Source organism: Arachis hypogaea, chromosome 14, assembly GCF_003086295.3.
Source record: "Arachis hypogaea cultivar Tifrunner chromosome 14, arahy.Tifrunner.gnm2.J5K5, whole genome shotgun sequence".
NCBI lineage: Eukaryota > Viridiplantae > Streptophyta > Magnoliopsida > Fabales > Fabaceae > Arachis > Arachis hypogaea.
The window spans coordinates 22,244,687-22,316,775 of NC_092049.1; the positions used below are offsets into that span (position 1 = coordinate 22,244,687).

General features: G+C 35.0%; 5 protein-coding genes and 1 pseudogene across 8 annotated transcripts; 3 read left to right on the plus strand and 3 right to left on the minus strand.

The window, feature by feature from the left end:
* The first annotated feature begins 7,007 nt into the window (after window positions 1–7,007).
* On the plus strand, window positions 7,008–17,063 carry LOC112741823 (histone-lysine N-methyltransferase ATXR7). 4 transcript variants are annotated; one of them, XM_025790939.3, is made up of 17 exons: window positions 7,008–7,496; window positions 8,492–9,131; window positions 9,220–9,336; window positions 10,121–10,441; window positions 10,523–10,858; window positions 10,931–11,242; window positions 11,321–11,767; window positions 11,949–12,366; window positions 12,462–12,701; window positions 12,840–13,261; window positions 13,348–13,470; window positions 13,915–13,995; window positions 14,690–14,743; window positions 14,861–15,012; window positions 15,261–15,306; window positions 15,861–15,978; window positions 16,663–17,063. In XM_025790939.3, exons 2-15 carry the CDS (start codon window positions 8,589–8,591, stop codon window positions 15,280–15,282), a joined length of 3,588 nt encoding a protein of 1,195 aa, XP_025646724.1. In that variant the 5' UTR covers window positions 7,008–7,496; window positions 8,492–8,588; the 3' UTR covers window positions 15,283–15,306; window positions 15,861–15,978; window positions 16,663–17,063. The 4 variants fall into 4 exon arrangements, with proteins under 4 accessions (XP_025646724.1, XP_025646726.1, XP_072070030.1 ...); XM_025790941.3 differs by having other exon boundaries at window positions 11,949–12,360; XM_072213929.1 differs by having other exon boundaries at window positions 7,148–7,496; window positions 8,492–9,111; window positions 11,949–12,360.
* Window positions 15,938–23,060, plus strand: LOC140178533 (uncharacterized). The gene is made up of 6 exons (XM_072215709.1): window positions 15,938–15,978; window positions 16,476–16,553; window positions 16,663–16,703; window positions 17,765–17,791; window positions 21,970–22,358; window positions 22,435–23,060. Exons 1-6 carry the CDS (start codon window positions 15,938–15,940, stop codon window positions 22,906–22,908), a joined length of 1,050 nt encoding a protein of 349 aa, XP_072071810.1. The 3' UTR covers window positions 22,909–23,060.
* A 194-nt stretch (window positions 23,061–23,254) lies between these two features.
* Window positions 23,255–23,809, minus strand: LOC140178534 (uncharacterized). Its single transcript, XM_072215710.1, has one exon. It carries the CDS (start codon window positions 23,807–23,809, stop codon window positions 23,255–23,257), a length of 555 nt encoding a protein of 184 aa, XP_072071811.1.
* A 2,485-nt stretch (window positions 23,810–26,294) lies between these two features.
* LOC112742403 (uncharacterized) lies at window positions 26,295–28,082 on the minus strand. Its single transcript, XM_025791643.1, has one exon. The coding sequence runs from the start codon at window positions 28,080–28,082 to the stop codon at window positions 26,295–26,297; it is 1,788 nt and encodes a 595-aa protein (XP_025647428.1).
* Window positions 28,083–28,193: 111 nt separating this feature from the next.
* On the minus strand, window positions 28,194–37,581 carry LOC112742404 (uncharacterized). Its single transcript, XM_029292445.1, has 8 exons — window positions 37,445–37,581; window positions 32,992–33,914; window positions 31,823–32,883; window positions 31,666–31,685; window positions 30,801–31,551; window positions 30,236–30,671; window positions 28,440–28,503; window positions 28,194–28,338 (listed from the first exon to the last, which is right to left on the minus strand). The coding sequence occupies exons 1-8, from the start codon at window positions 37,579–37,581 to the stop codon at window positions 28,194–28,196; spliced, it is 3,537 nt and encodes a 1,178-aa protein (XP_029148278.1).
* A 4,489-nt stretch (window positions 37,582–42,070) lies between these two features.
* Window positions 42,071–44,464, plus strand: LOC112742406 (uncharacterized; annotated as a pseudogene).
* Window positions 44,465–72,089: the final 27,625 nt, after the last annotated feature.

The following is a 72,089-nucleotide window of genomic DNA, read 5'->3' on the forward strand; positions in this document are numbered from 1 at the left end:
TGTGTTTTTGTTGTTGATGAATGTTTGCTATCCCAGGATGCAGGAAAAAAGGACAGATATACCAGAAGGTGCGCTCCGCTCCACATAAGCTCACTATGATTCTTTGCAAACATATGATCCTTTATTTGATAAAATTTGCTAAATCCTAATGTAATTAATTACTCTAGTTTTACTGAATAATATTTATTTTGTCCTTAGAATGCCAGATGTGAACTTGGCAAGTAAAAATGATCCTAATGTTTATTTGTTAACATATTCTGCTTCTGATTCTGTATATATTATATTTTTTAGAAAAAAAAGTCCTTTAATGATTTATTCAAGAAAAAAAAGGTAGGAAAAAAAAAAGAAAAAACTGCGACTATGTAAGTTCTCATAAAATAGAGGTTGTATTTCTATTCAATGCTTGATGTGTATTCTGACATGATTTTGGTATATTTCAGGTTGGGAGATACAATGACCCAGCTCAAGAAAAAATGATTGTTCTTCGGAAAGAGACACATTCATAATCCGAACCACTCGACATGTGAGTTTTCCAACTTACTTTCAACCTTCTAATATTCTATTTTAAGAAACTTTATTGACTTTTTGTTTTTGTCTTGGTTAGACTTCCACTACAAATATGTGCACCTCCATCAGAGACAACAACATCAAGCACTCTGCAAAAAATCCCAACCCCTGCAAAGTCTCCCGCAAGGAATTTAAAGAAGAAACAATTAATACGTAAGGAATAATACTTTTGATGTATCTAGTTTGTCTTTGGATTTATTCGTGCATGGTTTAATGGGTTACATGTCTTTTACATAGGTGTATTTGGTTCTTGTTTTGGTGTATTTCTTCTGAATTGAGGTGCAATTGTTTTTTTTTTTTAATTTAATTCCTTTTCTGTAATCCTGTAGCACTCCACAACCCAATGAACCTGCTGAAAACACACCAACAGAGCCAGCAACTCCTTCTAAAATGTAAGTTTCACACAATACAACTCTTTTTCAATATCTTTTGTCTATTCTTATACTCTTTTATATGTCACCATGTAGTCATCCACCCCCTTAAGCCACTGTTGTATTAATGATGGTTGCCAAGGCAGCATCATTTGTAAAGCATGACTTTCCTACGCCATCCTTCAGCCTTAGCTTTTTATGAATCTAGTCAAGAAGATACACTAACTCAGGAGGGTCCACTAGCAGCTGAGAAGGGAAAAACTCAAGAGATCCCGATATTGATTGAAGAATTAGAAGAGCTGGTGGAGCAGGTTGTAAATACTGGGGTTGCGGTAGCGTTAAATTTTGCTGAGGATAAAAGTCCTCCACTCCAAAAGTTGCAGCCCACTGAGCGCTTTGTTGACAAGTTTGAAACTCCTACGAGGTGAGCGAAGTATCGGGCGACCTTAAAGAAAAATGCTTTCTTTGGGCCACAAATATCAAGACCTATGACGAGGAAAGCAGTAATGAGTGGGATGTAATATGCATCCTCAACCATCAACATCCGCTAAAAATAACAAAAAGGCACTTTACATCTTTAAAAGCCAATACATATATTGAAAACCAAGTAATCTTAGAATAACATTAATAATTTTATTATGAGTTGTTGTGCCATGTATGTAATAACTTTGGGTTTTTTTCCTAGATTGTCTCTGCAATGTGTCTTCTTCTGAACAAAAAAAGAACTAAAAGATTTGAAGAACAAATATACTGTCTCTCCCCTAATATTGTGGTAAGATGTAGTAAATTCAAATTTCGGTGTATTGTTATGATGTATTGTGTGTTATAACTGTTTCTTTTGTTGTTATACAAATTCTGTAGAATTTGGCTTTGGGGAATCATAAGGGCGTGTTCAAATAGCCAAAAACAAACAAGCCCTTTGATATTCAAGACTACAATATGTCTATCCCATATCTGGACATGAAAAAGTTAGCATTCCATCCATTTGTAAGTTTTCATTTATAAAGCTTCTTAATACAATTCTTTCATTAGGTGCCAATTAAACTAAAAAAATTGTTCTCTCTGGCCAAACTTCAGATATTTGCCCCAGTTTGCTATGCAGAATATTAGTGGATATGGATGGCAGATGTTAGAAACAAGAAATTTCATATCCTTGACCCATATCACAAAAAGTCTCCATCGAAAGAAAGAACGCAACTTAATAAATTTGTTGTAAGTTTCTTTTGTTTTCTTTATAAATTCCTTGGTTTCTGTCTGTTGTTAGCAATATAAAAATTCGGTGTAGTTCTGTTTGAAATAAGGTGTACTATTGGATCATTTTGGTGTAATTTGGTTTTAAATATAGTCTTTTTTATATTTTGTTTTTTTTTGGGTTTTAAGGCTACATGATTTCAAGGATGAGGGTATTTGTCGGAGGATAACCTCTGAGAAAAAAAGGATGATGAAATTGAACCACCATATGTTAACATTGTTGGCCAACGTACCAAGTATAAATCTTTCTCTCTGAGAAATTTTGTGTTTTCTCTTATTGTCCTATTTTACTTTGCTAATTTATTTTTGTTTTTAGCTACGATTGTGCCATTTATATGATAAAATGGCTCGAGGTAATTGAACCATAAAAACATCAAAAAGGGAAAATATGAATGGGACAATTAGACACAGGCAACTATGTTTAAAAATAGATAACTCTATATTACTTTACTAAATTAACGAAGTTTAATAAAAGAAATTTTTTTGCAGAAGTGGATCATTTCAGAGTTGAATATGCTTCGCTGATTCTATTTGATGAAATGAATCGACTCAGAGATAGAGCTATTCAAGAAAGTGAAGCCATCAGATTGTCCAAGCTATCTGCAGTATTATTGAGTCCTTATTGTCAATTGGATTAAGAAGATATCGACAGTGAATAGTTTGAATGTCGTAGTCTGTTAAACATTGTGTACTAAATTGTATAGTTTGAACACATACTTTCTATAAATTGTATAGTTTGTGAATATTGAATCCAAGTTTTTTATAAATTTTTTTTTTTTGCAAAAATAAACTTCTATGAAGCTGTCTGTGCTGTATTCAAATGCTGCTAATTACAGGTCCAAAAAATCCAGGGAAATAAGATTAAATAGACTAATACGCTGAATTCTTTTTATAACACCAAAAAATAACCAAAATACACCAGAAACGCGTGCATACATATTTTTCTGTAAAATTTAACTAGAAGTTATGGAAATTCAGGAATTTGAATTGTTACCCTCCTTAAGTATTGAATTGTATATGTATTGTATTTAAAGCAAACAAATCCCTTTAGCTAGTTCAAAACACTAATTTCCAAACAAACAGCAACATCTCAAAAATATATAAAAAAAAAAAACAAAGAAAATATCAATAGGAAGAGCATGCAGAGTACACCAAAAAATATTTATTGGTACACCGAAATAGTGTCACGCTACACCTGAAAAACCATCCTATGCTACTGAATCTCTGAATTGATAATTCATAACATGTCCATAATATTGGTTGGAATTTGATTGCACCACTAAACCACCATAAAAAAGGTTCAACTGCAAAAAATAAAATAATATATTAGCAAAATTATTAACAAAAACAAACACAATTACCCCCTGTTTAAAGAATATCACTTTTACCTCTCTTAGAGCTTTTGTTTTCTTTTTCTTTGAAGCATTTGCAATCTGTTTTTCCGTCTTTCAACCTAGTATTTTTGGGTCGTCCTATTGTTCTCACGCGTGGAGGGCTTTGAAGCTTGTTAATATCTTCCAAGGAAGCATCTTCGTGAGATAACAAAGATTTTCCCTTACTTTTGTCTTTGTGTTCTTTCATTTCAACCATAGCATTATCGTAAGTGCGGTGCAGATCGCAGTCAGCTCCTCAGATTCTGATGCAAATTCACAGATATTTTGTGAATGAAATACCAAATCGTTAAATCTCTTACTTCTTGGCTCTAACAGAGGCTCGTCGTGGCTGCTCTTGATATGTGTGTGCCTCTTCTTTACGTTCTTGCTCTATCGTTCCAATATATATCTCGGTGACACTTTGTTTACTCGCTCAAAGCTTAACGCGCTCAAAGAGTGACGGCATAATATCTCTCTTGACTCGAATAATAATTGACTTCAGCTGATACCCTGTCGTGTGTAACCACAAACTTGTTGAATGTTGAGTTAGAAACTTGTTCTATAACTTCATATACCATATAGCCTAGAGCGGAGTGCGTTGATCTTGTGATGTAATTCACCTTTCCTCTGAATTGTGCTTGGACTTTCTTGAACTTCTCGTAAGTATACACTTGTTGAAATTGAGCTTCTATTGAGGATTTTGTTGCACACGATATGACGGTATGTAAATCTGCAGCATCCGATTCTCTCTCTCTCTCTCTGCTCTCTTTTTCCTAGGCAATTATCGTACTGTTTGATGAATTGGATAAGTGAGCTGTTCTGCGTAATGAACTTGTTAAAAAAAATATGCATGCTCTCACTCCTTTGTGTGGTTCTCATCCCAGCACAGAAGTGATGATTGAGATAAACTGGAATCCATAAATGACGATCTTCAAAAAGCTCTGCAAAAAACACCTAAATCAAACTAACATACACCGAAAAACATGCATTTTACACCTCTGCTGCGCAGGCAAAAACACATACTGAAACTAACAGCATCACTTAAATCCTAATAAAAACAACATTACCTGAAAGCCACTTGTTATCCCCAAGGTCATACTTCATCAGAAAATCATTCCAATTCCTATCAAATAAATCTTTTGTAAGAGAGTTCCAAACAACATGACTCATCTCGTGTTCAATTTCTTCGTGTCGCTTGTAGCCATTTAATTTACTTAGAATCTTCTTCATGATGTGCCAAATACACTACCGGTGAATTGTTGTGGGTATACAAGCCTCAATAGCCCTTTGCATCGATGCGTATTGAACGGTAAGAATGCCTTTTGGAGCATTTTCTCCCATGCAACGAAACTAACATTCAAATAACAATTTAAATGATTGAATATCCTCATTTTTCATCAAAGTACATCCCAGAAGTGTTGACTGACCGTGGTGATTCACCCCGATAAAAGAACTAAAAACCAGATTATACCTGAATACGACGACACAGAAACAACATCGTTAATCCACCGAAATAGTATATCTTTACATCGAAAATGGTACCAAATACACATAAACCAGAATAGCATATTACCTATTTGTATTGTAAGTGGTATCGAATGATATAACATCTCCAAAATACTCACAGGCAGCCCTACTTCTTTCATCGGCCCAAAAAACAATCTTAATCGACTGATCAACCTCGAGTTCAAGCTCGAAAAAGAAATTATGATTCTTCTCTTTCATTCTTAATAAGTATTTCCCAAATTCTTTCGCTTCCTCTAGTTCCGAAACATTCCGCACTTCTCTCGTGATATAATTTCTCACATCTTTTTCAATAAAACTTAACTCACGATGACCCTCGGCTGTTGTGACAAATGATTGATATATTTTGCTTGGTCTGATTCCGACTTTCTCTTGTTATTCTCTATTGTACGTCGTACGGACATGCTTAGTTCCCTGTGCTGTTTAAGCATCTCTGCTTGATTTGCACAACAGGGATGTGAAGGATGCAATACAACCTTCGAAATAATCCAAACACCAATGTCTTTTAATATTTGTATATAACTCTTGCAGGACAATTTAATCTAGCTGAGAGATTTGTCTTCTCAATTGGAGATATTTTCGATTTTCATTTCCCCTCTCTGCTATATGTAATCAATTGGTTCTTAATTTCATTTCCCTTCTTATTTGTGCTCCAAACTCTTGTAGAAAAATCTGCAACTTTCGAATAATCTTTGTAAAATTTTGCAGCATCTTCAAGCGTGTTAAAAGTCATCCCAATCTTCGGAACAAGTTGCTCATCAACATCGCAGAGAAACTGCAAAATACACCGAAAATAGTCCACAATACACCATATTAAAAGCTAGCATATACCGAAGCTCATCAACAAATAGAAACTAAAACAATTCAACTATAGAATCATAAACTACAAACAAACTACATTATATAGATTCAAACCACACCTCACTACTTGATTCGATTCAAAACAATAATACAATTCACTCTTGTTCAATTGAAAAGTCTGAACCTATAAATACACTGAAAAGTCCCCACAAAACACCAAAATAGTTCTGATATACACCAAAACAAAAAATGCAAACAGATTCATCAGAACTCCTAAATACATTCAATTCAAACCATCAATAATGAAATTTTCACAAGCAATTTCACAACAATATTCACCTACAAAATCATAAACTACTAACGAAAATATTAACTAGAATTGAACCATACCTCAGCCGCTTTATTGGATTCAAAATAATAATCCACTTCACTCTGATTCAATTGACAGTCTGAACTTGAATCATTCATTATCCTCAAAATTGATTTGAGAGCTTGATTTCAAAAACGAACATAGAGAACGAAGAAAATCGAAAAAAACAAAGAAAGAGAACACAGAGAGAACGCAGAAAAACGAAGGAAGAAAACCGCAGAGAACACAGAGATGAACAAAGGAAGAAAAATGCAGAGATGGAAGATCGAAAACGCTGACAAAATTCGAAAAAGGAAACGAAATCCTTAAAAAAAGCAGTTATATATTTGCGCGTTGATTGAAAAATTAGTTAAATTAAGACGCGCATGAGATGAATTAGGTTAAAAAGACTTGTATAGATTTATTTCAAAAAATAACTTATATGTAAAGAATATTTGATAATATTATAGAGGGGATAGGAGCTGATATATTGACCACGATCAATCACCAAAAAACATATATTGACCTCGATCATGCCCTAACACTAACAGAAAACTCGCGACGAAAAAAAGAAAGAAAACCTCGTCCCGTCTGGGTTGGGTAAATTACCCGTGAATACGGGTGGAGTTTCCAATTTGCCATCCCAAAAATTAACTAGTCGTTTTTTATTTTTGTTTTTCTTAGACGATAGAAGTAGCGGTTTGTAATTGACAATTGTAAATCCTTAAATTTAGATGACAATAAAACCCATGCAACATAGCCGAAAATGTTGGTCACCGACCCAACCCATTTTTCAGCTCAGTTTGGGTTAAGGATGGCGAGAGGCGATTAGAAGAGGGTCATCTGTGGACTTGACTTTATGACCCGGTCCATTTATTTATTTATTATTTTTTTTTCTAATTTTCTAATCTAAAATTCCAAACCTACTCGCTCTTATGATTTTCACTTCGAACAAAAAACACACACACGGAAGCCACCGCCACAACCCCCCGAAGCCCGAGCTGCACGTCGCCGTCGAGCCCATCCCCGCCAAGACGCTATCAGCCGCCGGTTCCGTAGTTTCCGACGCACCCAACCTCGCAGCCCACGTCCTAGCCAGCCTCCCACTCCTTAATCTCCGGTCCGCCGTTCTTGGTTCACCGCCGGCGTCGTGGTTTCCCGTCGTTCCTTTCCGTCCGTGGTGCGCTGGATCCTTTCCAATGCTGAAATTCTTCAATTATTCTGATTGATTGCCTGGATCGTCCAATGCTTCCGCATATGGTATTCAGTTTGCATGTGTCCAATTTCTTCACATTTTAGCTTGTGGATATGCAGTGAACGCGCTTTATTAATGATCGGGAAAAATGTTTTAGGTTTAGTTTTTCAATTTTTCCTGCAATCGCACTGGATATGGGTGGTGCATTCAGTAACATTCGGTTGACTCAGATATATTTTGTTGTTGTTTGTTTCTTTTGTGGTGTTTGCTAATTTTTGTTTGTCAAGTTGAAATTTTCTTTTGGAAAGATTGAGTAGGAGGAAGAGGTTTGGGGCTAAGTGTTATAAGATATTCTAGCTTGTAAAGGAATTTACGCAGTTGTTAGCCTTGATTTTCTGACTGAGATTTTCTGCTTTATATCTTTTCTTTGAGTGTTTAGTTGGTTACAGTTTGCATACTCTGTTGTTCTAATTTTTCTATTGCTAAGTGCCATTGTTATATGAAAAATTATCTGGAATGAGGCATCTGGTTGTGGACTTTAAATGATATTGAAGTTGAACTCGTGATTCAGTGGTTATTCAGAGGCCATGAATTTGGGATGGATTGTGCTGAAAGCTTCTCTTTGACTGTTTTTCCATCATTTCTTCAGAGGAATGTACATGGAAAAAATATGGAGAGTTTCTTATGGTTTGTCAGAGTCACATATGTTTCTCATAGAAGGTCTTTACAAACCCTAGTAAGGAGAGCGGATCAGATGGGGGATAGTCTAATGGCTAGAGATTAGGGGAGACCTAGGGACCATAGGTTTAGATGCTGATGGTTTAGATATAAATATGGTGTATTACATGTTATAATGTCCTTCCTGGTGGGGAAGGTTCAATTTTCCTTCTTGTGTGTTTCTCTTATAGTATTCCTATTTGTCTTGTTTTTACTAAAACTGAAGTAGTGTGTAGTGGTGACTGTTGGATGGAACTAAGTGACATGTAAAAGACAGAATATTCAGATATGATAACAAAATTAACCCGTGCTTCAATCTTACTTTCAAAGTCCTCCTTTTCAGATTGAATTATCTTTCATGCTTGAATGCTTCTGTGTTCAAGAGTGCTGGTGATATTCCCTCTTACTACAATATTGATGATAAAGTGGATAGTTCTGGAATGGAGATGAGCTGCCAAGAAAATGTTGGTGGTAGTGATATTCCTGCATGTTCTACAGCAGGGAATATTTCACATCAAGACCAGCGTTTCAGTAGCTATGTGCAGCAGCCTGCTTTTGTGAGTGGATGGATGTATGTGAATGAACAAGGGCAAATGTGTGGTCCATATATTCAGGAGCAACTATATGAGGGTTTAACTACTGGTTTCTTGCCATTTGAGCTTCCTGTCTATCCTATGATTAATGGCACAATAATGAACCCTGTGCCACTGAATTACTTCAAGCAGTTTCCTGACCATGTCTCTACTGGGTTTGCATATCTGAATTTGGGTTTCTCTGGCTCAAGGGTTCATACAAATGGTCCCTTGTCATCTATGGATATGGCAATATATGGGCAGAATCAATCTTTTGACAATGCTGCTCCTTTGGCTGTTAACTCTGGCTCGCAGTCAGTTCCGCATTCACATGGCAATTACTGCAGTAATGAACCTAACCACCAATTTTCAAAGTCAGAGTTGTTCAACAGTATGATATCTTCTCAGATGGTAGTGCATATCTGTGGGGTTTTGTCAAATTTAAGTCTGTTTGAATTACTAGTTTGTCTTTTTGATGGGTGTTTTATTTCTTTTTCAGTTAGGTGAAGAACGTTGTTGGCTTTATGAGGATGAAAAGGGCATGAAACACGGTCCACATTCTATTTCAGAATTGATTTCCTGGCACCATCATGGATATCTTCAAGACTCGTCAATGGTAAGATTCTAATATTTATTTTCTGAAACAATTTTATGAGCCGTATTCTTTGTTTAGGAAACGATTAATTATGTTTTACTACCGGGGTTCATGATTATCCTTTAGGTGCATCAAGATATTTTTTTCCCTCTTTTTATTGTTATTGTTAGTTTGGAAGGTTGCAATTAGATTGTTGTTAATTCCTTGTAATCTATTCTTTTAACCTAAAATACAATTTTTATACCTGAAATGACCATTTTTGAATTGGATCCTTGATAATCATTTTGTTTTGATGATTGATCAGAAGTTGAAATTTGTCAGAAACTTGATGTAATTTGCTAGCTCGTATAAAAATATAATGTGATTGGTATGGTCAACCACTAGTTCTCATCCACATTAGCGTGTATTCCCAACTTAGCTCTTCCTGTCCAGTTTTTTTTTTTTCCTCTCATGTAAAACTGGATTTAATTGAAAGTTTCCTGGACTGCCGTGTAGCCTGTATATTTTTGTATGATTGAGTTTTGAAGTATGCCAAATTTCAAGGAAATTGTTATTTAACCTCCTCTTGACATTGAAGTGTGTAGTATCAGTATAGATTATTGTTCTTTTATATATATATCACACACACACAAAAGAAAGTATATGTTACAAACCTATGATGTGGTATTTATATTTAGGAAAAAATAAAATATTAAACAAAGTTGTTGGAATATTACTTTGTTGCTTTGGTTACCTGTGTTCTGTCCAGAGAAGGTAATGTTATTCTAGCAAAGCCTTTTCATGATTTTTTTATGTTAATTTACAGATATCTCATTTTGGCAATAAGTATGGTTCCTTTCTGCTAGTTGCTGCTGTAAATGCTCTGAAAGGGGATACATCTGGAACCATTTGTAGATCAGGTTCCAAAAACAATGAGCTTGGTGGTACGGTAAACTTAATCTGTGAAATATCTGAGGACATTTCTTCCCAATTGCACTTGGGTGTCATGAAAGCTGCCCGCAGAGTTGTGCTCGATGGGGTTATAAGTGATATTATTGCAGAATTTTTTACTGAAAAGAAACACAAGAGGCAGAAGCTTGATTCAACTAACCTGGCTTCTGAGACCTCTGTGGTTGACAGCAAAAGGGTGATGTTTTTTTTTCTATACATGTAGTGTTGTTCAAATTATATGCAGCATTATTAAGTTGTTGAATTTTTGCATTAACAGTCAAATGTTGCTGTGGAGATTAGTAAAGATACTGCTGTTCCGAGTGAGCATGCATCTTCCCATATTGCAGATGATCAGACTTGTCTTGAAATTTCTAGACCATCTTCAACAAGTATTAAATCGGTTGGAAGTGTTGAGAACTTTTGGTGGTCTTATGCTGTTGTACGTAAAGTACTTGTTGATTATTGCATGCAAGTCACGTGGAATGCTGTATTTTTTGACCCTCTAGCAGAGTACTTATGTTCCTGGAGGAAAAAGAAACTTTGGTCTCATCCTAATCTTCAAATATTTGTTAATGGTTATGGAGAATATGATGGAAAAACTAAATCTGAAGCCGTGAGTATCTTTTGCTTTTTTTTTTTTTTTTGCTTCAGTTGTCCCCATAATGATCATATAATTGTTCTGCAGTTGCTTGGGACAGGTTGTTCTAAATACCCTACCGATGGCTGTAATCAGTTTGGAGTGCTGACAACAGGAACAGATTCTCATTCTAAGTTACCTTCTTTATCTTCTAATGTACCCAAAGATGGAAATTTAATGGAAGGTCAAAGAGTTTCATGCACTTATAGTAACTCCAAAAATTTGACATGCATTATTGAAAGTGTGGAGAATGAGCTTCACTTCTCTTCAAAGGTGTCTTTAGCTGAATACTTTCGAAGTTTTGTTGAAAAGGAAGTGAACAAAATAATTCATTCCCCTCATGAAGACAAATTGAGTAAGGTAATGTGATTAGAAGTGTGCTTGTTATTTTTATCTTTCTTTGCTATATTATATTGAAGAATCCTTTAATTATTGTAGGTTGCTGTTAGTGTCTCTGGTTTCTCAGAACTACACACTGGTGAAACTCCTATGAAGGAAATTCTAAATGACAAGTTAGTAGCTACTGTTAAGGCTGAAGATTCAGTTTGTGAGCCTTCATTAGCAAATCATATGTCTAATGTATTCTCGAATGCATTTGAGGAGTTGTATGGAGGTGTAGAAGTAGTTGATGAAGGGGAAATTGGTGAACTTCCACCTGGATTTGAAGAGAACTTGCACACAATTTTCCCACCACCGAATTTGAAGATTCGACCTTCAAGGGTAGCTGAATGTAATCCTAAGATTACAGAATATGTTGCAACTGCACTGTGCCGACAAAAGTTGCATAATGAAGTCCTAGAAGAGTGGAAATCCGCTTTTTTTTATCCTACATTGAATCAAGCTTTTATGTCTAATAAGAAACGCAGTCATTCTGGTATTCATGAGGTTAGAGCTTCTCTCATTCTTATTAATGAGAGCTTAAATATGTTTATAGGGTTGTCTGCTTGTTATTACTTACAATAACTTAGATATGTTTTTGCTACCTGCCTTTGGTTTCTGGTTTAGTTTCATCTCATGTTGTGCCTGAGTTGATTTATTTATCTTTTTAATGTTTGTAATCCTTTAGAAAGGAAAAGCAAAGAAAGCAAGGAAGGAACCTTTAAATGATGCTACTTCTGGACTGGGAAAGATGAAAGAAGGAGCAAAAGGTTCTTCTGGAGTTCCTCTAGTTAATGGAAAGTATACATACCACCGCAAGAAACTGTCACACAAAGAGTTGTGTTCCTCTCAATCTGCTTCAGTGGATGATTCTAGGCCAGGAAAGCAGAATGTGTGTAAGTTAAGGAATTATGTTTTGGGAGATCTGAATGAAACTGCAAAAGTCAAAATAGCTGCTAAGCATGGAAAGGCTAGTGTGGTTAAAGGGAAGAAAGATAAATCTAATAAGAGCAGGTCATCTATCATTGTCAATGGTAGCACAGATGGTGATCGATTGTCCTTGAAGAATAAAACTAGTTCGAAAGCATTGAAACTTTCACGTACCGGTCAAACTATATAACTTTGCTTGTTAATTTGGTGATATGGTTTTTATAAGTATGAATTTGTTTAAGATTAACCCATGTGGCTTTTCTTTATTCAGATGGTGTTGTGGATGCCGTAAAATCTAATGAAAGGAGGCTTTCTGCGTCAACAAATAATAGTGTTGGAATGAAGAAGGTGGTTAAAAGCAATACTGAGGATGTCCTAAAATCAAATGAAAAGAAGCTTTCAGCATCAACAAATAATAGTGTTTCCATGAAGAAGGTGGCTAAAAGCAATTGCAGTGATGGCACCATTAAGGGGAAGACTGCTGGTCATTGCTCCAAACAGAGACCAAGTGGTGGGTATATGGAAAAAATATGTTTATCAGCTTTGTGCTCCTTAATGAAGATTATCTGCATCGGATCACTGTATATGTATGTTTACTGTTTCTGCAAGATTCAGATGTATTTTAATTGTTGCCTATTCCTGTTTGCAGCAAATAAAATGTCGAAACAAAAAAGGAAACATTCAACAGATGGTATGCCATCCTTACATCCTGCCAAGTCTTTGAAAATTTCAAACGATGGTGCAAAGCATGGAGCAAGCAAACATGCTACTGTTGCAAGGAGGAATTCTGCCAAATCCAAGCCATTGAATGTATCTCCTAGATCTGATGGATGTGCTAGGACTTCCATTGATGGGTGGGAATGGCATAGATGGTCTCAAAGTGCTACTCCTGCATATAGAGCACGTGTCAGGGGAATTGCCTGTATACAAAACAAGTGCATAGATTCAGATAATAATTTATTGCAGCTATCAAATAATAAGGGTCTTTCTGCAAGAACAAATAGGATGAAATTGCGCAACCTTCTTGCTGCTGCTGAGGGTGCAGATCTTCTGAAAGTGCCTCAATTGAAGGTGATGAAAATGAATGTGTTTTTATGGAATTCTTATCTGAAGCTTTGTGATACATGAAGTTTTACGGTCCATTTTGCACTGTTCAGGCAAGGAAAAAACGATTACGTTTTCAAAGGAGCAAGATACATGACTGGGGTCTTGTTGCAATGGAGCCAATAGAGGCAGAGGACTTCGTGATTGAATATGTTGGAGAACTAATTCGTCCTCGGGTATAATATATTTAAAGTTGCAATGATGATATGCGAAGGCTTACTTTTATCTCTGTGACTGTCGGTTTTTGCAAAGTGCATTTGAATTACATTTGACATGGATAAATATATTATAATGCTCTTTCTTTATACTGTTTCCACTTTCTTTATAAATAATGATTTCATTTCAAATAAATTCTTATATTCTGGGTGTAATATATATCCTTTTTTTTCTTATTAATGAGAGTGCTTATCCAAAAAATTATTCTGGCTACAAATGTTTCTCACTGTTTATCCAATGGTGATTTCCTTTAGAATATTAAATAATTGAAGAGTTACTGATGACCATAAACTTAAGTGCTATCCTTTCTCATTTCATATTTGTGCAAAAGCTATGCTGATTTAGTCAGTATCAATTTTGCTCAATCAATCAATTTGCTGATATAATTCGTATATTCTCCACAGATATCTGATATCCGTGAACGTCAGTATGAGAAGATGGGAATTGGAAGCAGTTACCTTTTTAGACTTGATGATGGTTATGTGGTTAGTACTTCATAGTCATACTGTGGCCCTTTTTTTAGTTAATTTTCATTCTTTTTTGGCTTCTCTAGGATAATTATGGTATAATTGGATCACATGAATTAGATATTATCTTTCTCTTGATTTGAATATTATTGTTATACCAATTATTTGCTATTCAAACATCATAAAATTCATGCTAGACTGTAGCCTGGGGTTTGACCTTAAGGATAAAAGTTTTCGGGCTTTAAAAGTTGACAAGGATTTAGGCTGACCTGATCATGTGCCAAATGTGATCAGACATCGGGAGAGAAGTTGAAGAGGATTGACTCTGCTACCAGGGTGTTGACTTCAATAATTTTAAAATGGAAAAAAGAGATATATTCTAATAGATGGGATAGTGGGGTTGTTAATTTAGGAGGTAGTTGTGGCTATTTTAATCTCAACATGGTAGAATCACAAAGGCATTGCCGCCACTTAACTTTGAGAATTGAAGTTCTAATGTTATGGCATACACCCTCAAACATATTTCATTTCCTAAGGTAATCAAAACACATGATGACTAGTCAATATAAGTAGTTAAGGAAGGCCATGTTATGTCATATATGTAGCTTTGCATCACTCCAAATTGGTTCTCTAAATGAGCATATCCTGAAAATTTTGAAACTAGTGATAGCCATTGAAATGATGGATTTGTTTTACCAATTTGAGCTTGTAGGTTGATGCTACAAAGAGAGGTGGGATTGCAAGATTTATTAACCATTCTTGTGAGGTACTTCGTGTAGTATTATGATACTATGCAAATATGAGTATACTACCCTCTTTTTTATCTCCCCTCCCCCCAAATATTGATTTCACATCCGTCCTTTTTTGAATGGAAATGTTGCAGCCCAATTGCTATACAAAGGTCATCTCTTTCGAGGGTCAAAAGAAGATTTTCATATATTCAAAACGGCATATTGCTGCTGGTGAAGAGATTACTTATAATTATAAGTTCCCGTTGGAGGATAAAAAGATTCCCTGCAACTGTGGTTCCAGAAAGTAAGTTTAGGAGACCCCATCCCGTTGAACATATATTGATACTTAATCCATATAGTTCATTCTTTCTTTTTGTTGTCATATAACTTTATAAATTCATCAATTTTATTTTAAACTGATGTCTGGATACAATCAGTATTGTTCCAGAACTTTTAGGGCAAAAGTGAAGTTGGGAAACTGCCATTTTTATTTTTTCTTTCTGCTATTGGAGATATGTGCACATCATAACAATTAATATACTTTTTATTCAGGTGTCGTGGATCACTTAATTAGTCAGGGATTGAGTCTTTAATTCTGGTATGCATTTACTGCTGATCGTCTCTTTTGTTGTTTTAATGCTTCACTCTAGCACTGGCTCACTTTTATGTGTCAGTTAAACTTTCATTGCATATTATGCATTCTTCTGTGCAAATGTTGACTGTTTTCTTCTTTTTGTTAATTAGTTAGATGATGGGGATAATGATAATGATATATTGAGGGGTTCTGAAGCTTTGTTGCATTAAATTTTTCTTTTCAACTCTTATTTTATTTGTGTGCGTTTTTGGTATAGGTGGATCCTTATCTTCCTGAGTCATTGTAATTCTTTCTCTTCATTGTAGCAATTATAACCTTCCCTTTTTATGGACAGTTAACCATTTCATTTCCAAAGTTTCTGTCCTCCTATCCATTTAAGCATTCAACTCTCTAAACTTGTATGTACTTCATTTGATTAAAGTTATGGAAAAGAGTCTTGTATATCATACCTTAATTGTGATCTTCTGGTCGGCACAGCTGATAAGAGAAAAACTATTTTGCTTTGATACAAATACCTTATTCTGCTTGTTATCTTATTAAAGTTGTCTTCTTTGTAGGATCATGCTCCCATTGGATATCATTATGAAGATTTGAAGACTCTGCTAGCTTTATATTTCCTCAGACATCAACTTGGATGAGTTGCATTGCAAGAGTACCTGTTTATGAGCATATCTTGTACGTTTTCAATTTTGAAAAGTAATTTTGTGTTCATGGAGGTTACTTTTATGGATGTCTTATTTTATGTTACTTGATATGTTTACCTATTAATAGAATTTATTATTATTATTATTATTATTATTATTATTATTATTATTATTATTATTATTATTATTATTATTATTATTATTATCTGCAATCTGTACCTTAATATTTACAATTGGGTTTGTGTTTTAGTCATCCCATTCTCAGGGTTTGTGCAGCTTTTTATTGATTTCCTATAGATATTGAATAATTGAATCCTTTTGGTAATGTCCGAGCTTGTCTGTGCTATAATAATACTTGATTGTTTAAACAAGTAGTGGATGGATTGGTGCTGATGGGTTTGGTAGTATACATGAGATCATAATGTTAGAGCTCCTTGCCAGTTGCCACAATGCCACTAATGATTGTTTATGAAAACTAATCTAGTTTCAACTACCAATTAGTGTAATAATTTACTTTTCATAATACAGGTTGTCTGATTTAGAATTTGCTGCATGGCTTTACCTATCAATTGTGATAGCTTTGTTCTCTTCTCATTTGCGAACTTTGTATATTGTTGATGACGATTATGATGATGATGATGACTGAAAATAAAATAAAGACATCTGTCAACTGCATCTGTTCTGGGTTATTGATTTGAGTATTATGATTTTTCAGGCTATGGATCACCATCATTGATGATAGGCCAATGGTGATTGGTATACAATTTGGGTCGCCTCCTTGTTCGGTGATGAAATAACTCGCGTGCACTCTTGTAGACTTTTTGTGGCAGTTGAGTTTCTCCTCTTAGAAGCTGTAAATAATTCTTTCCTTGTTTATATGATATAGTGAAAAGATTCCTAATTCTTTTAACGAGGAAAAAGCTTTGGAAATATGAGTAGTGCATGTTACTGAAAATGACAACTCCCTCGTTCACTCCTTAATTCTCTCTCTTTTCCCACCCTTTAATTTCTATAACAAAGATTCGTTGGAATTGTGTTGGTGGCTACGTCTCAATAACTGGCACAATTGATGTATCCTCTGACCAATAATAATGGTATTGCAATTACTTATACAAATGGATTGTACATTGTTAGGTTTTGATATCAACCCTTTTGAACTTATTGAATATATTCATTTTCTAGAATTTCTTGAGCTGCATGATCAATTTATAACATTTTTACTTGGTGAGAATGTGAGATTGCATACATATATTAAACAAAACTAGCAATGGGTTTTTGGATCTCCCATTTAAGAAGAGGGGGAGTTGAAAATGTCCTAAAAATAGGCAAATGGGAAAGATTTTATTGAAATAAATGAATCTTTAGTTCTATTTGAAAAACTGCCATTTCTGACGATAGATTCTCAGGTATATATACTAATTGTGTTTTGGGCCAAAAATTGTAGTATTAGTTTTTCATGTCACTGTAATATCCACTCTACAAATAAGAAACTATTACTAGTGTCTACTTGAAATTTAAATCTTAATTATACCCTACTTTTTGGTACATTTATTTCCCATGTTCAAAATTAAGAGGTGGCTTACATTTGAGGAAGAAATATGTATAGTAGTACTAATCCATGTACAATGGTTAAATTGGCGGTGGGAAAAGACGCCTCTTGTGGGAAGCTTGATGAGTGATGATGTATCCTTTCAAGTACAAGAATATGTTGATGTTATTGGAGCCTCTTCTGTGATATTTATTATACTTCCCTCCTTTTTTTCAATTCCTATGGTTGCAGTTGCAGGAGTAGCTCAAGTAGGAAAAAACCTTGTTAGTTTTGCCGAGTTGGATTGTGCCTACTGGTACGTTTCTCTTTTCCGTCCCTTGTTATGCATTTTTTGTTTATCAATTGATCCCTCAACCCACAGCTCCTCAGGAAATAAGGTGACCAATATCATCAACCTAAGGTAAAATGCAAAGTAAAATGTTTGAAAGGTTCCACTTTATATACACGTCAGATTTGAAACCATAAATGTAATTCCATTTGAGTTGCTCGTAGTAATTGATATGATACGAGAGTAATGGTTATAATTAGAGAGGCCAACAAAATTTGGTTCGTATAACTAGAAACGAATTTTAGGATTATAAGTAACTAAAAGGTTACACGATCGCACAAAGTAATGTGACTAATCTCTTCTTGACCATTCATGTAAGATTCAACGCTTCAGATTTCATCCTTTGATTCTCATTATAAACCCTAAACCAAAATAAAATTTATATTAATTTTTAAAATATTTATTAAATTTTTATAAAAAAGGGTACCCATTGCACAGATTTACAGCTAATTTATCTTTAAAATGGGGTATGTTCTTGAACTTCTACTCTTAAGTTCTCAAACGTGGCAACCGGCAAGATCTATTATTTGTGTATGATGTCTCGTGGTTTAAGCAATTAACTCCGCCTGTGTTCTTATATTAACCTTACACAGCCGGTTCCCAGCCCGGACAAAGGAGGAGGATTGCAAGTTTCAAGCTTTCCAAAATGTAAGTTTTTCAACCAATTTTGGCTGCGATTTCACTTCACAGCCCATGTAGTTGAAATATTTACACTTTCCTCTTCTAAGGAATGCTATTTCTACAACTGGGTGGGTTTGACCACCCAACGTAACAACTCAAATTTTATTATGATAGATTTGACTATTCCGGTAGTTCATTATTTTATTAAAAAAATATGTGAAATAATATACACTACATAAATGCATGCTGGTTGACTTGAGGGTTAATAATTTAGTTGTGTGTGTTCGTGTGGTATTTTTATTAATTCAAACCACTTTTATTAAAAACCTTTCTACTAGCCACTAAAATTTGAAACATGTTTGAGGCATAGGATTGTATGTTAGTATCTCCACTAGTGACATTAAATTCGAAGAATATAATTAAAGCATATTTGAAACATTATGGATAATTTTCTTTTTTAAAAATACATATTAAGAATGATTTTGAAACTTGTATTTTACATGAACAAAATTTCAAGAAAAACACCATATCATGCACCTCTATTTTACATTGATTTGAAATTGATAAATTTAGTTAATATTTAAATTTTAGTTGATCAAGTTTAGTTTAATTTAAATCAAATTGGATCCAGATATCATTATCTTGTTCATACAAAGTTTACTTTGGATCAGTTATCCTCTACCCATTGAGGTGTCCTACAAACCAACGGGGGAGTTGTCACTCTCTCTTAACAATAGATTTATAATAATACAAAAAATTCAGCCATCGTATAAGAAATAAGAATAGATATTTGATGCTTGTAAAAAAAGTAACTATGTCAATATAAAATTATTTGATTATTCTATCATGACAAATTTAATTATTTTGTTATGAAACGTTTAATTATTTTGTTTGAAAAAATGTGTAAAACAAATGTATAAATATAGATAAATACATCAGAACTGATTTAATGACTATTTTTATGTTCATAGAACATTTTTCTGATTTAGTGAAGTATAATATATATATATATATATGGGCGTCTATGATAGGATCCGCTATACTACATGCTTCTGATATCTGCTCCTCTATATCGTCGAAATGATCAGATACGATCTGTAAAATTCGGATTGGTATTAGATCGATCCATAAATTAGGCAGATCGAATTCGATTTTATTTAGCATGATCAATTCGTATTAAAAGGAATATGCATTATCTATCGACAGTGTTTCGAAGGAAAGAAAGCATCCGTTGTCAATTTGGCTTCGAAAGAAATGGAAAGATTCTTACCTGCTGAAGTCAAAATCAAATAATGGCTAATACGACAATAGATTTTTATTTTTACTTCACTTTCTTAGTTTGAAATAGAACTTGTATTCTTTCGCGTTTGTTTTTTTCACTTCACTTTATTTCACTTTCTTATTACGGCAAATGTTCAACATCAACTCTCAAAATTTTAGAAGACCTCGATCTAGGTTTTTAAAATATGTGCATCTATATATCTCAGTATCTTGAAATTGTGATCATATTGTGCAGTTAATCTTGAAGGTTAATGTTGGTAAATCTAGAGTAGTCCGTTCTTTGAATGTAACTAGGACATAGGAGATCTTTTCTGGCATTTCTGATTTTCGGTTCACTTGTGATCTTAGTAAGTATCTTGGGATGAATAGAGTGGGATATGGTCGGGTTAGCATAGCTTCTTTTCAGGGAGTTCATCACAAAATTCAAGCCCGCTTAGGCTAGTTGGAAGTACAGACTTCTGAACGAAGCAGGTAGACTTTGTCTCATTATTAAGTCAGTAGCTTCCCCTATTCCTATTTATGATATGCAAGTGTCTTTATTTCTTATTTCGACCGAAATTGATTCTGTTCCGTGCGTATAGAGCCGAGGTATAGCGACTCCTTCTGCCTGCTACTGTGCTCAGGTGGAAGAGGTATATGTCGGCTGAGTTGGAACACCGTGGCGGGAGCACCTGCAAAAAGCACTCCGATGCTCAAGTAAGAATGTGAGTTATGAGAATATGAGAGAAATAAATCAGAGTGAGTTCTGTGACCTGTCCTGTGGGTTGTGTTCTCTGAGCCTTTATAGGCGAGTGGTGTTGGTTTGTTCCGATGTATATGATCGGTGCCGTTATCAGTATCTTTTGGTTATGTAGAGTCGTGATCTATTCTGTTTAGTGGGTTCTGTTATTATAGGCAACAACTAGGAGATAATGTTGACTTAGTTAGGGGTTTATGTTGTAGTCTCTCTGTTTCCGATCTTTGAGCTCGGTTTCGATTTTGGCTTTATCCCCGAGTATAACGGGGTACACGTCATAGCCCCCAAGCTCGGCTGGTGTTATGCAAGGAACGGTAGCCGAGCTTTTGACAGTTCTGCGTTCGATTTTTCTTTTTGCGTGGTTAGTGTTGTTGGGCCTGCTTTTTGCTTGAAAGGATTGTGAAAGGGTTTTGGATGGTTGGTTTTCTTTTGGTGAGCCGTGTCGTCTTTATTGCGCTTTATTACCGTTTGGGTTTCCCACGTTTGTAGTGGGTGTGAATTTAAGTTACCCACTAAAATAGTGGGCTTGCAATAATCGTTTCTTTTGGAACTTACGCTTTGCTGCTTCATCTTCTCATCGTTTTATTTTTGCTATGTCTTCGAAAGGTTAGCATTTCTTCTCTTACTTTTTACTGTTACTGTTTTTGCCTATTCATGGCGGGAGAAAAGTTGAAAGAGAAGCTGAAAGCTGTTGAGGTTAGGGAAGATGATCTCTATCACTGGGTTCATGAGGATGTTAGAACTCGTTCCTCTTCTTTCACTAGTGTCGATTCCCTTTCTGAGTTAAAAGTTTTGGACTTCGTAAAAGGTGGTTCTGGTGTCACCATTGAACTTCTCCTGTGTTCCAGTGATGATAGGGTTTATGAGAGAAGGGGTGATTGGTTGTATTTCTACATGTATACCCCATGCATGGTAGAACTTGGTGTGAAATTTTCATTTTCTCCTTTCGAATGTGATGTCCTTACTCAACTGAATTGTGCACCATTGCAGCTACACCCCAACTCTTGGGCGTTTCTTCGCGCCTTTTAGTGTCTAATGGATTACCTTTCGTTTCCTTGTTTGTTGCCGTTGTTCTTCTCGCTTTTTCAAGCGAAGGGTGTTCGGAAGGGTTTGTGGGTTTGCCTTAGCAGTTTCCCTGGTCGTTCCCTGTTTCTTCTTTATAAATCTTCTTTTAAAAACTTCAAATCTCTTTTTGTTAAAGTTCGATCGGTTGAGTCCGAGTACCCATTTTATTTGGATGATGAACTTAGTGAAAAGTTTTCCCTTTATTGGTGCTCTGAGCCGAGTCAAATCCTTGAGGCTTTTGAGTGGAATGAAGAAGAGGAATTTGTGTTGGATTTTCTGGTTGAGAGTGTTGCTGCTGGGGAGTGTATGTCTATTTCTGATATTCTGCGTTTTTTTTATTCGGGTGATACTGAGGGCTTGAAAACTTATATAGGTAATGGCTTGGTTGTTTGTTGTTTGCATTGTTGTTTGTTGTTTTTCTGATATTGGTGGTTTTTTGTAGGTGGTCGGGTTCCTCTCTTGGATCCTTCGAAGTTGCAGTCCTTTTTGAACAAGAAAAAAGAGAAAGGTGTTGGCGGTTCATTTGATCGAAGGGATGGCGGTGAGCAGGCTTTTTCTTCTGCTGCTCGTCTGGCGTCGTCATTCAAGAGAAAAAGGGATGACACGTCTTTGGAGATCATCTCGGAAGGTGACCAGGAGGTGGTTGGAGGTGGCGGGCTTGCTTTTGATCGACAGAAAAAACTTCATGGCTTCGTTGCAGGATGTAGCTCTCAGTCTCTTTGGAGTGAGCAGTTTAATTTTGCCAAGCTTTATGATAGGGCATCTCAATATCCTGGAGACATGCTTATGACCCGCCGGATTGGTATGGAGGCACTCGGCAAATTCGTTCAGGTTGTTTTACTTTTGTCAGGACTCTTTTTTATTCTTCCTTTGTAATCTTGTTCTTATTTCGGAGAAGTCTTTACAGATTGTTGCTTCTCACTTGATGTGTGTTGGTCGCACCACCGAGCTTATTGGTGCCGAGCAGCAGGGAGCGGTGGATAAAATTGCTGATTTAGAGAAATCGTATAAGGCGAGGATTGCCGAATTGGAGAAGTTAGCAAAAGAGAAGGATGATGCTGCTATTAGTGCTGTTGCTAGGGCGAAGGAGTTTGAGGAAGAGGTAGCTCGCTTGAGGGACCAGATTCGGCTATTGCAGGCTGAGGTGAAGGAAAACGATGTGGCTAAAGGTCGGCTTACATCTCGTGTTCATGAGTTGGAAGAAAATGGGATGGAGATGTTCTCCTATGGCTTTGAACGTGTTGTGAGCCAAATTGCTCTGCTGGCTCCAGAGTTTGATAGGGATCGGCTTGATATGACGAAGATAGTGGTTGGCGGGAAATTAGTTGTAGATGGGGGCTGTAGAGGAGCATGGCAAGAATGCCCCTCTTTCTTAGTTTAAATTTGATGTTTGCTTGTTTTGTATTTTGTTTTGGAACTTATCATCATATACTTGCGGGTGTTGGATATTGTTATTTTGAACTTGTTCACTGGTGCCGACCATTGCTTGGTCGGTTTGTGTTGATATTTATCGTTTTTTGATACTTTGTTTGATATTTTGTTTTTTGCGACTAGGATAGGAGAAAGTTGTGTGAGACTAGATATGATTGATTATAAATTTGAATATTGATAATGAAGTGTATTGTGCGTCGGGCCTCGTTAAAACCCACCTTAGGCAAAAACCCCTTTCTTGGGAAAAAAGGCTCTAAGAGGGAAAAAGAGTACCTTCATTCGCGATTTGTACAAATTTAAGATCGGTACATCTTTAGAGAGGAGATATTCCAGCTTCCTGATATTGGATTGCCTTGTAGTGTTTGTAGTTGATAAGCCCCCAAGTCGAGTACCTTGACCACTCGGAATGGTCCTTCCCAATTAGTTGCAAGCTTTCCATGTGTTGGGGGTCGTCTGGCTTCTTCTGTTTGTCTGAGTACTAGGTCACCTTCTGTGAATGTCCTCAGAAAGACCCTTTTGTTTTGTTTTTTCTCAGCTAGTTGTTTCATAGCTCTTTGTTTGATTGCTGCTATCTCCCTGGTTTCTTCAGTTAGGTCAAGCTCGGCGTTCCTTGTGCTTGAGTTGTGTTGCTCATCATATAGCTCGGTTCTCAATGTTGGGATGCCGACCTCAATAGGAATCAGTGCTTCCAACCCATAGACTAGTTTGAAGGGCGTCTCGCCCGTGGTGGTTTGTATCGTTGTGTTGTAACTCCACAATATTTCTGGAATCAGTTCCGCCCATTCTCCTTTTGCATTATTAAGTTTTTTCTTTATTGCCTGCAATATAACTCGGTTAGCAGCTTCGTCCATTAGTTTGTGGGTGTTCGACCGAGCTAAAATGGTGCTGTATGTTAAAGTTTCTTAGAAGTGAGCCGAGCTTATTGTCTGTAAATTGCCTACCATTATCAGACACTATTTCCCTTGGTATTCCAAATCGGCATATAATGTTTTTCCATATGAATGTTTGTACTTTTTCGGCTGTTATTCTTGCTAATGGTTGTGCTTCTATCCATTTTGAAAAATAATCTATTGCTACTAAAAGAAATTTTACCTGGCCTGGCACTATTGGAAACGGGCCGAGGATGTCGAGCCCCCATCTATGGAATGGCCAGCTTACCTCCATGCTATGCAATACCTCGGCCAGCCTTGCAGATATGGCTGCGTGCTTCTGACAGTTGTCGCATGTTTTGACTTTCGTTATGAATCCCTTTTTATGGTTGGCCAATGATACCCGGTTCGGACGATCTTAGCTACGAGAGCTCGTCCTCCAATGTGGTTTCCACAAACACCTGCATGAATTTCGTCCATCACTTCCTTTGCTTCATCTTTGTTTAGACATCTTAGCAATGGTTTTCCTGCTATGCTTGTGTAAAGACTTGCCTTTCGTCTGAAGTGTTGTGGATTGTGTTTGCCTCTGGGTATGAAGCCTGTATTGATATATTCAATGAAAGGTGTCCTCCAATCATGGAGATGGTTAATGTTCGTCAGAGGAAATAATTCAGTGCTCGGTTTTTTTAATGAGAGTTGTGTTAAGGCCGATGTCTGTGTGTCTGCCCTAGTGGCGGTAAGTTTGGATAATACGTCTGCTCTAACATTTTTTTCTCTATTCACATGCAGTATAACGAACGAATTGAATTTTGAAATGAGATCCTTTGCTATGAGCCAGTATTGCTCTAGCAAAGGATCTTTTACCTGAAATTCTCCTCGGATCTGTTGGACCACCAAGAGGGAGTCACAATGTGCTGTCAAGCTTTGTACTTGGAAGCTCAGGGCGAGCTTGAGTCCTGCAATGAGGGCCTCATACTCGGCCTGGTTGTTGCTTGCTGGGAAATGGAACTGGAGGGCTTGTTCGGATATCACTTTGTCTCCCTCTTTGAGAATTATCCCTGCTCCACTTCCTTCTCGGCTTGATGCCCCATCAACGTGTAGCTCCCATGACTTGCTGTGCTCATCAGGGGTCAGTTCTGAGATGAAGTCAACAAGTATTTGTGATTTTAGGGCCGACCTTGGTTGGAACTGGATATCAAATTTTGAGAGCTCGATAGACCATTTGGTGAGACGTCCGGCCAGTTCTGGTTTTGTCAGTATTTGTCTTAATGGTTGGTTCGTCCTCACTACTATTGTGTGGCTTTGGAAGTATTGTCTTAGTCTTCTTGCTGTGATCACAAGTGCCAAGGCGAGTTGTTCTATCCTCGGATACATCTGTTTCGTTGGTTGCATGACTCTGCTGACGAAGTATACTGGCTGTTGTATTTTTCCTGTTTCGATGACAAGAGCCGAACTTATAGAATAGTTAGAAACAGACAAATATAAGTATAAAGGTTTACCGATTTCTGGTCTTTGCAGTACGGGTGGTGATGATAGGATGGCTTTGAGCTCGGTGAAAGCTTTCTTGCCCTCTTCTGTCCAGTGAAATTTCTTATTCTTTAATATTGTTTGGAAGAAATGGTATGATCGACTTGATACTGCGGGTAGGAACCGAGATAGTGCAGCTACCTTCTCTGCCAATTGTTGTACCTCTTTTATCGTTTTAGGACTTGCCATGTTAACTATTGCCTCACACTTTTCTGGGTTTGCTTCAATTCCTCGTGATGTAAGCATGAAGCCGAGGAACTTCCCCCCTTGTACTCCAAAGGCACATTTCTCTGGGTTGAGTCTCATATTATATGCTCGTATCTGTTCAAATATCTCCTTGAGGTCATCACAGTGTGATATTTTCTGAGTGGTTTTGGCGACCATATCATCTACATAGATTTCCATGTTTCGTCCTATTTGATGATGGAAGACTTTGTCCATCAGGCGTTGGTAAGTTGCACCTGCATTCTTGAGACCAAATGGCATTACTCTATAACAAAAATTTTCATGTTCAGTTATAAATGCTGTCTTACTTTGGTCTTCTGGATGCATGAGTATCTGGTTGTATCTAGAATATGCATCCATAAAACTCAAGCTTTTAAAGCCTGATGCATTGTCTATGAGCTTATCAATGCATGGTAAAGGGTAGGCATCTTTAGGGCATGCCTTGTTTAAATCTGTAAAGTCGACGCACATGCGCCATTTACCTGAGTTTTTCCTTACCATTATCACATTTGAGAGTCATGTGGTGAAGCGGATTTCTCTAATGAAGTTGGCTTGCAAAAGTTTGCTGGTTCCTTCCAGGGCTGCCTTTGATTTCTCTGCTCCTAAATTCCTTTTCTTTTGAGCTATAGGTCGGCTTGCTCTGTTAGTGGCGAGCTTGTGACAGATAACGTCTGGGCTTATACCTGGCATGTCCGCCGGGGTCCAAGCGAATAAATCAGCGTTGGCTTATAATATCTTGATAAGATCCGACCTTTCTTGTCCTTGTAGCGCCTGGTCGATGTATGTTACCTGTTCCGGTTTTTGATGTCAGTTGGATTTTTTGGAGCTCGTCTGCTGGTTGAGGTCTCTCTTGGGTGTCTCCTCGAGGGTCGAGCTCGGCTAGGGACAAAACTTCCTCCATGGTTTGTACTGCTTTGACTTCGTGTTGTTTCTGCCTTGTGTTCGACCTCTTTAGGCTAGAGTTATAGCACTGTCGAGCTTGTTGGCGGTCCGAGTGAATTGTTGCTATTTTGCCGTCTTGTGCCTGAAATTTAACACATAGATGAAAAGTTGATATCACTGCTCTGAACATGTTCAGAGCAGGTCTTCCGAGAATAATATTGTAGGGACTCGTGCAGTCAACTATTAGATATTGTATATCAAGGGTTCTTGACAATGGATCATCTCCCATTGTTGTTTTTAGCCATATATAACCTTTGATTGGTACCCTTTCTCCGGAGAATCCTACTAGTTCTCCGGATGATGGTTGCATGAGTTTTTCAGATAAATTCATTTTTAAAAAGGTAGAATAAAAGAGAACATCCGCACTGCTACCTGGGTCCAAAAGGACTTTTCTTACCAATAGATCGCCTGTTTGGATAGAGATTACCACTGGATCGTCTAAGTGTGGGGCCACCGAGCATATGTCTGCCTTGTTGAAAGTAATCTCTAGGTCGGGTGTATGTTGGCTGCTTGGTGGCGCTGTTCCTTCGATGGCCAGCATAGCTCGGTAGCTCCGCTTCCTTGCCGATGTTGTTTCGCCTCCTCCGGCAAATCCCCCGGATATGCAGTTTATAATCCCTTTGGGTTGGGTGTTGTTTGGCCATTTGTTGGCTTCCATGTTTCCCGAGGCCTGTTGGCATTCCTCCTTGTCCCTATTGCCTTCTTTATGTTTCCTTCCTTCGATGTACTTATCTAGTAGGCCTTGCCGAGCAAGTCTTTCCAATAGGTCCTTGGCTATTACGCACTCATCGGTTGTGTATCTGTATTTCTGGTGGAAGGCCGAGTGCTTGCTTTTGTCTACAAACCTCTGGTCCTGATAGCTCCCCGCTCTCGCTGGTGGTTTTATGATCTTGGCGCTGAGTATTTCTTTGATTATTTTTTCCCTCCTTGTGTTGAACCTGGTGTAGTTGTCGAATTTCAGAGTGAGTTTGAATGGTTTGCCGAGCTCTTTGTTATGAGCCGACCTTGGCATTCGGTCTTCCTCCCTCTTAGGTTTTCTTTCTGTCTTATTGGCCTCACGTAGTTCTTCAATCTCCATCTGTCCAGCTGCTCTCTCCCGGAACTCCTCTAATGTCTTTGGTTTAGTGATTGCAATTGTCTCTCTGAACTTTCCGGGTCGGAGGCCGGCCTTAAGTGCATGTAGGTGGACAGCGGGATCCAGATCGGGTATTTCCATTGTTGCCTCTGCGAATCTGGTCAGGTAGTCTTTCAGACTTTCCTGGGGACCTTGGCGGATGGTGCCGAGATAATCCGATCCGTGGACATATATTCGTGCTGTAACAAAGTAATCAATGAAAGACTTTGCTAGCTCTTCGAAAGAAGAAATTGACCCTGCAGGTAATTTCGAAAACCAAAGCAAAGTAGCTCCGTCAAGGTAAGTTGAGAAAGCTCTGCAAAGCACAGGTTCATTATTAGAGCCGTTAAAAAACATCATAGACTGGAATTTTTTAATATGAGCCCGAGGGTCACCAATCCCCTTATATGGCTCAAGTGAGGAAGGCAGTGTGAAATGCTTTGGCATTTGGTAATTCGTGATTTCTTTAGAGAATGGGTTGTCTAAGGTCAGCCTCTCCTTCGGGGGGTTGACGCTTAATAGGTCGGCGCCGCCTTGGGTTGAGCTCTTAGAATTGCCCTATTCCCGTTTGTTGGTGTTGTTCTGTGCTGACAACTCGGCGAGTCTTTTAACCTCTGCTTGTAGTTCGGCCATCTGGGCTTTAAGTTCGGCCTGTGTGAGTTGATGAACTCCATTGTCGGCCATGTCGGGAGGTTGCGAGACCCTGTAAAAGAAAACTCAAAGTGTAAAAAGGAAAAGAAAGGCCCCACGATGGGTGCCAAATGTTCTGTGCGTATAGAGCCGAGGTATAGCGACTCCTTCTGCCTGCTACTGTGCTCAGGTGGAAGAGGTATACGTCGGCTGAGTTGGAACACCGCGGCGGGAGCACCTGCAAAAAATACTCCGACGCTCAAGTAAGAATGTGAGTTATGAGAATATGAGAGAAATAAATCAGAGTGAGTTCTGTGACCTGTCCTGTGGGTTGTGTTCTCTGAGCCTTTATAGGCGAGTGGTGTTGGTTTGTTCCGATATATGATCGGTGCCGTTATCAGTATCTTTTGGTTATGTAGAGTCGTGATCTATGCTGTTTAGTGGGTTCTGTTATTATAGACAACGGCTAGGAGATAAGGTTGACTTAGTCAGGGGTTTATGTTGTAGTCTCTCTGTTTCCGATCTTTGAGCTCGGTTTTGATTTTGGCTTTATCCCCGAGTATAACGGGGTACACGTCAGATTCCATGATGACACAATTTCTCTGGAAAGGGAGCACTGAAGGGCGTAGCTTATGCTTGACTTATTGGAAACAAGTTATTCCTAGGAGGTTCAGAGATCTTGGGATAAGGGATAGTAGGTGTGTTAATATAGCCTTGATTGAAAAACTTGTTTGGCAACTTTTTCATTGTCCAAATAAACTTTCTATGTCAGCATTGTGCTTCGTACTAGGAAGGTCTTTCTATGTCAGCCTTGTGCTCTAGATGTAAACTTCACCCAGAGACTGTTAGATATTGTATTTAGGAGTGCCTTATGGTTCTTCGTATTTGAAAAGCTCGACCCAATTTTTGCTTCAAACGGACATTTTTTGGACTTCTTTCAGTGGTTGCAACAAGGTATTAAGAGGGATGAATCCTTTTTTGTTCTATGCCATGGTGGATGTCGAGGGATCGAAACAATGGTTTTTTATACGTGATGACTAGGGATGAAAATGAACTAGCAAGATACCCGCGCGATGCGCAGGCAACACATATGCAGATTAAAATGACGTAAATATAAAGAATTGTTGGTTATTTTATCTGATGTTAGAAAAAAAACGATGATCTTTATAATTGTAAAAGTATTTGTAAAATGTAAAATAAATTGTAAGCATTTTAATAAAGAAAAAAGAAGACCTGAAAAAGATTAGACTATTCTCGTGTTGTTTGTAGGTGCAGAAATTATATAAATAGTAACTCAAAGCATTTGAAATATAATTTCGTAAAATTGATTGAGTAAGGTTTGAATTGTATTAAATATGAATGTTGAAGAAGTACTGTAATAGAAGAAATAATGGTTTGAGCATAAGATAAATACTTGTGAGTTAATAAGTTATAGTTGCTAACAATTGCAATGAAAAACAGAAAATGGTAAAAATATGAAAAGGATGTAAGATTGTAGCGATAAAGTTATAGATAAATAGTTAGGGTTGGATAAGCGAAAATGAGTGTATAGAAGAATTATGTAATAATAAAAATATACGTAATGCTGAACGTATTGTCATATATTTCTGAAGACTTCAGGGTAAACAACATTATTTGTCTTGTTTGTGTTTTCATCATGAGCAATTACAATTTTCAGCCCTTTTTTGTTTGTGACTCTTGAGATGGCAACATAAAGTTGGCCATGAGCGAAGACAGGTTTTTTCAATAGCAATCCCACGTGATTCAAGGATTGTCCTTGACTTTTGTTGATTGTCATTGCGTAAGATACCATAAGAGGAAATTGTCTCCGTTGGAATCTAAAGGGTAGCCTGGCATCTGACGGTGTGAGTGTCATTCTAGGAATAAAGACTTTATTGACAGAGTCGTTGGAATTTAACAATTTTGCCTCAATAACTTTATCTCGTAGTCTTGTAATTATCAACTGGTACCATTGCAAAGGCCTGATGAGTGATCAATATTTCTAATAAACATCACAGGGCAACCAACTTTGAGCTTCAATTCGTGATTTGGAACCCCCGAGCACTTAATTGTTGCTAAAAACTCTGGTGTATGCATAGCTTGAATTTGATTGCTACCTCCCTCGGACAGACATTTGTTGGAACTAACATATGTCTTGCATTCATTGCTGTTCATTACAGTCATGTAATCATTTACCTCATCTACAGCATTACCCGTAGGAGCTAAGATAGCGCGACCTTTTAAGTTGCTTTCATTACACATGTCAGCAATGTAATCAGAATAGATTGCCTCCACAATTGCCTTAATAGGATCACTATAATTAGTGATAAGGAATTCAGGAGGTATGTTAATGCTATTGCAGCCATCACTTGATCTGTCAGATATTCCGTTGCCAACTTGAAGTATCTATTCAACAAATTCCTTTAAACTTTCTACTTGATCATCTGTAGTCATAGATTGCAATCACATGTTTACAGTGAGCTTTAATACTTCACAATGTTGCTAGAGGTATGAAGAGTTTAAAGACGCATTAACAATGTTTTGTCTTGTTCCTTTTGGGATGACAGGCAAAATTTGTCGAAAATCCCCACCAAAAACAATTGTTTTACCTCCAAACGGCAAGTGCTGGTTATGATCATCTTTGAATCTCATCAAATCCTTCAATGTCTTGTCCAATGCCTCAAAACAGAATTTGCTCATCATGGGAGCTTCGTCCCAAACAATTAGCTTAGCTATTACAATTAATTCTGCTAATGGACTTCCTTGCTTAATGTTGCAAGTAGAGAACTCATCTGGAGTTAATGGTATGGCAAACCTAGAATGTGCAGTTCGACCTCCAGATAACAGTAGAGAGGCAATGCCGCTAGATGCAACAGTTAGCACTATTTGTCCACGTGATCTTAGTGCTGAAGCTAAAGTTATCCAAAGGAAAGTTTTTCCTATACCTCCATGACCATACAAAAAGAACACACGTCCATGTTGACTATCTGTAGAGCTCATGATTTTATCATATACCCCCTTTTGCTCGGCAGTCAATTTTGAGAGGCAGTCATTGTGTTGCTTTTCTAACAGAACACGATCATAATTTAATTCGTCAAAGATCATTTTGTTTCGCGTCCTAAGATGGTCGGTATCTCTTGATGGAAATGGCATGGTTGGATAATCGCACAAAGTCTTTCCGTTACTGTTCAATATTTGTTCAATGTCAATCAAGGTTAGATCCTTTAATTCTTCGTCACTGAAAAGTAGATCTGAAATGTTTAGAAAGTAATATATATATAAGTGACTGTTGGAGACGGAAACATGTGTTATGTAAAACAAATATGATAAAAACATGTAGTTAACAATTTAAGGATGGAAAAATAAATTGAGATGTCATGGATTGCAATTCATTCGTTACCATGTAGGCCAAACATGACTCTGTAATCATGCAAAATTCCATCACTTAATAGGATGGCAGTTTTTTCCCAGACAACTTCCGGTCGCACCATTGAATTAGACCATAGTAGTGTCGCAAACAACCTCCGCAAATAATGACCTAAGCCCTAATGACTTACTTCTTCAATTGCATCAATATATTCTTTGTTGTCGTCTAGCAAATCATGTGTATAGCATGCATCTCGAAATGATGAGTAGATTACACCATTATAAGTCCTAATATTTGCATAGGTTGTTAGTCCTTTTACAATGTTTAACAACAACCTTAAATAATATAGCTCACCGGATGATGGTGGTACAAAGATGATCCTTCCAATGACCTGATGACTTTTCCTGGGTTCCCAAGCTCTCAGAGATGATTTCCAAACAAACTTGCTTGGAAACTCATTATAGGTTAGTTTTCTAGCTTCAGCATTTGTTTTGTTTGCTGCAAACCAGCCTAGAAACATGGACTCTTTAACAGTTGTCTTTGCAACAGCTTCAACCAATGATTCATTATTCGTAAATACAACCAATTTTTGATCCGGCAAACGAAAGCTTAGCCTCTCAACCGATGGATTTCTGTAGTGAATCTCATAGCAAAAGATCCTCCAAGCAGCTTCACAAGGAGATATATATCGACAATCGTAAAATATTTTCACTTCATCAACTTCTAAAGTTGCCTTACCATTGGTGGACTTCGTAGAAAAATAGGCTGTGACGCGATCACTTCCTTTATTTACATATTTGAACAAATACTTGATAGATCTTGACTGGTTGCACCATTCGACGTTAATGTGAGCACGGTATTTTAGCAACAACATTTTATTATGTGGCACGACATATCGGTTGTCTAGATGAATTCCTAAAACTTCCACCGTGCGTTCATTGTCTCGACGCTTATATACTGGGTAATCATCTTCATCAACTGTAGTCATTTTGTTGAACTTCTTAGGGAAATGACGGATGCAACGACCTTCCTCCATGCAAGGCGAAGTTGGTTTGCTAAGACCACATGGACTATGAAGCATAAAACTCTTTACAGCCTCGTAATATGCATTGTCAACATCAGCATCAGGAATTTCAGCACATATGATTTTGTCTATGTCTGCAAGGGTTGGGTATTTATCTTGTTCATGCAAGAATAATAATATATGTGCATGTGGGAGTCCCCTCTTTTGGAATTCTATTGTGTAGATAACTGGAAAAAACAGCATAATGCATATGGTATTAACATTCATTTAATTATGAAGAAATATGGAAAATGGTAGGGATAAATACGTAAAATATATATATGTAAGTTTCGTACCTGCTTTTGTAGTACCAAATAATTTGTTGTATCTAAGATCTTTAATCATCATGTCCACTTTAACCTTGAATAGTCTGCAAATCATGTCTGGCCTGTCCTCTGGTTTGACTTTATGCATTCTACAATACCGTTGTATTTTGTCCCATTGCAGATTGCATGTAAAAGTGATGAATAAATCTGGACCAACGCACCTACATATTGCCATGGCGTCTTGATAATTTTGAATCATGTATCTTGGCCCACCAGTAAATGTTGCTGGCAGTATAATTCTCTTACCCTTTGAGGCAGCATTGGTCTCGCCGTTGAAAACGGCATCCCGAAGCCCATTGTAGATCTCAGCTCTAAATTCGGTTTGGTGGGTGTAAATAAATTTCAATCTAGCACTTTCAACCATTGAGAATGCATCAACTATGAACTGTTGGAATAACCGGTGGGAATATAACAGGACACCGTTGTGCGAAGGTCGGTCTTGGATTCGAAATGCGAAAAAGTCGTGCATTGTGACATGCTTGTCTTCATCTGTTGGTTTTTTCTTAACTTTGTTCAAGATAATATTTTCTCTCCATCCATCTTCACCATAAGGGAATAAAAGAGGATATTGCAAGCCTAGATAAGCTGGGTGGAGCTCTGTTATTCTTTGAAGCGACCTTGATTTGGTCTCAACAATAATATCTCGTTCTTTTGTGGATCCATCAAAATTACCGACAATTAAAGCAGCAACCTCAGACACTGAAGGCAAATTATACCTCCTCCCATCTTTTCCTCTTTTGCCTATGAGTCGAAGGCAAACAGAATTATTGCTGTTTGTTGTGAGTGCATCGCGAGCAAGTCGAAAAGACTTTGCAAGGACATTATGATTATCCAACGTAGTTTTGATGGTAGAGACAATATCCGCATGAAGCTTGTTCAAGTGATCATTAGAGCTGCAAAAAATGGCATAAAACATGTAAATATGATGTCTGCAATCATTATGAATTAAGTGAGATAACTATCTTTCAGCCTTTAATAAAATTGTATGGAAATGATCTGACGGCAGTGATTCTATTTCGAATCTCATTTTCAGTGTCATATATATATAATTGTGCAAATTTTGCTACTCCGCCTTCTGGTGGAAGCAAGTTCCCCATTAAATGGTAATTTTGCCCGTACAGAATAAAGGTTGGGGGTCCACGGCTTTGGTTTATTGTTCTTTGTATCTTACCCCCGAATGATGTGAAAGCAAACATACTATTGTAGCTCCTAATGTTCGATCGAAAGTGTTCCGCTTTTTTAGTGCTGTCAAAGTAAAGCTTTCCCAATGAATCAGGAGGTTCTTGAAGCATAGGAAGTTGGACTTGACCTTGTCGGCAGCATAGGCTAAACTTTGGACATTTAGGCTTGTAGTGCTTTTTTATGCGCTCTTCGTACCAGAATATAGCTTTGCAGCGTTGGCATGTAAAGGTTGGATCTCCAATATCGCAATAATCTATGGAAAGGAAATAGGCATTGGTGAATGTGTGTTTAGCTCGGAAAAGAGACCACAGTCAAATTAAATATATTAAGGTTCAATATATCAACTTTACAGGTGATTTGATAGATATTCAAATCATGCAATATATACATGTTAAGAGTCTCGATAAAAAATGTTTTTGTCATATGAATTCAGGTTGCATAAGACTATAATTACTATTAAAATTTTACGATGTCCCATGAAGTATCATGTTGTAGATCAAAATGTTTGCAAGTAATTTTAAACCTCACTTAGGTTTAAAATTAGGGAATATGGAGATGCGAAAGAAAAATGAAGTTGGAGATTGGATAACTGTTACTTAAACAACCTCTCTCTCTCTCTCTTTATATATATATATATATATGTTATGAGAATAGAATTTTAATATGAGAATGTATTTATAGTCATTAGATTAATTTAAATGACTAAGATTAAAATCTACCTAATTAATGGTATGCAAGCAATGCATCTATTATAGTCATTAAATTCAAGTGTGAATTTATTCATAACCATTACCTCTATAACCATTGTTTTTAATTTCTATTAAAATTTACCTAATAAATAAATTAAAATCATTAGATTTTGTTATCTGAATAAAATTAAAAGTATTTTTCATAAATCAATCTATATTTTAAAAATCTGTGAAAATATCGAATAGACCTCCTAAAATAAATTTAATTTGCATAAAAAATAAAGTTGAAATTAATTAATTAAAATGAGAGTATTTTAGGTATAAAATATTATTAAAATTTCAGTTTCTGTTATAAAAAATTTCAGTCTATTGTGTCTCCACTTTTTAGAGGTACTGAAATACTGAAATTTTTGGGGACAGAGAAAAATGGATCCTCTCAATTTTTTTAACACTTGAGAGAATAAAGTGTGATCTCTCACCTTTAATTCTATAAGTGGGACCAAAAATAAATATGAGAGAGAGAACAATGAAGGGTTAGATTAAACAATTGACACCATCCAATTTTTTCTTCACTGAAGAGGATCCATTCCTAGGACAGAGACTGAAATTTTAGTATTAGTCTCTGGACCAACAAATATGATATTGAATCTCAGTCTCTCAGTTTCCGTATCAATACCTCAAAACAAATGCTACCTAAGGATTTTAAAAGTGGATATTTTAATCCCCAAGAAAAATTAATACACAAATTAATCCCCAAGATTTTACTCCATCAAACAAATCAGTCCTCAATCTATTTTTCGGCAGAGTAATTTCTCAAATCATTCCACAAGAATTTTAAAAGCATACATTTTAGTCCCTCAAAAAAAATTAATATACAGATCAATCCCCAACGTTTTTCTCTGTCAGACATAACAATTTTCCGTCCATTTTACTTTTACTATATGTCAACCTTTATTGTTATTAGTTTAGTTTTGTGCATGTGGACGATGACACTAATATATTGATACACTCTTTTCGTTGGAAACAAGTAAAGTAAATAATGATGCTTTGAAATCCAAAATTAAAACATTTTCTTTTAATACAAACATACTTTTTAAAATAGGACACCTTTTAATTATATTAAATACAGAAATATCAAATAATTTTAATATTAATTTTTTTGTAGAATAGTTTCTAATAATTTTATTATTATTATTATTATTATTATTATTATTATTATTATTATTATTATTATTATTATTATTATTATTATTATTTATGCAAAAAATTTTTTTATATTATAAATACATACATAAGAATTTAATGAATAAATTTATCTTTATTTTTGTCTAAAAAATACAAAAAATTATAGTATAGTATTATTGTGTAATTAATAACAATAATAATAAGAATTATTTTATTTTATTTTACTCTTTTTTTATGGATGAGTGACTGTTATATTTGACGGAAAAAAACGTTGGAAATTGAACTGTGTATTAATTTTTTTTAGGGACTAAAATAGTCGGTTTTAAAAGTCAATTTTAAAATTTTAAGGGACTGATTTGGGTAATTATTCTACCGAAAAATGAACTGAGACGAATTTGTCTAATAGAGTAAAACTTTAGGAATATTTTTGTGTATTAATTTTTTAGAGATTAAAATGTCCGTTTTTAAAATTTTTGGAGATTGATTTGGGTAATTATTTAAAAAAAAAAACAAAAAAAGAGGGAGTAAGGGAGATTGGTGAGATCTTCTCTAAGAATTACATAGTCTATCCCAAAGTTGACGCCACTCGATATATTCTACATCTTGTTTCAAAGAATACTTGGCCATAGCATTTACCACTCAGTTCGCCAATTTTTGGACAAAACTGATTTCAGTTTTCCAATTCCACCGAAGGACCTCATGAATTTTATAAACCAAGTCTGAATTTGTCTTAGATATTCAAGATTCTAGAATCTCTTGATATAAAAAAGACATCTAGATTATTTGTCTCACAAATAATTTCACAGAAATCACATTCCCAAGCAAAAATAATAGCAAACACCTCACAACGAAGCACAGACGTATATGGAAGAGCACTCATACAACCCTTCACCCAACTTCCCATAGCATCACAAATAAGGTAGCCAAAGCTGGCAGAAAGACTATTAGAAGAAACACTTGTATCACAATTTACTTTCACTGAATTGAGAGGCAGAGACAACCAAAATTCAAAAAAAAAGAGAGGGTTATAGTCATATGAACATGATAAATTCTTAAAAAAATGATAAATAGGTCTCTGACATTTTGTCCTGCAAACATTTTTATTCCTGACTATTTGAGAATACTTTTAAGTCACTGATCTCTTTAAAAGTTAGACATATAAATTATTCCGTTTATATAGGCCTGTCAGACCCAATAAAAATGTATGACGTGGCTCTCGTTGTGTTGACATGGCCGTTACGGAAGCACAAGTGGGGGGAGGGGGCATTTCAAAACGAGACAAATAAACCCCCCGCTTCAATGTCTTTTTTTTTTTTCTGTGAATAACCATACAAGAAGAAGAAGAAGCATATTTTTAAGGTTAATACATTCCCGCGGTGGTGGCGGTGGTGGTGGTGACGAAGGAGTGGAAGAGATGACGATGTAGGGCCGAAGAGGAGGAGGGTCGTGTCTGGTTTTGACCTCTGATCCGAAGCCTTGGCTTCATTGGACCACTGACCTCCATGAACGCCTCGTTGATGCTGTCACTCAACTCGGCGATGCCACTAGTGATTCACTCTCACTCTCACTCATTTCTTCTTTTTCTTTAATTTCTTGCTTTTTGTAGTTTTAGGAATAGGGACCGAGCTTCAAGCTTTGAAATTTTATGTAATTGCTAAATAATGAATAATGATGACAATGCCTTTGACAATCTAATGTGTGTGAGAGGTAGTTATGATTCAAATGAAAATGAAAATTTTCCAAATTTTTGCACAAATTTATTGATACCTTTAATTTTTTAAACTTTGAATAGAAAATTTGCTTGGATTGAACAATTTTTATGTATTTTTTCAGCAAATTTCATTTTGAAAAGTCATCTGCAGGTTTATTTTATCATTGGCATAATAAAATATTTGGTTAAGATTGGACTTTTGTTTATGGAATTCTTTGATACAATGCAGAAATACAGGTTTAGTAAGTAATCAAGAAAAAGATTTTGAGAAGGGATGCAAATATGGTGTTTTAATAATTACTTATTGTTTGTAATAATCTAAATTTAACTTACTCATTGAATAATTATGAAATGAACACTAGCTTCATATCCTCTAGTGCTAGTGCTATTTCTGCCCCAGAAAACCGAAAACTGCCTAACTTCACTTGAGAATCTCGAAAGATTGATACTGAAAGGATCTCTAAGCGGGAGAAGAAAGAGAATTCTTAATTTAGAGTCAGTGGTAGCTAGCATTGGTGGTGGTAGCTAGCGTCGAGGCCACAAGTGTAGCTGCAAAGCACGACGACAAACTGTACAATGATGTTGGGTCAGAATCGAATTCAACAAGGGTCCAAGGCAGTCAAGGATGAGATCGGAGGAGGGACGTGACGCCGACATAGCAGTGATTATAGTTGTCAGCGGGGGTTTTTGTTATTGACAGAGGTTTGAAGAAGAAGGAGAAAAAGCTTGAAGAAGAAGGAGAAAGTCCTATATTTCAAAAGAGGTGAAGAAAAAGGAGCAAATGACTAATATGTCCTTTTATTTTTTTAGGGGGATTTTTTGCCCCTAAACCTTTTTGACACATCCACGTGGCACACTATAACGGCCACATCTGCAAAATAGCATCCACGTCAGACGTCTCCATTACATTTTGCAAGCTCAGATGGACGAAGGGATCTAAGTGTCCTAGGTTTGAGGAGGTTGGAGACTTAAATGTATTTTTCAATTCTTAAAGACCTAAATATTGAGTTAAACCCCAAAGTGGTCCTTGAGATTCACAAAATGCACCGATTTAGTCTCTGACTTTCCAATTGCACTAATTACATCCTCCAGATTGCAAAAAATGCATCAACGTGGTCCCTCTCAAATTTTCCGTTCATATTGCTTGCCGGCGGGAGTTAGGTGGCGAATGATTGCCATGCTGGAGGATGGGAAACGTCGTCGTATTGGCAATCATTCCTCTCCCGCTCATTCTCGTGCTTCTCCCTCTTCAACATCTCTTCCCTCAACTCCTCCAAAGTCTTCCTCCCATTCTTCTTCTTGTTCTCATTCTTCACTTCCCCATCACTATCATCCCCACCGCCCTTCTCATCGGCGCAATTACGAATCTCAAGATACCAAGGCATCTTCACACCCTTCCCTGCTATCCCATATACTTCTCATCCTCGGGACCCACCACCACCCCCGAGGACTTCCCTTCTTCTTTCTTCATCCTTTTCTCCTTCTTCCACCCTTCCCTTTCCCCTAACAAATCCTTCCTCTTCTCGGTTTCTCGTACAGGATCGAAAATCTTAATCCCCTTAAACAAGTTAGTGTGTCTGTTGTCACCCGAATTCTTCAATTTCGGTTCTTTTTCTTCTTCCTCCTCCTTCTATTCCTCTACCTTGGCCTTAACGAGAGGAGCCAAACCCTTGCCGGTGTAGAGGCACTCGAGGCGGAGCTCAACGTCGTGCTTTTTGACCTCGTCGCGCTTGATCTGCTCATCTCTGGTGGCTTGCTCCTTGTCGCGGCGGACCTTTTCCCTGTTCTCATAGTTGTAGACGTTCCACCGCTTCTGTGGAGAATGTTGAGGCTGCCATGGCCTCCCATTTTCGGTGGCTTAACGATTTAGCTTGCTGAGGTTGGAGATTATTGATTGTGAAATTTGTAATATCGATGAACTATGAGCTTGATGATAGGCCTCTTTCGATTTTCCCAGTGAGAGATACGATATTGATAACAAATTTGCAATACTTTGTTGTGAATTTAGTTTGGAACACATTATGTTCCGCGGGTGTAATTGGGAATTCTGAAAATCCTAAGACGATACTGTAAGGGGCTAAATAGTGATAGCACAAAGTAACCTATGCCAAATCAATATGATCCTTCTTCTCTGTCTTCAATTTGTGTCGCCTCTCCATGTGGCTTCCTACAACCAGGGAGATGGAAGGTGAAAAAAATTCAATGCCGGAAGAACAAGAACAAAAAAAAAATTAAGAAATTAATTAAGCAAATTAACAAACAAATACAACACAGCAAGAACACAACAAAGAGAGGAGTCACTTACTAGAATTTCGGTGAGAACGGCGAGAAGCAAAGCAACACAGAAAGACCGCGAGAAGCACCGTAATACGCAAGAACTACGAGCATCACGGCGAGGAGGGTAAGAAGTTGCTTGGCCAACATGGACAGAAGGGGACGACAACTATAGAGTTGGGGATGATGGCTTGGGTCTCCAGCGTGGCAATCATTCGCCACGTCACTCCCGCCGGCAAGAAATATTAACAAAAAATTCGAGAGGGACCACGTTGATGCATTTTTTGCAATCTGGAGGATGTAATTAGTGCAATTGGAAAGTTAGGGACTAAATCGGTGCATTTTGTGAATCTCAATGACCACTTTGGAGTTTAACTCCCTAAATTTTCACATGACAAAAGGTAAGGAACCTATTTGTCCTTTTCTCTAAATCCATTTTAGCTCTTTAGCATAAATACAGGTAAGGGCTATTACTTTGTCACGGGACCAAAGGTCATCAATAGGGATGACAAAAATACCTGTAGAAGTGAGTACTCATGGATATTATCCACAACGAGGGTTTAACAAAGACCTACAAAGTCTCCACTGGGACAGGTCCGCCCCCACAAATAAACAGGAACGAGGATAGGGATAGAAATACCTACTCTATGGGGACCTGCCAAATTCCCGCGAAGCATGAAAAATTCACAAAATACCCACTTATATATAAGAGCTATGTTATATTACTTTGTCGGAAATTATTTCTATTTTCTTTTTTTTATTGTATATGTAAATTATGTTAAATTTGTGGTTGAATTGTGTTGTAATCTGATCAATTTGGTTAAATTATATTAGATTATATTATGGTTGTATTATTTTTTATTTTTTTAAAGATTAATATCTATGAATATCCGTGAGTACATGCCTCTCCTGCAGAGAGAACTAAACGGGGATCCGTGACAGAAAAAGAGTGATGACGGAAGCATTCTTCCAAATGGGAATGGGGGGCGGAGAATTGGTACGTGCCCCATAGATATCTATTCTAAATATAATAGTTAATCAGTTCACTCACCGAGGCATATTCACAGTGTTCCCTCCAATTGAGCATACCCTTAGGTGACAACACGTTGCAGCCAAAGTAAGATGGTTGGGTCCTTGAAATATGTTGTTCATTAGTTAAAGTAAATAATTCCCTCGATGACACTCGAAATGAGAAGCAAGGGTGGATGTGGACACGTGGCTAGGGTTCAGCGACAACTAATGTCACAATGAAAACATAAGGAAACTAAAATGTTATAGAAACAGGGCTCGGTGCGGAAAAGAAATTGGCCTCCTCTCAACAGGGCCTCTCGCCGAAATTGCAATGCAATGAACGAGGCTACCAGTGTTACTTCCAAGAACCGTGCTTACGTGACCGGCTTGCTTGGTGAGAGGTCTTGGAAAAAATTCAAAATGTCTGTAAAGGAAGAATCTTCTGCAACACCTGACCGGTGACTTGCGGTTAATAAAGCGATCGATTTGGTGCCTCCCACTTAGGCGGGCTCCGTCCGGTGTTCAAAAATCACAGATTTTCCCGCCCACCACTGTCATCATGACAAAAATAGTTGTGTATAAATATGAGAACCCCAAAGCTTATACAAAATATATATGTGTATTGTTATTTGGATCTGCTATAGGTTGAGCTCGATATTCTTTTCTGCTCAAACAAATGGCTGCGAGGAAGGATTTCATCAGAGATATCAATCCAACCAAGCTTGCCTGGTCCTTGGTTGTGGGGGTTGCTCGATTGTATGAGTTTCCAAGTCAGTGGAACAAGAATGAGGTGTTTAGCTTGGAGTTGGTTTTACAAGATGAGAAGGTATTTCCATCATTCATACTTATACCTTGCAGCTTCTTCTTAGGTGTGCACTAATAAGTTATGTTCATGTTGTATTTATCCAACTTACAGGGTGATAGAATTCATGCAACCGTTTGCAAGCCTGGGTTGGAGTTGTTCAAAAATAGGATAAAGGAGCATTGTGTTTATAGTATGCAAAATTTTATTATTAAGCTTAAGAATGGAAAGGTTAGGACAACTCCTCACAAGTACAAGCTTAACTTTTATACAAAGACTGTGGTGGCAGTCTTACCTATTGAGACTTTTGCTTTTAACCCATTCAAGTTTCGTCCGTTTCATGAACTTGATGAAAATGGTTCAACCGACGGAAATCTATTATTTGGTAAGTTTAATTGAAATAGCTTCTTTTTGTCATCCTTTGATCAAATTGGGAAGTTATACCTTTAGATATAAAGCTATGTATTGTGACATGCAGATTACATAGGAAAGGTTGTTGGAAAGGAAGAGGTCAGGGGGCTGATTACACGCACTGGTGATGAAACGAAGCTTATTACACTTCAGTTGGAAGATCTAGAGTAATGTTTATTGCTTTGGATATGTGTCAGCTATGAATTTAGTATTAGTTTTGAATAATTTAAATTGAGGCTTACTTTGGGTATTAACTGTGGTCATGCACTAAAGAAAAAGGAAAAATGCAATCATTATTTAAAGGGGAAGTAAATTGTTTTTTACGCATAAATGTGTCTAAATTGTTGGATATGTTAAATAGATCATGACTCAGCAGAGGTTGGTAAATTAGTTTAACATATTGTGCATATTATATTATACGGACAAACTATGTAACTTTGATGCACTACTTTATGTGATTAGTAACTAATAGTGGACAAATTAGTTAAGGTGTGGTGTTCTGTTTTTTCGTTCCAGGAAGCACAAAATTAAATGTACATTGTTTGAAAAATTGGTCGATGAAGTTCTTCCACATCTCGAGCGAGATGATGGGGAGCCTTTCATAATGGTGGTTCAGCTCTTTAAGTCCAACATGTACTGGAATTCTGTCAATATTCAAAGCACCTACTATGTGTCCACATGTTACTTCAATCCAAACCTTCCTGAGGTTATTGACTTCAAGAAAAGGTTTGTCATTGGTGACAAATACTTGGTTTATTCTGCATTTAGATTCCAGATTTTGAATATGATATTAGCATATGTTAACTTTTTTGCCATATGCATAGATTGGCACGGATTTTGTTCCCTGTTCACAACGAATTAGTCAGCTGGAAGCTCAACCTCAATACTCAGTCACAGATGAGATCAATGCTAGCATTGTACCAGTGCGCACTATAGAAGAGGTTCTTAATATGACTGAGGTGAGATTGCAATCTGATAACTTAGGCTGTACGTATTTTGTTACTGACTTAGACCATTTTTGTTAGGAAACGTCATGTTGGATTGTTGGGACCATTATTTCTCTAGAGGTTGGTAAAGATGATTGGTCCTATATGTCGTGTAAGACATGTCTTAAGAAGGTTGTGCAGAGCAAAGATAGGTATTGGTATGATAATTGTAGGCGTGTAGACTTCAAGGTTATGCTAAGGTTGGTTGTTAGATCAGAAAATTTTCCTAATTTTTTTAATGCGTGTTTTATATATTCAATTGGCAAATATAGTGTAGTTGCATGTAGTTATCTTTACGGGTTACGATTAATGTGTTGCTAAGATGTTAATGTAGGTATAGGCTCCAAGTAATTGTGACTGATGGAAGTGGTTGTCTAAACCTCCTTGTGTGGAACAAAAAAGCAGAGCAAATGATAGAAAAGGCTGCTGAGAAAGTTAACGAATTATCTGTAAGTCAAATTGATTCGAGTTAAAAAAAAATTCTCATAGAGAATATGTTTATGCGGCTGAGTAAAACATTCTATCCTCCATGTAAAGAAGTGTGAGAAAGGAGAGTCATACCCTAAATACCTGGAGAATATGATTGACAAAAGGCTCTTATTCAAGCTTAACATCACTTACAAGAATATCAATGCTATGGAAGGGGTGTACATCGTCACAAAACTTTTAGACGACGAGTCCCTCATGTTCAGTTATGGTGTGCCTAACTCTTCTTCTGATGCTTCTGTAAGTGCACAATTTTATGCTAAGACCTAAAACTCTGCTCTGCTATTCAATGTATTATTGTACCTAACATGATTCTTAACTTTATCTTACTTCGTGTAGTGTTTGTAGATGCTAGCTAATATCCCTATAGTTGAAACAGACGAAGATAGCAATGGACATGCTGCAGTTTCCCTGTCCAAGGTAAAGAGTTTATGCGTGTCACATCATTCTGTTAGCTTTGGTAAATAGAGATAACTATCTGCAATGAAGAGGCTGCTAAGTATGTAGTTTTTGATTGTGGAGTTTGTATGAAACTTTGGATTCTGCTGTTGAGAGCAATTGCGATAGCTCCTATCAAACTCCAGCCAAGAAAACCTCTACTGATGCAGTTGATGACTCCCCAGCAGAAGCAGCCCTGTCTCCAGATGTTCAGGCATCAGCTAACAAAACATTTAAGAGGAATTGTGGAAGAAAAAAGATTGATTGAAAAGTTTGTATGGAAGTTACAGTGTTGGTTTGGTTAAGTTTGTCGTGAGACAAATCTTTTGTTAGCATTATAGCTTAATGTTCTCTTAGCCTTTCAATCTGTTTGTAGTTTATATATTGTGTGTCGTTGCAATGTTCCTCCTTTTGTAATGTTTAATGTCTCCTCAATTTAGTTGCTTTGTTTATTAAGTTCTTATGTGCATTATCTATAGCTGGCTACAGCTGGTAATGTTGTCCAAGATTTTAAGCCTTACAAATTATGTTATTTATTAGCCCATTCGCCAGAAAACTCTTTCCCTTTATCACATATTGACATCATTCTCCAATCCTCGATTGAAAAGTATACTAATTAAACCATAGTAAATCTGTCAACTCCTACAATAGTCATAATCACTTATGTCATTCCTTATTCAAATTGTATTTCCTCACAAAATCAATAGGATATTATTGAGAAAAGAAAGCCAAATTGCAAGAGTCTTTACTCATTGTTTAGGTATTCAAGCAACATTATTTATACTCATTAAAATCTTTAATGGGACCATAGCTCATTGTTTGACCAACTGTTGTGCCAAAAACCGAAAAAAAAAATATCTATTCTGAATTATACAAGTATAAAAGTGTATTTTTGTCTTAGTAGTCCTTTAAGTCATAAGTGGTTAGCCATGACAGCAGTCTCAGTTGATTATTTGGCTTAAAGATTAACCGTGACCAACATTTTGATTTTATAATTCAATTTTTTTTGGAAATATCATTTTAAATTTTTAATCTCGTGAACAAAAATTTGGCTTCATGTTGTACGAATAAAATTAAAATATAATATTCAATTCCTTAACTGGATACATAATTAGAATAGCACAATTGTGATATTTGAAGTTAGACTCATTTTAATTCTGCTGGATAGTCATAAATAGATTTTTTGTGCATATGGAGCATGACTAGATATCAAGTTTATTCTCAACTACTGTTACTTACCAACTGTATGAAAAAGATATATATATATATATATATATATATATATATATATATATATATATATATATATATATATATACAAGTTGAGGTTGTGCCTAAGAAGTAACTTTGGGTTTAAACCAGGAAGTTTGCATTACTTTTGTATTTGGTTTACATCACCTTAAATTCTAAATTAGACCAGTATAACTTGCAGACTAAGTTGTTAGGTTAGTTGCACATGTTGTGGTTCTTATAGCTTACTAAAAACAGAATATAATTGTATTTCATTCCTTATTATGATTACTTTCTCATGTCATGGTTTACTTCCCTCTAGACCTTGCCTTTATGCCTGCATTGTGTTCTTGGACCTATGTCCTTGGAATTTTCATGATACTATTCTTTTACTTTTACAATCAATAAAATAATTTATTCAAGGATTAAGGTGTAACGATATACATTAATTGGTGATAAGGAATCAAGGCCTAGAGCGCTTTGTGCAAACATTGCCCTCAAATGTGCGCTTCTAAGGAGGTAGTCATTACATTAAGCATGACAGCCACAATAGATTGAATTATATATCTATTTGGAAGTATGGATGACAAACCCTGCGTTCCTTCATTATTTGCACCTTGCTGCATGCGGTAATGTTATCCAACCTTTTAAGCCCTATAAGTTATCTTATTTATTAACCCATTCGCCATAAAACTCTTTTCCCTTATCGCACATTCACATCATTTTTCAATCCTCCATTGAAAAGTATACTAATTAAACCATTGTAAATCTGTCACTGCAACAAATATTTACCCAATTGATTCTATGTATGCAAACTCAATTTTAGATATTAAAACTCTATTATAAGGATAACTATCAATAGTCATAATCACTTATTTCATTCCTTACTCAGTAAATATTTACTTACATACAATGAATGAGATATTGTTCACAAAAGAAAGCCAAATTGTTCTGTCTTCACTAATTGTTTGCATATTCTAGCAATATCATTTACATTCAATAAAATCTTTAATGGGAGCATAGCAGCATAGCTCATACTTTGAGCAACTGTTGTGCCAATGAAGGAAAAAAAATTATATTCCAAATTACACAAGTATAAAACTGCATTTTTCTTTTAGGAATACCAAGTTACAAAACACGGCATCCTCATTAAAATAATTAGTGGAATGTATCATAATTTAGGTTTGCATGTGTAACCGATATTCCCAAGATTTTACAATACATTTCATCAATGAGGTTTAAATTTTAATTTTAATTTAATACCTTGCAAAGTTAGCCAACTTGCATTTTGCAACATGCTAGCTCAATCAATCACTAAAGCAACTCAATCGAAATGCACTTGGAATGGGAAGAAGAAGTAACACCACTGCCGTATTGGATCCCATTCTGTTTGCTTTCTTTATGGCGATGTAATGGCAGAGATAATGATGTGAATATCCTGTAATCAGATTTGAAAAAATCCAGATCATTATCTATTGTCATTTCTAGCAAGTCTCTTCATCAATTAAATTTGGCAGCCTGCTATCGCATTACAAATGGCGGGCTTGCTTCGTTTTATTAAAGGAACTAAATGGCAAGGGCAAATTACTTTAAAATCTAGACTTAACTCATTCCAAAATGGGAGATTTATTAGATAAACAAATCAAGCAGGGGGTTAGAAACTCTGACTTCCCTGCCAAAAGTATCCATCGAAGCCGTTCCCCTTTCAACTGTGAGATCTTCTGAATTTGTCAACCTTGAACATTACCCATAAAAGACTAAGCAATATAGTTCTCCTCCAATTACTATTTAGTACAGATGCCTAAATAAAAATAAAAAATAGTAATTTTTTCATTAATGATATACTTTTATGAACTCCTTTATAAATGAAGAGGAATACTCAGAGCATATAAACACAAGTCATACACTGAAAAAATATATTTTCCTAACTTGCATATATTTCCCCTCCCTGATCTCTTACTTCTGCAATCCTCGCATCTCAGACACAATGAGTGATGTTCCTCCCGTCTCTATTCCCCTGGCCGAGCTCCCGAACGAGGTTATGCTTGACATTTTCCACCGTGCTGATGCTTCAACCATTTTGAATGCTCGTAGCACCTGTCGCTCCTGTAGAGTCAAACTAAGTAGCTATGACTTCGTGACAACACTTGCTCAAAGGTGGAAACATCATGGCTGCTCACTCCTAATGCATTTTTGCTATCCATCCTCTCTGATGAACTCTGTAGATTGGGTAATGAGGATGGATGCTTCGAGTGGTTACACTATGCCGTTTCACTTTCCTTTTTTGCTGGCATATGAAGGTTGGTTCCACATTATTGGCGTTGAAAATGGGATCCTCTGCATAAGATACAGTTCCATGGGCAAGAAGTCTTACTTGCTATCTTGGAATCCTGTTAGCCGAAAATAAAAAATTATCCAGGATCCTGTTTATATTTTCCAGCCAGACTTGGTATATTTATATGCTTTGGTGTACTTTCCATCCACTTTGGATTATGCCATCCTTTATATTTTCAGACAAACTTCAGAAAGTCCTTCAAGCTCACTTTCGATATATACAAGCTTTAGAAGAAACTGGAATGTGATCATAACATGTCCACCATATGTTGTAACCTTAGATGCTACGTATGTTACACTTGATGAATCAATTTATTGGTTAACATGCTCAGTTGACGATGATGAAAGAAGATCCTCATATATTGTATGTTTCTCCTTATTATCTAACACTTTTCAGCAAATTTTTATTTCTCAGCAGGCTTTGGCTCATTGCTACATTCTCATGCTCCTGAACCAAAAGGTTTGCCTTGCCTCATCTACTCATGACGAGGAAGTATTTAGCACTTCTATTTGGCATGTTACTGTTACTGAGGAGGAGCCAGCATGGACAAGGTTGTTCATGTACAATGGCGTTGCCCCTCTCTTTACTCCTGCCATCTTTGTTAATGAAAATATAATAGAAATAAAGGAGAGACATTTTGAAGAAGATGGCATCGATGATTCACACGTTTCACACTTTCACATATGTCGATACACTCCCATGGACAAGACTAGGAGAACTTTTCATTGGGTAGAATATGAAGATAAAGTAAGGATTAGGTCACTGCATGTGTATCATGAGACATTATACCCGATTTAAAGTCGAGATCTGAGAGTGCATTCAGTTTGATGAAGGTTATAAGGAGCCACATGGTATGATTAGTCTGGATTACCTCTGGTATTTGTAATCAACTTAGTTTTAAGGTTAAGTATGGTGCATATTTTGTATCCTATCTTTGGAGCGTGCTTTTAGTGATTAATTCCAGTTTCTATGTCGTTATCTTTAGTGGAAAAAATATATGTTAAACCTGATTATGCTGTATTTAGGTAATGCATCTTTGGTAGGCCACATCTACTAGAATATAATGTACTTTTATGCTTTGGTTGTTATAACTTATTTAATGGACATCGTGTTTGCAACATCAACCTGTGTATCATGATTTTCTTTTCTTTTTCTCTATGAATGATTATTGGTTGAGGTAAATTTCGTTATACTCCATCATAATCAAGGAAGCAATACAACAATTTTTAAAATCCTCATATAAACTAAATCCATGCTTTTAGCCCGTGATCATATAGTGCTCCATATGCATAAGGTATAGATGAAGTTCAGGAGAAATTAACTCTGCATAAGTTGTTAGCTTAGTTGCACATACTGTGGTTCTTATAGCTTACTGGCAAATAGGATATAATTTTATTGCATCCATTTTTTTGATTAGTTTCTCATGCCATGGATTATTGTCCTGTACATGTTGCCTTTATGCCTGCATAATATACTTGATTCTTCGGCTTATAGAGATTAGCCATGACCAAATGTTTCGAATTTATAATTCAATTTTGCTGCAAAAATGTATTTTTCAACTTTTAATCCTATGAATAAAAATTTAGCGTGAAGTTGTAGGAATAAAAATTAAAATATAATATTCAGTTCATTAAATGGATACATAATTAGAATAGCACAATTGTCACATTTGAATTTAGGCTCAATTTAAAACCAAAGGATGCCAATGAATAGATTTTTTGTGCATATAGAGCATGAATAAATATCAACTTTATTCTCAACTACTGTTACTTACCAATTGCATGAGAAATATATATATAATTACAAGTTGCTGTTATGCCTAAAGAAGCAAAGTTGGGTTTAAATAAAAAAATTTACATTTCTTTTGTATTTGGTTTACATCACTTTAGTTGCACATATTGTGGTTCTTATAGTTTACTGACAAACAAAATATAATTTTATTGCATCCCTTTTTATGATTAGTTTCTCATGGCCCTCTAGACCTTGCCTTTATGGCTACACTGTGTACTTGAACCTATGTCCTTGGAATTTTCATAACACAATTCTTTTACTTTTACAACGAATAAAATAATTTTTTCATGACTTGAAGGTGTAACCATACACATTAACGAGTGATAAGGAACCAAGGCCTATAGGGCTTTGTGTAAACATTGCCTTCAAATGTGCGCTTCTAAGAAGGTAGTCATTACATTAGCCATGACATCAGTCTCAGTTGAGTCTTTGGCATACAAATTAGCCATGACTAACTTTTTCAATTTATAATTCAATATTTTTGCGAAAATGTCATTTTAAATTTTTAAACCTGTCAACAAAAATATCGTCATTTATTATAGGAATAAAAATTAAAATATAGTTTTCAATTTATTAATTTGATACATAATTAAAATAGCACAATTGTGACATTTGAAGCTAGAGCCAATTTGAAACCAAAGGATGGTCATGAATAGATTTTTTGTTTCCCTGTACCATGACTAAATATGAAGTTTATTCTCAACTACTGTTACTTGCCAACTGCATGAAAAAGAAATATATATTTACAAGTTGATGTTGTGACTAAAGAAAGAAAGTTGGGTTTAAACTAAAAAATTTGTATTATTTTTGTATTTGTTTCACATCACTTTAAATGCCAAATCAAAGCAGTATAATTGGGACGCTGTGCATAGAAGCCCGAAAAGCTATGCCAGCACATTATCACTTTTACTGTGATTTCATGTCAATAGCTTCCTAAACTTTTCTCTGTGATAGGATACTTTGTAAATAATTTCACATGTAAATAGATGTACAAAAAATATCTAACAAAGTCAACTTGGCTCTCTAAGATCTATTTATGCTTTTATAAGATCGTGCATCAAAGAGAAGGATCTTTTTTTAACATCTCTTTATGCTTTTATGTTACTTTCCTTTCCAACACAACACATGTGTTCAACTCATGTTTAAAAATGGAGTGTGAAACTGGAATTGCTGATTCTTCTTCTAATTGTCTTCTAGAAGATGTACTCCTCTACATCTTTAGAAAGGCTAATCCTTCCTGTATTTGCAGATGTAGGGTACTGAACACATTTTGGTGTTCTGCTTTAAAGGAGTATAAATTTTTATCGTAGAACCACCTAAGTTTTGCCCCATTTAAACAAACACTTCTACTGCATATTTCGTTCCCCAAATGGAGAACCAATAATAATGCAATTCTAAGTGTTAATCCTTCAACAGGTGCGGCTACCAGATTGTCCCTCCCAATGGAGCTGGCACATTGTGATGATTTTGGAATTGTGGGTTCCTGTTTCAGCAACCTCTACCTCACACTCAGTAATGGCTGCCACTACAACAAGTTACTCATATGGAACATCCTTACACGCAGTGTGCGACAATTGCCTCAGCCACGGCCATTAAGGTGCCTACATGCGTCTCAGTTTTTGCTTTTACTTACTATCCTTCTAGAATATACTACTGCGTTGTGCACGTATTCAAGCAGAATTTTGAAGACAAAAACATTTGCTTTACCCTATGGAACAGCCAACATGAACACTAGAAACCAAAGAGAGTTTTGACTGGTGACATCAACAAGGTGGGTGCTGACTACGTTTCGCAGAAGGGGTTGGTCCTCTGGATTAACTTTGGAGGCCACAATTTACAGGTCCCTATTTCTGTAATAATATTTTGGATAAGTAGCTACAAGTGGCATCAGGTTCGAATTCCTAACAATGTAAGGTCAGATTGCAATTCACTAATTCTATTGAAAGATTTGACTTGCTTCATGTTATACACACCTAAGAATGATCACTACAGCGTTTCGTTATGGTTTCTTGAAATGAAAGGAGAGAATTGCTTTCGATGGTGCCCTCTTTATCAATTGGAAAGTTTTAGACTATATGAGCAACTCAGGCTGTTTTTGGATGAAGACATTATAACTATAACACAAGAGGGAAGGCAAGCAGGAGTGAATCCCAATGAAATTTTGCTCTCAAGATGCTCATGGGATCCATATCAACGACGAAATCTGGTTTGTCAAAGTTGGCCAATGAAAGTTGGAGTGAAGGGACTCATGCTTTACATTCCAAGCCTATTCCCAACTTAATTTGAAAGGAATAGTCTCTAGCCTTTGGATAAAAGATCTCGCATAGAAAGTCCCTTTTGTATTTATCATGATAAATTATGCTGGATTTATAATCCAAATCCATAATCTTTGTTAATCATATATTACCTTGCTTAAATTCAGTTATATTTTTAATGCTTTTATTTAATAGTTAGTTATACACTTAATCATATTCCCAACACCATACATTAAAAGGAATGTTACATTCTGAAATTTAGTTGATAATTCTTAAAATAAATTCACTATGTGGCACAAATGAAGAATACCACAAGGATAAATGTTAGAAAAATATTGTAGTCCATTATGGACCTTGAGAGATCCGATCAAGTATCTGTTAATTGTCAGATTCCCTACCCTGCATTAAAAGAATAAACCTTCGTCATATGCCTCCACTTCTCCTACATGGTGAAAAAATGCGGCTTCGCACCAATTCAGTATGGCAGGCATCATAAAATCCTGAGTTTTTTTTAGAGGTACTTTCAACCCACGCATGTGACATCCTCTTTGAGGCTTCCACACCATGGTTACGATTCAGGTATGTGTGAATCACAAACTTGAATATTTAATTCGCATATGAATCATAAAATTGCAAATACATAGTATCTCACTGAACTTCAATACCCATCAACCAGTAATTTCATTTTTTCGACCCAGATTTCCCTCATCAGCCTAACCTGAAATTGCAATAACACTAGCATGAAACAATCGGGTCAAAATGCAAAAGAAGCGAGGCACTATAGATTGGCAAAGCTATCTGCGAAAAAAAGAAAGCTAACTGATTCAAACCACAAAAGTGATTTCAAACTATATATTTAGGTCATACGAAACAAATTTCATGTTACTTTTGTGCTACATTCCTGCATTAACCAGCATTATTTTATCCTGGCTAATCCTTTGCAGAAAATCTTGGGATAGCACAACTGCTTCCACACAAGCAACCTTTAGGCATAATGCATACATGTTGCAATAGTACACCACCGTGTGAAGATAGAACCCCATTGAAGGAGTTGTCAACTGCTTTCTTACAAGGTATGTTATGTAGATGGCTGACACATATAGGTGAAGATATTTGAATGAAAAATAAAAAGAACTTATTTTGTGTTAAGTTACGCCCTACACCTCTGTCTAAACCATACTATATTACTCACAAATTCAACAACTTACATTGTAAAGTTCTCTTTCTTGTGGTAGCGATAATATCACGAAACTAATTAGACGAGCCTATCACCTTTAGTTACAGCGAATTGGCCTGCGGTTGAAGTTCTATGGGACCACTTCAGTGCAGATTTTGGTTCTTGCTATTTCTTAGCTAAGCATTGCTAACAATAGGAACCTTCATGTTTCAGGCTCTAGCTATAACCATGACAAGCCAAGTCCTCCAAATGCATCTAGCCGTACCAGCGTCACAAATAACTTTTCAACACAGTTGGAGACCTCAGGGATTTTTTACACCACTGATCAATCACTCGGTAAAGATTTCTTTAATGCCATTAGCAACTTCTCGCATACAACTTCATCTATCAAAATGATTACACTTCAAGTTTTGGACTCTTTCGAATATCATGCAAGTTGTGATTGTTTGACACACAGACCTATTCTAACCATATCGTATACATTTGTTGCTGTAATTAGGAGGAGAGAACACGATGCAACTAACATCATGACTAACTCATCCTTCCTCATATGCTCAAAAGCCTTCAAGAAGTGTTAGCGCATGACGCCACATTTTGATTCCATCAACACATGATCATAGCAATGTGAAATCATCCAGGCTTGCAACCAACTCGGATCTGTTCTCAGGTGAAGGTACAAATCTCTTTCCCTTCTTATTCACAATTCATGCAACTAAATTATGCATACATATATCAGAGTATAACTACAATCTAAAATAGCAAAAGAATGATGCCATACTTTTCCCTTCTTTAGGTCGAACAATGTCGTAAGAGCTTTTTTCAAACGAAATCGGAACTGGTATCATTTTCACAATGTCTTCGAGGCATGTACCATTCATCTCTGATGTGCTTAACGTATCCGCAAACAACACACCCAACTTTGAACCAAGCAATCTGCAAATCTGCCCTCCATTCGAAGCCAACCAAGGTAACATTAAAGACCAACTTTGTACAAAAATTTTCTTCTTCATGTTTTGTATCATAAACAAATTCATTAACACAAACTTCTTGAAGCATTCCTAAAGATGAAATCAAATGCATGTAAAACATTCAGATAAAAGCCAAAATTGTTTGTGCAGACCATTCTTTCCATATTGAGGAAGTCAATAGAGATGATGCACATGATTATGAGACCAACTCCAGTGCCGGTTTCAGTTTCAGCCAAAATCAAAATCCAAGAGAAGTTCTTCCAGGTAACAAAGTTGCACAGCGTTTTGATATATCATTATCTGGCACAGCAACATATAGGTTGATGGGCACATGATTCATGGAATGTTCTCAATTTAGCAGATTTACAACTGACAACAGAGCATACAAAGCCAACGATAACACGGAGTCAACCATCGAATAGGATTGCCACCAATGATGTCAATCCAGGTTTGTCCTTTACTTATCAATTTTGTTAGCGGCATCCTTTTAATTCTTACGGGCTCTACCCTGAGATCTTTAACAATCTATTTTTTAATGTGAGATGCTTATGAATATATCTTTTCATCGATATATATTTGAATGGATGTACTGTATATACTCCTTATGGTTATACTATAAGTAACAATAATTGATCCTAACCATAGTTACTACCCTGGTAAATTCGCAAATTAATGATTCAGATATTCGCAATGCGGTTCATGAACAGTTATGTGCGCTAGGGACGTACCCAGGCTTAGGAGGAGGGTGGAACTTGCCAATATAATGCAATATATAAAAAGTAATAATTCTATATAAATCAATATATTTGTCCCAATGTGATTATATTTTTTACCCACAAAAATTTACAAAATTTTATTTTAAAATTCATGTTAAAAATAACTTTTTTATTCAAGTTAACGGGTAATAATATTTATTTTGTTAAATTTGATTTAATATCAAAATTAAAAATAATTAAATAAATTAACTCAATAAAAAAAATTAATAAACAGTGATAATATAATTTTTTAAATCTAATTAACTAATTAATCAACAAACTAAATCCCAATTTTTTAAATATAAATAAATTTATCAGTATTTTTTTGTCTTCAAACATTAATTGAAATTAGAAAAAAATAATATTTATCTATTAATTAATTTTTTTATTTTAAAATTATATGATACTTTTTAATTTTATCTCTTAAATAATCTTGCTTATAATAACTATTTTGGACTAAAAATTATTTTATGTCATAATTATCATAACAAATAAATTTCCTAATTGAATATGAGATAATTAATATTTGAAAATTATAATGAATAGTAGAACAATTGTTTAAAGGCACAGAAGTTAATTTTGATATATTAAAATATGTATATTTTTTATATACTTATTTGATTATATTTATTCTTTTAGATAATTATTTGTGTGATGAATGTAAAATATATTTTTTAATTATAATACATAATTAAATAGATGCATAAATTTTTTAATCTAACAGTATATCAAAAATAAATTACAAATATATAAAAATATTAATAATTTAAAAAAAGAGAAAAATAATTATGAATTAAATTTTTATTATTTGATATAAACATATTTTTCATATATGGATTTATTTTTTTATGGTATTTAAATGTAATTATAGTTTCAAATTATAAATGATAATATTAACAGGTGTTAACATGCTAATTAATTCAGTTTTTTATTATTAAATATATATAAAAATAAATAAAAATAAAATTAGTTAGGATGAAAAATTATCTATAATTTAATTAAAATATTTTAAGTTCAAATTTTAAAAATAAAAAAAATATTTTTCTATAAGTTATATATAATAAATAATATTTTAAGAATGAAAATATTCACTAACTCTTTTTAATTTTTATATCTCTATTATATTTTTAATATAACTAATAATGTTCAATAAAATTTATTTTAAGATATATATTTTTACCCGACTCTTAAAATTTTTTTCGCCCGTCACTGATCTGCGTTGTATACTGTATCTCAATAACCATTATATCATTTGAAGATTTATTAACTAATGTCTTAACTCATTTTAAATTAAACTCTTTGGTACAAAATAAGCTTTATAATACGTTGCTTTCAATTTGTTTGGTTTCATTAAATATGCTTATTATTTGAATTTATAATATTCCTTTCAATTCACTTTATCATTATATAAGAATGTCGGAATGCATTTATAGCCAATAGATTATTAATATTCTTTTATTCAAATATAATTAAACGCATTTTTTTGTAACTGAATCTATATTTTCAAAATTTTATGCAAATATGAAATAGAACTTCTCAAAAAAATATACTTTTAAAAATAATAAAAAAATATAATTCAACCACGACAAAAGCATTCAATGTTTTGATAAAATTACGTTTTGAATTTATTAACGATAAAAAAAATTGAAAAATATTTTACAAGATAATAAAAATAACAATAATAAATATATTTTTTACAAATAGCAAATGACTTATGTAACTAACAACGACTAAATGCACAAATAATTTGTTTGTTACATGAATCATTTATTATTTGTAAATAATATATTTATGTTTGTTATTTTTATTATATTTTAAAATATATTAAGAAATTTTGTATCATTAATAAATTCAAACATTACGTTTATCAAAAGTTTAAACGAGTAAAAATATTTTTTTATGTATTTTTAAATTAACTTTGATATATTAATAACATAAATAATTTTACATAATAATTCAATTGGATTTATATATCTAAAATAATTTTTTAAACGTAAATCTAAAGATACATTATTCAGTTACAATTCTTTTTACTTACAATTCATAAAAAAAAATTCTTTTAAATAATTATTAATATGTTATTTAAAATGGAAACAAAACAAAAGGAGATAAAAAATATGGCGTCGTAAGCGCGGTTGAATAGAGTTTCATTCTTATTTCAATTTTTATCTCTCACTTTACACCAAAACAATACTGAGACTTATTTTAATCTCTGTCTCTCAATTTCTGTCCTTCAGTCTCAGTCTCTCAGCCTTTTTCTCTCTTTTAAATGCTACCTTAGGACTGATTTGGGTAATTAATTTTTTTTTGTTAGACAAACAAAAAAGAACCAATTTCAAAAGGTTAATGGTTCCTTTGCGTAAATACCTGCTTCATTATTTCATAGGTTAAATGTGTTCAAATAATTTATGTATGTAGATAATAATTAATAAACCTAAGTTAACTTAATAATTTTAAGTATTTGTAAGTCAAAAAAGTTAATTAATGAATTGATTTGGCTCATATTTATTACTTATAAAAACTATTTTATTCAGTAAAATTATAAAAATTAAAATAATTTACACATGTAAAACAGAGTACATTAACCTAATTTGTGATTAAGTTGTCGAGGGCAATGATTTGGAGTGAGATTGAAAAGCTAGTAGTGATGGTAGCAATGGAACTCAGTGGTGATTAAAATATGAGAGTAATTACCCAAATTGCTAGAGAATTGTGGAAATTTAATGTTACTATATATGTTAGGGATTTGAGTTGTAATGATCATAAAGGTTAGCATAGTGATTAGTTAGTTTTGGCTGCAAAGTTAGTTAGGCTTCCGCTGTTTGTCTAACTGACTTAGTTTTTGACTCAGCCTTATATTCCTCTGCTATATATATATACCTAGTAGCATCAGTGTATAGTAATCATTAATCAATATATTTAAGTATATGCAATTTACTCATTCAGTTCTATTCTCTCTTCTTGTTCCTTTAATTCCTTTGTTCATTCACTCTAGTGGTCTAGCCGTTAAGCTTTTACTGTACCTCTAACATACCCATTATAAAATAGTTACTTTAGAGTAAATTATATACATAACTACCCCAAAAAAAAATATTTTAAAAAGATATTCACATGCATAACAACATAGTGATAAAATGATTACTTACAACTAGAAAAATAATAGAAGCAAAATAAATACATTCGTGAAAATCAATAAAAGATAAATAAAAGGAAACAATTTGTGACAAATTATATTTCTGTTTAACAAATACGCTTTCATATCTTGAAGTGTAATAAGAAACTAAAAATCAACGTAATTCTTCTACACGTGTTGACTTATTTTATTAAAGAGAAAATTACATTCCCCTCCTCTGTGACATGCTAAAATGATTTTCCTCCCCTCTATCTATAAAATGTACATTTCACTCCTTTATAACTTTTAAAAAACTTCTTCTTTAATCCATTTTAAATTTTTTGTGTTAACTAATGTTAACTTTATCTATTTTTTAAAAAAAATAAATTTTTTTTACAAAAATATCTTTTAACAAAAATTTTATTTTTTCATTAAATTTTGCTTACCAAAATACTTTTTAATAAATTATTTTTATATTGATTAAATTATATTTTTATCAAAATATTTTTTAAAAAATTTAATAATTAAATTATTTTTTTAAGATACCCTTCAATAATTTTTTAATTATTAAATTATAATTTTACCAAAATTTTTGTTAATAATTTTTTTATATTTTACTATTAATTTTTTGATATTAATATATATTATTTTAATATTAAAAAAGATTTAGTAAGATTATTTTTCAATATCAATATATATTAATTGTTATACATATTAACAATGGTAAGATTTTTTATTTAATGTTTAAATAATATACATTGATATCGAAAAATTAATAGTAAAATATAAAAAAATTGTTAACAAAAATTTTAGTAAAATCATAATTTAATAATTAAAAAAATTATTGAAAGGTCTTTTAGAAAAAAAATAATTTAATTATTAAATTTTTTAAAAATATTTTGATAAAAATATAATTTAATCAATAAAAAAATAATTTATTAAAAGATATTTTGGTAAGCAAAATTTAATGACAAAAAAATAAAATTTTTGTTAAAGAATATTTTTGTAAAAAATAATTTATTTTTTCTTGAAAAATAGATAAAGTTAACATTAGTTAACACAAAAAAATTTAAAATGGATTAAAGATGAGCTTTTTTAAAAGTTATAAGGGAGGAGAATGTACATTTTATAAATAGAAGAGAGGAGAATGTCATTTTAATATCTCGCAGAGGAGATGAGTGAAATTTTTTCTTTATTAAAAGGTTTAGATCTTTTGAAGATTTTCAAATTTTATGTTGATTGTTATTTTTTGTTTAGAAAATAGAAAAACAAAGGAATAAACAGAAATTGAAAATAAAATAAAATAAAACAAATGAAACAATAAAAAAAAAAAAACAGTATAACTAAAAGAAAGGGAGAAGGAAAGTGGTACGTGCCTTTAAATTTCTTTGTCCTCGTACTAATGTGGGTCAAGGTAATAATGATACGACGATGGAAGATGGAAAAAATCTGCTGTCTCCCATCTCATTTTAATAAAATGCTCCTCGTTTCGGTTCCAATTTTATTATGAATTCCCGATTAATTGTCTTTGTAGAAAAAAATGCATACCTGCAGAGATATCTAATTATCTATGTATTTTTATGGTATAATATTATTTAATATATAATGTAACACAATTCAAACACAATTTTAATATAATTTAACATACATATTAAAATAAAATAAAAATAATTTCTAACATATAAAATAATATAATTTACCTCAATAAATGAAGACATTTTAATAAATTTATCTTTGCAGAAATTTAGCAGATTTTTATATAGTATTTTTACTTTTGTCTCTGTTGTATTTTATCCGCGAAGACAGATTTTATCCCGGTGAAGATTTGCGGGTCTTCATTTATCCTTCTATCACAGATAATTCTGCAAATACCTGTTTTTGAGATTTTTTTTTCGTCATCTCTAATGATGTGGCACCTAGCTTTGTCAATGAATAATTATATTTATTTATATTAGTTTCAGTCCTAAAGTATTTTTTGTGACTTTCAGTCCTAAAATATGAGTACTAAAATGATTTAATTTTATTTTCAATTTAAATGCACGACCTACTTTTTATTTCATTTTAATTAAAGAAATATATAATTTATTTTTCATTTTTATTTTTTATAAGTATCTATTAATACAATTTTAATTAAATTCAAGATTTTTTTTATTATGTTTTATTTATTCATATAAAATTTGATGTTTACAATGATATATAATCTCTTGAAATTGGAGCATTTGCTAATTAAGCAAACGTATGCAATAACATAACTTACAAGAAAATCAAGAATAACATCATCGTCGGGAATATATATATATATATATATATATATATATATATATATATATATATATATATATATATATGGCGATTGATAATTTGATTGGAGCGGAAATCGTAAGAATAAACTTTTTGTTTTTGTTTGAATGTGATTCAGCTGGGGACAGAGAGGTATGCGATGCTTGTTGCTAATAAATATCCAATACAAATATGCCAATAAGATCCTTGTTGCTAATAAATATCTAAACCTGCCACTATGTAAGTATTGTTAAAAATAACATATTTTTATATTTTAATAATATTTTTTTAAAAAATATTATTTTAATTTTAACAACACTTTATAAAATCTTGTAGTTATGATAATATTTTTTTTTTTTTTTTTTTTTTTTTGGTGACGTAGTTATGATAATATAAACATAATAGAATGCAATGAACCTTGTAATTTTGATATTTTTAAAGATTATCTTGTTATTAAAATTTTTTTTGTCTTGTTCAACTAAAATTTTAGATAAAGAGAATGTAAATTCTAATCCAAAGTCAAGAATTGAAGATAAAAAGAATATATTTAAAAAATTAATTTCGATGTACTTATTTCAACATTTTGTTAATCTTTCAGTTCAAGACAGGCATTCTGAGGCTGAAAAAGAGAAGGATGAAGAGCAAAGTGTGAATAACGTTCACAACCTAAGTAGAAACAAGGAGAATGCTGATAATAATAAAGCTGTCTTGGGGGAGATAAGGAAGGTGTTGAGTTTGAGAAAACAAAAACAATACTTTGATAATGACCAATACTATAATTTGGGTTAAAAGTCCAAAAACTGTTTGTGATGTGTGTGTTTTGTGCAGAAAATTAAGAGCATGTCCAATTACAAAAACTAGCACTCATTCTATTCTTTAGTTCATGTCCAATGTCCCTAACACTCCAACCAAACACTATCCTTTCTTCTTATTGTTACTCACGTGAATGACCTTAAATCAAGGTTGAAAAATTTCAAAAGTAAGTAAAGAAAGAGAAGCTCAGTTTAAGATTTCATCAAAATATAAAAAGTAATCACCAAATCCAAACAACAAAGAAGAAAAAGGAAGAAAAGTCAGATGCTAGTGGCAAAAGCAAAAATCAAATCAAAGGTTGAATAAAAAGAAAAACCAGAATAACATTTCCATCTTTGTGCTATCATTCTAGCATGTTGAAGCTGCCCTCTTTCTGCATGCACCATTCGGGTAAGATGAAAAAAATGGAGGTTGTGTATCTCTACTGTAAATCAAAGGTCATAATTAAAATTTGGGACCAAAGAATAGATCAATGGTTTAGATTGTTGAAACCAAAAAAAAAAAAGGAAGAAAAAGAAGCAGTTAGGTAAGTATTCAAGCTAACTCTAATCACAGCTACTGTCCCATCTCTTCTCTGCATTTCTATTCTAAATTTTGGGGAAGAAGAACAAAGCCAAACGTGTTCAACCAATCTCAAGTTTTGGAAGCTTTACTCTTATTTAAAAAGGATAAACAACCAGAAATTGAAGTAAAGAGGGTGAGCACATTGTTTGGGTCTTCATAGCTTTCGAGCTCAACCTTCTTCTCCTTCATGATTTTATATTTAATTTTCCGTTCTTCAATTTTTATCTTTCTTTGTTTCTTATCAATGAAAAAAGGCATTAAGTGAGAAATCAATAAAAGCCATTGAGAGAAAAGGCAAAGGGAGTACTCATGGAGAAAAATCAGAAAATTATTTCATTCTCTTTTGTATGTATTTCTATTTTGCATTCATGATCTTGGGAGGATTCCCTTATTAAGTTGAGTGAGCACTTAGTGGTTGAAAGTCTAGGGAGTGAACCTAGCCAAATCAAGCATGGGTAGAAATTTGGTTTGGCCCAGGTAGGATTGGGTAGAATCCTAGAAAATTGGTGATTGTAATCTTTGTGAAAGATAGTGAAAATTCTACTACAACTGTAGGCCACATTGCATAAGGTGGTTGAACCAGTATATATGACAATGTCATTTTCTCTTCTTTGCTTTGTTTCTGTATTCATTCAATATGAGACAAAATGAAATTGTCTTCTGCATAATCAATTTAGCAGACGTCACAGCAACTAAGAATGCTTAAAAATAACTTACCTGCTCTCTTCCTGATCAATCGGTTAGAGACAAAATAAAATTGTCTCCTACATAATCAACATTACAAACTCAACAACAACACTGAGTTAAATCTAGTTTGAAGTTAAAGTGATCAAGTTTAAAAGATGCCATAGATTTAACCCTCCCCTTCTCTAAGCTAGTGAGAACCTTCAATTGGCATCAAGCACACGGTCTCAAAGAATCAAGCTTCATAGCTTGAAGCAAAGATTCAATTGCCAACAACATGGATGCAAACATTGTGGCTTACACATTCATTGAAAGTCAGTCCAAGAACAGACCTTCGTTCGTCAATAACAAGAACTACATCTACTGGAAGGAGAGAATGCAGATATTTGTCCAGCTTATTGATTATAACATTTGAAAGATCATTATGAATGGTTCACAAGTTCCAACAAAAACAAGTGCTGAATTAGTGGTGACTCCTAAAGAAGCAGCCGAATGGAATGACGAAGATAAGAAGAAAGTGAAGCTGAACACAAAGGCAATCAACATGATGCATTACTCAATTAGCTTTGAAGAATCCCGGAAGGTATCAAAGTGAAAAATAGCAAAAGGGACTTGGGATAAAGTCCAAGTCACTCATGAGGGCATCGAACAAGTAAAGGAAAAAAGGATCGATATGCTAAGAAAGGACTATGAGATGTTCACGATGAATGAAGGAGAAACCATCGATGAAATGTTTGAAAGATTTTCGATCACCATCAATAGCTTGGATGCTATGGGAATGGCTCACACCGAACATGTGCTAGTGAGAAAAATAATGAGAAGTCTCACCAAAGAATGAGAAACAAAAGCAACTGTCATCTCTAAAAGTAGCAATTTGAACAAAATATCATATGATGAGTTGAGAGGAAAACTACTTGCCTATGAAATCACCCACATAAACCGTGACACAAAAAAGAAAAGAATGACCTTGAAATCCAATATTGATTCATTGGAAGAAGATTCCAATGATAATTTTTTGGATGACAAAATTATGTTTTTTGCTAGGAGGTTGAGAAGACTCATGAGAACAAAGGAAAGAACAAAGACTCAAGCTAAAAAGAACACAAGAAGGATTTCAGCAAGGTCATATGCCATCATTATAAGAAAGATGGTCATTTCAAGTATGATTGTCCCAAGCTAAAAAAAGAGGACAAGATGAGGAAATACAAGAAGAAGGTGTTGATGGCATCATGGGAGGACCTGGAAAATGACTCCGAGAATGATGAAGAATCCGAACATGAAGCACAAGCTTGTTTCATGGCTGACCAAGATCAAGTGAAAGAGTTAAATTATTTTGACCTATCTAATGATGAATTACATCAAATGGTTGATGATTTAACTATACATGTTAGAAACATCTTAGATAAATGTTATAAATGTGAGTCGAAAAGTGATTCCTTAAAAGCTGAAAATGCTTTTCTTAAAGAAAAACTAAAGAAAACCAAAAGTGCTGTTGATTTAATCAAATAAAATAAGCGCCTTAAATCTGAAACTGAAAAATTTAAAGGGAAGCACTCAGTTTTGATTTAATGGACCGAATTGATGAAAATGAAAGATTGCATAAAGTGATTAAAGGCTTGAATCAAGATATAGCGAAATTTGATCAAAGTTCTGAAAACTTGGACAAATTGCTAGCTAGTCAAAAATCCTTATTTGAAAATTCTGGGTTGGAATATTTTGACAAAAATGAAGTTATTTTTGAAAACTTTCTTGCTGAAAATAAAGCTTCAACTTCTAAAACCAAAGAATTTCAAACCTCTTATCACTTGCAAAAATTAGCAAAGAGGAATCATTGCCAAACTTGTAAAAAATATAGTCATTCATCTCTTGAATGCTTTATTGTAGAAAGAAAAGTTGAAAATAAAGTATACAAAGTGATAAAGAATTTCAATGCCCTTAGACAACCAAGGAGGATTAACATCCAAGGATTCAAATTAATTTGAATACCTAAAATCACTTGAAACTTTGTGTAGGTTTGTCTTACATCCAAAAGGAAGAAAGACATGTGGTATCTTGATAATGGATGTTCAAGGAACATGACCGAAAAGTCCACATTCTTCATCAAACTCAATGAGTACAACGGAGGATTTGTGACATTCGGTGATGATGAAAAAGACAATATCATTGCTATAGGTAAAGTGGGTAAGGACTTTTTGTAACAGCCCAGACCACCCGCTAGTACGATATTGTCCGCTTTGGCACACAAGACCTCACGATTTTCCCTTTGACGATAGAGATGATAGCCGAAACCCCTCACACTCACTCATCAAAACGCGTCATGCTAGGGAGAGGTATCCACACTCTTATAAGACATGCTTCGTTCCCCTCCCTAACCGATGTGGGACCTTACAATCCACCCTCCTAAGGGAGCCCAGCACCCTCGCTGGCACATCGATCTGGGCTCCGACTCTGATACCATCTGTAACAGCCCAGACCATCCACTAGCACGATATTGTCCACTTTGGCACATAAGGTCTCACGGTTTTACCTTTGACGATAGGGATGATAGCTGAAGCCCCCCACACTCACTCGTCAAAACGTGTCATGCTAGGGAGAGGTATCCACACCCTTATAAAGCATGCTTCGTTCCCCTCTCCAACCGATGTGGGACCTTACACTTTTCTATTAGCATTAATAATGTGTTTTTGGTTGATGGATTGAGACATAATCTTTTGAGCATTAGCTAACTATGTAACTTAGAATATTGGATACTTTTCAAAAGATTAGAATGTCTTGTTGTTAATGAATATTCTGCTGAAGTATTGTTTGTAGCTAAAAGATGCGAAAATATATATGGCCTTATACTAGATGATCTTAAAAGTAAAAATATAGAATGTTTTAATTCTATGGATTCTGAAAAATAGCTATGGCATAAAAGGCTAGGTCATGCTAGCATGTCTCAAATAGCGAAGTTAGTAAAGAAAGAATTAGTGAAAGGTCTTCCTAAAATAAATTTGACAAAGACATCACTTGTGATGTGATAAACTACAATTTTATGGTTTATCTTGTATTAAATTTGGTAGATTTTATCAACTTTTTCCACATTTATTCATTGAAATAGCATAGTTTTATGAATTCTTCCTATTTTGTACTTAAGAGTGAAAACATGCTTTTTAAGCTCTTAATTTGATAAATTTAATTTACTTTAATTCCATTCGATACCTTGATATGTTTGTTAAGTGATTTTAGTCTTAGAAGGCAAAGATTGGATTGAAGAAATGAAGAAAAAGCATGTAAAAAAGTGGAGAATTCATGAAGAAATGAAGTTTCAGAAATCTGCCGGTTGCGCGTATGCGTGACCTTGCGCGTACATGTGACACGAAGCACGTGACTCACTGAAAGAAAACGTGGTTGGCAATTTCTAGACTCCTTCAAGCCCAAATCCAACTCATTTCTGAAGTATTTGAGGCTAAATTCAAGAACGGACAAGGGGAGAGCAATTAGGTTTAGTTAGTAACATGTTTTAGGTTATTTTCTACAAAGAGAAGCTCTCTCTTCTCTCTAGAATTAGGGTAGATTTAAGTTAATTTCATATTAGATTTAGGTTTTGATCTTGTCTTTAGTTTTTCTTGCAATTTGTTGTTACTATATTCTTGTTTTCTTAGTTTCACTTGCTATTTCCTTTATTTGGTTGCTTTTATGTTTGTGAATTCTTGTTGATTTTGATTTCTATTAATGCAATTTGATATTTTTTGTTTATTGTTATTTGATTGAGTAGTTATTATTGTTATCTTGCATTTGGTAGCTTTAGATTTTACTGTTATTTTACTTTTATGATGCTTTATTTTATGCCTTCCAAGTGTTTGATAAAATGCTTGGTTTAGTTTTAGAATAGATTTTAGCATTTTTGGTTTGAGATTGAGGACTTAGGTGCCTTGATGTCATTGATGTCCAGTGTGATTGGTGGTTTAGGGTTGTTAGTTGGTTTTAGGTTCAATTATGTCCACTTGACTTCATCATCCGATGTTAGAGGAAAACTAAGTGGAATTAACCCTTTGTAATTACCATGTTGTGGTCAATGATCTAGATAGGAAGCTTTAACTCTTAATCCTTGCTACGAGTGCCTTTTAGTATTTGATTTCTTTATTTGATTTTTACTTTCTTGCACATTTACATTTCTTGTTCATCTTACTAAAAGCTCCACCAAAAATTCTCATAACCAATAGCATGCATACTTTCCTGCAATTACTTTGAGAGACGATCCAAGGTTTAAATACTCTCGGTTATTATTGGTTTGCATTGTGACAAACAAAATTAAACTTTGATTGAGAGTTGATTGTTGATTTGGATCTATACTTCGATGAGATTATTTTGTGAAAATTCCGAACCGACGATTTCCCTCCGTCAAGTTTTTGGCGCCGTTGCCAGGTAATTGCAAATGTCTGCTTGTTATTGGTTATTGTATATATGTTGATATTGTAAATAGCCTGGTTTTTAGCTTGTTTGTTAGTTTTCGTTAGTTTTAGGAGTTAATTTTCTTTGTTTCTTGTTAGCTTTTATTTTTATTTTTTTCTTGCTACTCTGAATTCTCACCATTTCGGCTAAGTTTGGTTCTCACTATGTTGTAGAAAATGGGAATTACAATGAAGGTTTGCATCAAGGATGGGAAGATCAAAGGTGGGAGGAGCCTTAAGCATATGAACAATCTTCATGGCAACATCCTCCTCCGGCATACTATGAGCATGAACCATCCCATAGTGCATACCAATCCAATGAATATAGTGGACCTCCTTGTGGTTATCAACCATAACCACCATGTTCCTATGATCCCCCTCCTCAATGTAGCCCTCAATAACCTTACTCACAAGCCTTATACCACCAAACACCTTCCTATAACCCACCTCCATCATATTGCCAACCTTATATACCTCACTCTTGTGACTACTATGAACCATATTTAGAGCCACCACCATTCCAACATCAATACTCCGAAGAACCACCACCTCTATGTATACTACCTCAATGTTCTCACCAATATGAACTACCTTTCAATTATGAAGCCTTTCTTCTGAACAATGAAACTTCCTATCCACCCCAAACCCCAATAGATGACAACCTTAGCACCATTCTCCAAAAGCAAAGGAAAATTCGTACCATTCTTCAAGAGCGATTTGAAGCTCAAAGGAGGCAAGTAGAATTCATGGCTACCTTGACCAAGGTAGTAATCAACTCAGTCTCTCAATGCTTAAGCAATCAAATTACTCTCATGGCCATATGTGGAGAATCAATTGAAGAGCGTAGTATGAAAGAGAGATTGGAAACACAAGTGGAGGATGAAGAGTGGAGCTTTGTATTAGAACAAGTAGAGGAAGCCAAAATCATTGAAGAGGAAGAGGTGGATGAAGATCTAGGGGATGTTGAATGTGAAGCAGATTTTAAAGTTGTAGAGCCTTCTTCCGTTGAGCTTGAATGTGATGTTAAAGAGGGCTCACAACCTCCTAGACATAGTAAGAATGAAGAATTGGAGCAAACAACAAGTTTTCCTAGTGATCATGATTCCGCATTAACGTGTGATCTCCTTGAGTTTATTGAATTTCTCCTGTTGAATTTGAATTTGATATTGAGGTAGACTTTACTCAACCTCTAACTTATGACTTGAGTGATGGGAAAGAATTAGAAGTATTTGGTAAGGAAGAGGTTGAAGTTGAAGAAGCTTGTCAAGAGGTGGAAGTTATCAAAGAGGAGCCAAAGGGAGTTGCAATCATCTTGCCAAAGCTAGTTGGAGCCTCTCTCACTAAGCAACTGTCCATCATATCATTTGAGTGGGTAAAATTCATATCTCTTAGCTTTATTGTCTCACTTGAATATAGTTTGCTTGAAATGGATGGTCAACTTAGAGCTCTTTATGGAGTGAAGAGTAAGAGAGAGATGGTTAGTGGTTGGAATCATAAATCTAGGCTCATTAAGGTTGATACTTCAAAATTTAGTTTTCAAGGTTGCCATACTACTCAATTGAAGGGATCTAAGGGGAAGCTTTGGTATTTAGGGAGGAATTTTGAAGTGATAACAGCAGAATGGAAGTATGAAGATCAAGAAGAAATGGTGTTGACAAACAAGGTTTGGGACCTCGGAAAACAATTTGGGAATCAACAACTTTGGGGTCTTGTTATTTGTTTGAGATTTCTTGGTAGTTTGGTGCGCCTAGTTTGAGATCCGAGAGGATATTGGAAATGCTAACATTGGTGGGGATTCAAGGAAGAATTCAAGCACAAGCCACCATGACAAGGAGCTTCTCAAATGTCCAACTTAAGGACTATAAACAAAAGTGCCAGGTAAGAGACACTCCACCATGGTAAACTCTTTCCACTTTCTCTTTTGTATATAGTTGATGAATAAATTGAGTTTCCATTATTAGGTACTTCCCTTCTCTATATCATTCTTGTATATATTGCTCTTAGATATTGGTTGCTTGGACAAATTTTTGTTTTAGGTTGCATATTTGAATAGTCAATAATCTTGTCTTGAATTTTCTTGTTGTTTTGCATTGCATTTTTAAGATTTTATTAATTTTGGAGTTTGGCTTGTCCTTAAAAAAAAAAGGGGTCACACGTACGCTTGCCTCACGCGTACGCGTGACACCCTTGAATAGAGAGTTTGCTTGTTGTGCCCATGCCATGCGACTATTGCGCCTTGGGCAAGTCACGCGTACGCGTCGCTCTCCATTTTCCCCAAGTCACGCCTACGCATGACATCCCGCGTACGCGTGACTCCCTTGTCTCACATACTTTTCTTTTCTTCTCTTCTCTCTACTTCTTTTCTCTTTTCGTCTCTTCTTTTCTTCCTTCAACCACCATCCACCACCACTATTTACCATCCACCATCATCTTCTTTAGTTAATTAGTTAGTCTAATTTTCTATTTAATTTTTTGTTTTAGTGGATAAGTGTTGGATTATAATTTGATTTGCTGATTCTGCTGCGATGTTGCTGCTGATTACTGACATGATGCTATTTTAGCATTGTTGTTGTTATTATGCATTGTTGAATTTTTTTTATTGAGGTTATATTTTGTTGCTTGCTATTGAATTCTTCATGCTTAATTTTTTATATACCAAGTACTTATGACATTGCATTCAAGAATATTGTTGGATTTCTAAATTGCATATTGTAGCTAGCCACCATGTAATTTGAATTCACTATCCATTGTTAGGCAATTATGTATAATCGATGCATTTTTTGTTAGGTGATGCTTGTTTATGATTGATTTTTATTTATGTCACCTAGTTCATGCATTGAGATTGTGGAATTGTGAAATTGGATCTAAGCTCCCCTAGTGACATATTTTTGAGCTTTTTAAGCTTTGTGGAGCATGATTGCTATTTTGTTGATCTCACCTTATTTCCCTCTTTTCTTAAGTCGCATAGCACCCATGTGCCCCCACTTTATGTCAATTAGGTGTTGCGAAATCAAATTCAAAGTGTGTCATTGATTGATGTGCGAGTTCCATATTTCATTTGGTTAATTGAATCCTCTTGCACATCAACCAATGTCCATACCTTATCCATTTCATAATCACTTGATTCTTGCTTGAGTGCTTTCAAGCTTCTTTATTACTTATTTGTTTGTCTTAACCTACAAGTTTCCTTCATAGTATCTCAAGCATACTAGAATGAGTAAAGTGCATACTTCTTTTGTGTAATTGTGACATAGCTTTCAATGCTAGTGTGTGTATTCTAAACCGCGCAAAACTTAGAATTCACACACTATTTTTCTTAATGTCACGGACTTATTAACTCACTTCATTTTAGTGATTTTTACCTCATTCCAACAATCTATACTTCCTTGATTTTGCATTTACTCATCTTACTATCCCGTTTTCTATCTTTCAGGATGATTCAGCATAAGCAAAAAGGGAAGTAGAAGAAAGAACATGCAATAGCTAGTTGATCCACCAACTGAAAGTGGCAATTGGTGAAGTCACCCTCCCCCTTGCTCATCTTTGAATGTACCGAGGACGGTGCAAACTTTTAAGTATGGGGAGGTCGTTCGACCAATTGGCCAACCTTGGGTGAAAAATTCTAATCCCAACACTTTCACATTTTAATTTTTCTATTATTACCATGCCTTTTAGAATTTTTAGTTTCATTTTCTTGATTTACATATATATATATATATATATATAAGCTTAGTCAAAATAATAAATTTTTTCAAGTAATTTATCTATAGGGCATTCCAAAATTGATTTGAGTTAAAATATTTGTCATAAAACTTACTTGAATTATATATTGTGGAACATGGTTTTTGAGCAAGAACACACAACCATGTGAGTTTTGAGCCTAATTATGCAGTTACATCATATTAACCACTATTTTCATTCTTGTGTGTGTTATCTCTTTCTATGATTGTAATCTTTGATTTCTTTGATTTTTTATGTCTATTATTCTGTGTGTGAATGCATTTATATGATTGAGGCCTTCATTTCAATTTAACTCACTTATCCAAATAACCTACCTTGTATCAACCATTGTTAGCTAATTTTGAGCCTATTTTAATCCCCAGTTTAATTACTCTGTTGGTCCCTATAGTTTCGCAAAATTTTCAATTAGGTCCCTATACTTTTTTTCCTTTTAATTGGGTCCCTATACGTTATTTTTTTTCAATTAAATCCCTACCGTGACAAAAAGTCTAAAATAACAGAATATTCTCTTAAAAAAATGAATATTCTCTCTTTTAGGATAGCAGGACACTCTTATATTTTTAAAATTCCAAAAAAACCATTCTCACTTCCACACTCACATATCCTTAGCCCTAACCTCTTCATCGAGCTCTCTCCCCGGATCTGCCGCACGGTGCCCTCTCGCCGCGCCTCCTTCTCTCGGCGTCCCTGTCGTGCCTCGTCCCTTGTATTCCACTCATCCCTTGTATTTTGCCGCGCCTCTGTCCCTCTCTCCCTCGCCGCCACTACAAGAAAAAAGGCATATGGCCACGCTTTTTTCTTGCCACGCTTCAAAAGCGTGGCCAAAAGTGGTCAATGGCCATGCTTTTATGAGGGTGGCGATAGATTAGAGATTTGGCCACTTTTTTTTTTGCCACGCTTCAAAAGCGTGGCGAAAAGGATCAACGGCCATGCTTTTGTAAGGGTGGCAATTGATTAGAGAAAAGGCCACATTTTTTTCTGCCACGCTTCAAAAGCGTGGCCATAGAGAGAAACAAGGACGTTTTAAAAGCGTGGCCATAGGGTTTCATTACGGCCACGCTTACAAAACGTGGCTATATGCTGGTACACTTTTGCCACGCTTTAAAAGCATGGCCAAAAGTTTCTTTTCTGCCATGCTTCAAAAGCGTGGCTGTAGAGAGCAACAATAACGTTTTAAAAGCGTGGCGAGAAGGGCCCAACCGATTGACCCAAACCCGGCTCCCAAACCCGGCTCCCAACCCGGCCCAAACCCGGCCCCCAACCCGGTCCCCAACCCTAATCTCTCTTTCCCCTTCGAAAGTCGAAACCACTAACCCTAATCTCTCTTTCACCTTCGAAACCCCCAACCCAAATTCGCCTGTATCGGAAGAGCTCCTCCCTTCGCCCTTCGCCCTTCGCCCTTCGCCCTTCGCCTTCGTCACTGATGGAAACCACTTCTTCTTCATCTTGTTAATCTTCATACCCTTCTTCTCTTTCTTGTTCTTCTTCGAATCATTGTGGATCTCTCTGTTCACTTTCAAGCTCCAGCAAACATGGGCGACGGCAAGCTCCTCCCTCTTCTTCTCCTCCAAGCCCTCGAATTCCAAAGGTATGATCGATTTTTCTCTTTTTATTTTCTCGATTTTTCTATTGTTTTTACTTTTAGGGCTTTCCCTTTTCATTTTCATTTTCCCCTGATTCGTTCTCTCTGATCGCATTTCCTTCTTGGTTAAATGATAATGCTGAAGACGCGTTGCTTGCGATGCTACGGACGTA

Coding starts and splice junctions, on each gene's coding strand:
- LOC112742404 (XM_029292445.1), bottom strand. CDS start 37,581: ATGGAGGTCAGTGGTCCAATGAAGCCAAGGCTTCGGATCAGAGGTCAA. Junction 33,915..37,444: donor ACCGCCACCACCGCGGGAAT/GTATTAACCTTA, acceptor CATTTTTTGCAG/CTCTAATGATCACTTGAACA. Junction 30,672..30,800: donor AAGGAACAAGACAAAACATT/GTTAATGCGTCT, acceptor TTTGTTGAATAG/ATACTTCAAGTTGGCAACGG.
- LOC140178534 (XM_072215710.1), bottom strand. CDS start 23,809: ATGGACGAAGCTGCTAACCGAGTTATATTGCAGGCAATAAAGAAAAAA.
- LOC140178533 (XM_072215709.1), top strand. CDS start 15,938: ATGAGTTGCATTGCAAGAGTACCTGTTTATGAGCATATCTT. Junction 16,554..16,662: donor TCTTCTCATTTGCGAACTTT/GTATATTGTTGA, acceptor ATGATTTTTCAG/GCTATGGATCACCATCATTG. Junction 17,792..21,969: donor GAGTTGGATTGTGCCTACTG/GTACGTTTCTCT, acceptor GGTTTTTTGTAG/GTGGTCGGGTTCCTCTCTTG.
- LOC112742403 (XM_025791643.1), bottom strand. CDS start 28,082: ATGCCAAAGCATTTCACACTGCCTTCCTCACTTGAGCCATATAAGGGG.
- LOC112741823 (XM_025790939.3), top strand. CDS start 8,589: ATGGAGATGAGCTGCCAAGAAAATGTTGGTGGTAGTGATATTCCTGCA. Junction 14,744..14,860: donor TTATTAACCATTCTTGTGAG/GTACTTCGTGTA, acceptor GAAATGTTGCAG/CCCAATTGCTATACAAAGGT. Junction 15,013..15,260: donor TGCAACTGTGGTTCCAGAAA/GTAAGTTTAGGA, acceptor CTTTTTATTCAG/GTGTCGTGGATCACTTAATT.